Here is a 72,089-nt window from a genome sequence, read left to right on the forward strand (position 1 = left end):
GTGTGTTGTCTCAGTCTAGTAGGGGTTGTGTGTTGTCTCAGTCTAGTGGGGGTTGTGGGTAGTGTGTTGTCTCAGTCTAGTGGGGGTTGTGTGTTGTCTCAGTCTAGTAGGGGTTGTGTGTTGTCTCAGTCTAGTGGGGGTTGTGTGTTGTGTGTTGTCTCAGTCTAGTGGGGGTTGTGGGTTGTGTGTTGTCTCAGTCTAGTGGGGGTTGTGTGTTGTCTCAGTCTAGTGGGGTTGTGTGTTGTGTGTTGTCTCAGTCTAGTGGGGGTTGTGGTTGTGTGTTGTCTCAGTCTAGTAGGGGTTGTGTGTTGTCTCAGTCTAGAGGGGGCTGTGTGTTGTCTCAGTCTAGTGGGGGTTGTGTGTTGTCTCAGTCTAGTGGGGGTTGTGTGTTCTGTGTTGTCTCAGTCTAGTGGGGGTTGTGTGTTGTCTCAGTCTAGTGGGGGTTGTGTGTTCTGTGTTGTCTCAGTCTAGTGGGGGTTGTGTGTTGTCTCAGTCTAGTGGGGGTTGTGTGTTGTCTCAGTCTAGTAGGGGTTGTGTGTTGTCTCAGTCTAGAGGGGGTTGTGTGTTGTCTCAGTCTAGTGGGGGTTGTGTGTTCTGTGATGTCTCAGTCTAGTAGGGGTTGTGTGTTGTCTCAGTCTAGTGGGGTTGTGTGTTGTGTGTTGTCTCAGTCTAGTGGGGGTTGTGGTTGTGTGTTGTCACAGTCTAGTGGGGGTTGTGTGTTGTCTCAGTCTAGTGGGGTTGTGTGTTGTCTCAGTCTAGTGGGGGTTGTGGTTGTGTGTTGTCTCAGTCTAGTGGGGGTTGTGGGTTGTGTGTTGTCACAGTCTAGTGGGGGTTGTGTGTTGTCTCAGTCTAGTGGGGTTGTGTGTTGTGTGTTGTCTCAGTCTAGTGGGGGTTGTGGTTGTGTGTTGTCTCAGTCTAGTAGGGGTTGTGTGTTGTCTCAGTCTAGAGGGGGCTGTGTGTTGTCTCAGTCTAGTGGGGGTTGTGTGTTGTCTCAGTCTAGTGGGGGTTGTGTGTTCTGTGTTGTCTCAGTCTAGTAGGGGTTGTGTGTTGTCTCAGTCTAGTGGGGGTTGTGTGTTGTCTCAGTCTAGTAGGGGTTGTGTGTTGTCTCAGTCTAGTGGGGGTTCTGTGTTGTCTCAGTCTAGTGGGGGTTGTGTGTTGTCTCAGTCTAGTAAGGGTTGTGTGTTGTCTCAGTCTATTGGGGGTTGTGTGTTGTCTCAGTCTAGTAGGGGTTGTGTGTTGTCACAGTCTAGTAGGGGTTGTGTGTTGTCTCAGTCTAGTGGGGGTTGTGTGTTGTGTGTTGTCTCAGTCTAGTGGGGGTTGTGTGTTGTCTCAGTCTAGTGGGGGTTGTGTGTTGTCTCAGTCTAGTAGGGGTTGTGTGTTGTCTCAGTCTAGTAGGGGTTGTGTGTTGTCTCAGTCTAGTAGGGGTTGTGTGTTGTCTCAGTCTAGTAGGGGTTGTGTGTTGTCTCAGTCTAGTAGGGGTTGTGTGTTGTCTCAGTCTAGTAGGGGTTGTGTGTTGTCTCAGTCTAGTAGGGGTTGTGTGTTGTCTCAGTCTAGTAGGGGTTGTGTATTGTCTCAGTCTAGTAGGGGTTGTGTGTTGTCTCAGTCTAGTAGGGGTTGTGTGTTGTCTCAGTCTAGTAGGGGTTGTGTGTTGTCTCAGTCTAGTGGGGGTTGTGGGTTGTGTGTTGTCTCAGTCTAGTGGGGGTTGTGTGTTGTCTCAGTCTAGTGGGGGTTGTGGGTTGTGTGTTGTCTCAGTCTAGTGGGGGTTGTGTGTTGTCTCAGTCTAGTAGGGGTTGTGTGTTGTGTGTTGTCTCAGTCTAGTGGGGGTTGTGTGTTGTCTCAGTCTAGTAAGGGTTGTGTGTTGTGTGTTGTCTCAGTCTAGTAGGGCTTGTGTGTTGTGTGTTGTCTCAGTCTAGTGGGGGTTGTGTGTTGTCTCAGTCTAGTGGGGGTTGTGTGTTGTGTGTTGTCTCAGTCTAGTGGGGGTTGTGTGTTGTGTGTTGTCTCAGTCTAGTAGGGGTTGTGTGTTGTGTGTTGTCTCAGTCTAGTAGGGGATGTGTGTTGTCTCAGTCTAGTAGGGGTTGTGTGTTGTGTGTTGTCTCAGTCTAGTAGGGGATGTGTGTTGTCTCAGTCTAGTGAGGGATGTGTGTTGTCTCAGTCTAGTAGGGGTTGTGTGTTGTGTGTTGTCTCAGTCTAGTGAGGGATGTGTGTTGTCTCAGTCTAGTAAGGGATGTGGGCTCTGTTTTTAACACCGGTTAAGCTAATTATCAGGCTAGCGGGCAGCGGGCCTAACGACCCTGGGCCTCTGGAATGTCAGTATATACACCACAAAGATTTACACTTACTCAAATTACACCAACACCATTCCTCACATGTTAGCTGGACCTTGCATTGTCCCCGCACCACGACCTGACTATAGTTACCTTGTAGCTGTAACGTTGAATCCAATACAACACCTACTTCAATTTCAAAGGAAGAACCCCTCTACGTTAGATATCTAACTTTAACTATCGCCTTAGTTTAACCATAATCACGGTGGCCATGACAGAAACTATTGATAATACAAAAATTCTGCCAATCGTTGAATACGATGACACCTATCCTAATCAATGACCTTGTTATGTTAGCTCGGACGTTATATTGTGTATAACAGTTATTAACGTTATATTAATTAAAGGGCCTACACTTTATTTTGCCTCCTTTTGAAACAAGTGCTGTCAATGCAGAGGCCCAGTGTGGCACAATGCGTTCAATCCGAGTGGATACGCCCTCGACCAATCAGGAGCCGCCCTGCAGAAAGTTTGCCTTATATGGATAGAGGGGGGTTGCGACGTATGCGGATATAAAACCCGGAGCCTTGGCAACACTTCCTCATTACGTTTCTCACTGCGCAGGAAGAAGGGAAAATAGACCGTTTCTCTGATTAACACCGTTAACGTTTCCCTACTAAAACACAGGTAAGAGCTGTAATACTGTGTTTTTAAAATGTTATTTATGTATAATTGTTACATTTCAACGTAGGTAACTAGTTGCTGGTTAACTTGTACCTTTTTCAGTGAATGCTCCTAGCTAGCTGCCGTCGGTCAGTTTACACAGTGTTTTAAATGTTTTTTTTCCTGGTCATTTTAAAATGTGATATATATATTAGATTTATCTATTTGCTTTATCTAGCTTAACATCGGAGTGGGTGTGTTAACCGGGGTCTGTCTTAGCGTTGACATTTAGTGTGGTTTAATGGTTCCTCTCCCCCACTGTTGAAATGACCTGCTACCGGTTGTACATAACGTTTTGACCGTTTTCCCAATAATTGAGTTTGACTTGTTTAAAACTCGCCCTGTTGAGAGGTTTCAAGTATATCTGATAAATTTCACCTGCATTAAAGTCGTTAAAGGCGTTAACTCGTTTTTAAAATAGGTAAATGACTTCCTATGTGTTAATGACTAAGAAACGTGATTATTTTTATGACTTTGGCTCAGAGGAGTCAGTGCTTTGGAGGTCAATGTGTCTTTTTTTAATAGGAAACATTTCACACCAGTTACAAGCCTAAAACATATGGGCATTTAATGATCTGAAAGCACGGAAACTTTTCCCTGTGTAACCATATTCAGGATAGATGTGACCTAGCCTGGGTTATTGTCTGGCTGTTTGTCCCGGACCAGGGAGTGGCCATCGCGTTGTGTAACCATATTCAGGATAGATGTGACCTAGCCTGGGTTATTGTCTGGCTGTTTGTCCCGGACCAGGGAGTGGCCTCTGTCAGACATGTCAGGGGACGCTCCATCTATTGCCTTATATGGCGACGCCTCGGCCGAAAACACACAGCTTTTTGTCTAGAGGCGCTGTCTGGGTGCTTACTAGCTGGCAGTCATCAACTGTCTATTTCTACTCTTTCTGTAGTTTTACAACTTAACTACACTAACCTTTATGCTGAACCTTAAATTAAGCCTCAGCCAATTTAGTTCATGCATTTTACGATAGAGCAAATTGACTGGTTGTGTAAACGCTGAGTGTGGGTTAGTCTGGACTGTTGCTGTTCAGCGCCACCTAGCGGTCATTCACCAATAGTACACTGGCTCAATAGTGACAGGCAGGCGCCGCACCCCGGTTAAGACGTCAGTCTCACTTCTGTCTTTTTCTTTCCGGTGCAGAAATGGAAGATGAAATCGCCGCCCTGGTCGTTGATAACGGCTCCGGTATGTGCAAGGCAGGTTTCGCAGGAGATGATGCTCCTCGGGCTGTGTTCCCCTCCATCGTGGGTCGCCCCAGACATCAGGTAATTAACTCTGCTATTTAACTGAAATATACCAACTTTATCTGCTATACTGAATGTTAAAACTGTTACATTGCTATTGGAACTAATGTTTGTCACCATTTGACTTTGTCTCTAGTCAACATTACACTGACTGTGTAGTAGTACAACTTGTATGGTTCCCTATAGAATATTCTAACATGTAATTTAATGTCCTGTTGCTATGCAACATTAACCTTAAAAGGTCTGTTCCAATCAACATCATTAATACTGTAGATCAGCCTTAACATTCCGTGGAGTACGTTGTCACTGACCTGAGTGTGTCTCCAGGGAGTGATGGTTGGGATGGGCCAGAAGGACAGCTACGTGGGAGACGAGGCTCAGAGCAAGAGGGGCATCCTGACTCTGAAGTACCCCATCGAGCACGGCATCGTCACCAACTGGGACGACATGGAGAAGATCTGGCATCACACCTTCTACAACGAGCTGAGAGTGGCTCCAGAGGAGCACCCCGTCCTGCTCACCGAGGCCCCCCTCAACCCCAAAGCCAACAGGGAGAAGATGACTCAGGTAATGTCCCCCTCCTTCTCCTCCACTGTTCACTTCTGCTTCCTCCACCTTTACTGGTCAGTTCTGCCCTCTTCCTCCACCTTTACTGGTCAGTTCTGCCCTCTTCCTCCACCTTTACTGTTCAGTTCTGCTCTCCTCCTCCTCTCCAGGCCCTCTGTCCTTACAGCTGATATGTCACCCCTCTGGAAGCTCCAGGTCTTCTGTCGGTCTGTTCTGCCTCTCTGCACCCTTCTGACTGCTAGACTGACTAGATTGGCCTGTGGGGCCGCCTGGCCTGTGAATGAGCTACTCTAGTGGTTTATATTGACATTACATCATGTAGGAATGGCTGCTGTGTTTCTTACTAATGACCATTTCCCTCTGAGTCACTGTGACTCACTGGACAGCATGTTCTACTGGGTGCTGTGACTCCTGTCTCTACTGTAGTCCTCCAGCACCGTGACTCACTGGACAGCATGTTCTACTGGGTGCTGTGACTCCTGTCTCCACTGTAGTCCTCCAGCACCGTGACTCATCCCTCTCCTCTCTCGTCTCCAGATCATGTTTGAGACCTTCAACACCCCTGCCATGTACGTGGCCATCCAGGCCGTGTTGTCCCTGTACGCCTCTGGCCGTACCACCGGTATCGTCATGGACTCCGGTGACGGCGTGACCCACACAGTACCCATCTACGAGGGCTACGCTCTGCCCCACGCCATCCTGCGTCTGGATCTGGCCGGCCGCGACCTCACAGACTACCTGATGAAGATCCTGACGGAGCGCGGCTACAGCTTCACCACCACGGCAGAGAGGGAAATCGTACGAGACATCAAGGAGAAGCTGTGCTACGTGGCGCTGGACTTTGAGCAGGAGATGGGCACCGCTGCCTCCTCTTCCTCTCTGGAGAAGAGCTACGAGCTGCCTGACGGACAGGTCATCACCATCGGCAATGAGAGGTTCCGCTGCCCAGAGGCCCTCTTCCAGCCCTCCTTCCTCGGTGAGTCTCTAAACTAACCTCTCTGGATCCGCTGATCCGTGTCCATCTGGCAGCCATCTTGTGTTGCGATTGCCCCGTAGTGACGGCCATTTTGTCTCCTCTCTCTCTCCAGGTATGGAGTCTTGCGGTATCCACGAGACCACCTTCAACTCCATCATGAAGTGTGACGTGGACATCCGTAAGGACCTGTACGCCAACACGGTGCTGTCCGGAGGAACCACCATGTACCCCGGCATCGCTGACAGGATGCAGAAGGAGATCACCTCTCTGGCCCCCTCCACCATGAAGATCAAGGTGACTAAATAAACCATCTCTGAACCATCGTTCTGCTTCCTCCTGTCGTTAGCAGCATTACCTGACGCTAGAACTACAGTGTGAAGGTCTGTACTCATGTTAATGTGTCCCCCCCGTCTCTCCTCCAGATCATCGCCCCCCCAGAGCGTAAATACTCCGTCTGGATCGGAGGCTCCATCTTGGCTTCTCTCTCCACCTTCCAGCAGATGTGGATCAGCAAGCAGGAGTACGACGAGTCTGGTCCCTCCATCGTCCACCGTAAATGCTTCTAAACAACCCGACCCGTACAGACTCTCTCCTCCTTCCCATTCCAATGAAGACTCTGAGTCGGTGTTGCCTGTCAGATCTCCCTCTCCACTGGCGTGTCTTCTCCTGCTGTCGGTCTGTCTGAGAGCCTCCCTGTTTGGCTGGATGGACAGGATGTGATGTCGTCGTTGTCTGACGGTCATGACTCGCCACATGTCCTGTTAGTTACAGTCTAATGTTTATGTTCCACCACCTTATTGACCTCTATGGAGGTGTTGCTGTCCACCCTTATCCCCTACCTAGTGCGCTAGTTGCCAGGGCCCATAGGGATCTAGTGCATTACCTAGGGGATGGGGCTTTGTGTGGAGGGGGGAAGCTTAATGTAAATGATTTAATCAATACAAAAACTATTGTTTTTGTATTTTCAGTCTTATAGATACATGGTCCAGTTTGTTATGCAAAAAGAGGTTTGACCATTCTGAGGTGTTCCTCTCTCTGGGGGGGTGTAGGGTGGGGCAGGGGACTCCTGTTGTGGACCAACACAACTAATAAAGTGCACATGTCTATTGAAATGGTTGTGCTCTCTTTCTTCTGCATTCCATGTCTATTGAAATTGTTTTCTCTTCTGCCTTCCCACAAACAGGTTAGTTAAGTAAAGAACCAAGTCAGAACAGTAGGCCAAATTATTAGGGTGAGGCACATGGGCTACTAACCGCTTCCTACACAACATACTTAGCTCCAGTGTACAGATCTCCCTGTATATTACACTTCTGCAGCAGACGAAACCTTTTCGGATGAAAGTTCAAATAGTGTTTTCCCAGGCGTCTGGAACTCACTAAAGTCCGATTTTGCAGTTTGAAGCTAAAAGTTTTGAACGTGGCACAAATCATGCTTCAAATCATCCAGACTGCATCACATCAGACCAAGATTGGGAGTCCCATAGGGTGGCGCTCCATTGGCCCAGCGTCGGGTTGGCCGTCATTGTAAATAAGAATTTTCTTAACTGACTTTGTTAATTAAAATTCATTATATTCATTGAAAGCATGGCCAATGTTGAATGTCTAATTTTATTATAGGAAAAGAGACCCTTATTCTTAGACTTGAATAGCAGGCAATGTTTGCAGTTAGCTACTGATTGCTTCCAAATCACTCCTTGTTGAATTTTGCGATTTCCAACTTGTGTAATGTTGATGAGCACCGATACAATTTAAGTTCTAATTTATCTTATGACAAGGATTTGCCAGCAGATTGTCGACTAACTGCTAGCTAAGATTGTGAAAGTATGACATCAGTCCAATCAAAGCTACTGTAGATGTAATTTCATCTGTGGCCAATGACCCGGAGCCTTGGATGAGTGACAGAACACTGAGCCAATTACAGCGCAATGCTCCTATTTTTTTTGCTGGCTCGCCCCAACACCACAAAACACCTGCAATTTGGAGCTGCCTTACTCTAGAAAACAAAGAGACCATGTTTGTATGCGGCTTTAACTCAATTATATTTAATATAATTAATTATATTTTACATTGTACATACAACTGATATGGGACTGAAATAAAAGTATTGAAAAAATAACATGCAAAACAGGCAAGCCCCCCCCCCCCCCACACACACACACACAACCCACACGTGGGGCGCAAAACAGGCAAGCCCCCCCCCCCCCCCCACACACACACACAACCCACACGTGGGGCGCAAAACAGGCAAGCCCCCCCCCCCCCCCCCCACACACACACACACACAAAACCCACACGTGGGGCTCAAGACAGGGACCTGCCCTGAATCAAATCAAAATCAAATCTTATTTGTCACATACACATGGTTAGCAGATGTTAATGCGAGTGTAGCGAAATGCTTGTGCTTCTAGTTCCGACAATGCAGTAATAACCAAGTAATCTAACAATTCCAAAACTACTGTCTTATACACAGTGTAAGGGGTTAAAGAATATGTACATAAGGATATATGAATGAGTGATGGTACAGAGCAGCATAGGCAAGATACAGTAGATGGTATCGAGTACAGTATATACATATGAGATGAGTATGTAAACAAAGTGGCATAGTTAAAGTGGCTAGTGATACATGTATTACATAAGGATGCAGTCGATGATATAGAGTACAGTATATACGTATACATATGAGATGAATAATGTAGGGTAAGTAACATTATATAAGGTAGCATTGTTTAAAGTGGCTAGTGATATATTTACATAATTTCCCATCAATTCCCATTATTAAAGTGGCTGGAGTTGAGTCAGTGTCAGTGTGTTGGCAGCAGCCACTCAATGTTAGTGGTGGCCGTTTAACAGTCTGATGGCCTTGAGATAGAAGCTGTTTTTCAGTCTCTCGGTCCCAGCTTTGATGCACCTGTACTGACCTCGCCTTCTGGATGATAGAGGGGTGAACAGGAAGTGGCTCGGGTGGTTGATGTCCTTGATGATCTTTATGGCCTTCCTGTAACATCGGGTGGTGTAGGTGGAGGGCAGGTAGTTTGGAGGGCAGGTAGTTTGCCCCCGATGATGCGTTGTGCAGACCTCACTACCCTCTGGAGAGCCTTACGGTTGAGGGCGGAGCAGTTGCCGTACCAGGCGGTGATACAGCCCGCCAGGATGCTCTCGATTGTGCATCTGTAGAAGTTTGTGAGTGCTTTTGGTGACAAGCCGAATTTCTTCAGCCTCCTGAGGTTGAAGAGGCGCTGCTGCGCCTTCTTCACGATGCTGTCTGTGTGAGTGGACCAATTCAGTTTGTCTGTGATGTGTATGCCGAGGAACTTAAAACTTACTACCCTCTCCACTACTGTTCCATCGATGTGGATAGGGGGGTGTTCCCTCTGCTGTTTCCTGAAGTCCACAATCATCTCCTTAGTTTTGTTGAGTGTGAGGTTATTTTCCTGACACCACACTGACGGGGCGTCACTGGCGATCCCCATTCTGTCACAGACCCCATAATGGCTACATAATAGATTCACAGATGTCACACCTTTCCATCTCTAATGAGAAAGACAGACAAGATATGATTTTTCCTCTTAAATAGGAACTTGTTTCCCATAATGAAAACATTAACAATAATTGCCAATTGAGGCCCTAAAGGAGAATTTAAGTCATTTATTTTATTAGCTAGTATGAACCATTTTGGAGTGAAATTACATTCGTTTTTTTATAGGGAAGACAACCCTCTCTGGGGAAGACTTTGTAGGTGCGACTTCCGGAAAATGTTCCGTCCTCAATGTTCCGGTGAAACGCAGCGTTTTACTTCCGGTCGTTCCTGTCACATGAAGCTAGTTCTCTGCTGGTAGACATGCACTGATTAAAAACACACACAAAAAAACTATGACTTCGTCTGTTAACGGAAGAGTATTGGATGAAGATATGGACAATCAAATTGTACAGGTTGGTTAGAATAAACCAGCGTAACGTTAGTAAAACTAGCTAGTTTACTGTTAGCTGTCTACCGGTGTTAGCTTGTTAGCTATCTACTCTGTCTGTCTTGTCAGCGAACTCAATGTCTGATTTTATTTCATTTTTATCGGTTGTCAAATGGAAATAAAGGCATTGCGTGAGTATGCTATTTGGGTGAAAGTGTGCTTTTGATAGCCGGTAACTGGCTATTCGGCTTAATCAGGCTGGTAATACGCAATTCATGTTTAATGTATAAGTTAGTTACAGTCTGAAACGAATGCACACATGAAAATGTTCCTTAATAGAGATCTGATCTGGTGGGTTATATTACATGACTAAAAGTATGTGGACACCTGCTCATCGATGTGCATTAATATGGAGTTGGTCCCCCTTTGCTATAACAGCCTCCTCTCTTCTGGGAAGGCTTTCCACTAGATGTTGGGACATTGCTGCTATAACAACCTCCACTCGTCTGGGAAGGCTTTCCACTAGATGTAGGAACATTGTTGCTATAACAGCCTCCACTCTTCTGGGAAGGCTTTCCACTAGATGTTGGAACATTGCTGCTATAACAGCCTCCTCTCTTCTGGGAAGGCTTTCCTCTAGATGTTGGAACATTGCTGCTATAACAACCTCCACTCGTCTGGGAAGGCTTTCCACTAGATGTTGGAACATTGCTGCTATAACAGCCTCCACTCTTCTAGGAAGGCTTTCCACTAGATGTTGGAACATTGCTGCTATAACAGCCTCCACTCTTCTGGGAAGGCTTTCCACTAGATGTTGGAACATTGCTGCTATAACAGCCTCCTCTCTTCTGGGAAGGCTTTCCACTAGATGTAGGAACATTGCTGCTATAACAGCCTCCTCTCTTCTGGGAAGGCTTTCCACTAGATGTTGGAACATTGCTGCTATAACAGCCTCCTCTCTTCTGGGAAGGCTTTCCACTAGATGTAGGAACATTGCTGCTATAACAACCTCCTCTCTTCTGGGAAGGCTTTCCTCTAGATGTTGGAACATTGCTGCTATAACAGCCTCCACTCCTCTGGGAAGGCTTTACACTAGATGTAGGATCATTGCTGCTGGGACTTTCTTCCATTCAGGGCAATGATGTTCAGGCTCTCAGTCGGTGTTCCAATTCCAAAGGTGCGTTGGGGTTGAGGTCAGGGCTTTTCTAACTTCTTCTATCTATTCGATATCGAGAAACCGTTTCTGTTTGGACCTCGCTTTGTTCACGGAGGAACATTGTCATGTTGAATCAAATCAAATTTCGTACATCAGCTGATATCTCAAAGTGCTGTACATAAACCCAGCCTAAAACCCCAAACAGCAAGGAATGCAGGTGTAGGAGCACGGTCGCTAGGAAAAACTCCCTAGAAAGGCCAAAACCTAGGAAGAAACCTAGAGAGGAACCAGGCTATGTGGGGTGGCCAGTCCTCCTCTGGCTGTGCCGGATGGAGATTATAACAGAACATGGCCAAGATGTTCAAATGTTCATAAATGACCAGCATGGTCGAATAATAATAAGGCAGAACAGTTGAAACTGGAGCAGCAGCACGGCCAGGTGGACTGGGGACAGCAAGGAGTCATCATGTCAGGTAGTCCTGGGGCATGGTCCTAGGGCTCAGGTCCTCCGAGACAGAGAGAGAGAGAAGGAGAGAATTAGAGAACGCACACTTAGATTCACACAGGACACCGAATTGGACAGCAGAAGCACTCCAGATATAACAAACTGACCCCAGCCCCCCGACACATAAACTACTGCAGCATAAATACTGGAGGCTGAGACAGGAGGGGTTAGAGTGTAGAGGAGGTAGGTAGTCTAGTGGTTAGAGGAGGCAGGTAGACTAGTGGTTAGAGTGTAGAGGAGGTAGGTAGTCTAGTGGTTGGAGCGTTTGGCCAGTAACCGAAAGGTTGCTAGATCGAACTCCTATCAGTGATTTAAATTCTACATATCCTCAGAGGGTAGAGGGAACCAGTCAAAACAGCTCATCAAGTCTGTCAGTGAATACTAGGTAGAACTGTAATTCTGTCTCTCTGTCTCTCTGTCTCTCTCTCCACTCTCTCTCCACTCTCTCCCCACTCTCTCTCTCATTCTTTCTCTCTCTCTCGCTCTGTTTCTCCCTCCACTCTCTGTCTCTCTCTGTCTCTCTCTCTCTCTCCACTCTCTCTCTCTCCACTCTCTCTCTCTCCACTCTCTCTCTCCACTCTCTCTCTCTCCACTCTCTCTCTCTCTCTTTCTGTCTCTCTCTCTCTCTCCCTCTCTCTCTCTGTCTCTCTCTCTCTGTCTCTCTCTCTCTTTCTGTCTCTCTCTGTCTCTCCCTCCACTCTCTCTGTCTCTCTCTCCTCTCTCTCTCTCTCTCTCTCCACTCTCTCTCTCTCTCTGTCTCTCTCTGTCTCTCTCTCTCTCTCTCTCTCTCTCTCTTTCTTTGTTTTTTCTTCCCCAGGCTGTGTGTGTAGAGGATGGGATAGGGGTGGTGTCGGGGTCGATCGGGATGTCAGACTTCTCCGATGAGATCTTGTTAAGTATCCTGCGCTATGTCTCGACCTCTGACCTCGTGAATAACGTTTCCCGGACCTGCCGCAAGCTACACACGCTCTGCTATGACAAGACACTGCTGACCACGGTCACACTGTCTGAAGAATACACGGTAACACACACACACACACACACACCGCAACAAATTATTTTATCTTAATTCTCTGACTTCCCTCTTCAGGCAGATGACGGCGCTATTCGCCAGGTGCTGAAGCATCTATCCAATCACGTGCAGTCCCTCAGCCTTAGTGGCTGTTATTGGCTGTCGGGTTCTACCATCGACCGCCTGATTCGCTGTCGCTCCCTGGTGCGTCTGGACCTATCAGGTTGTCGCGTCACCTCCCTGCGTCTGTCCCGCCTCCTCTCATCCCTCCCCCTCCTCCGATCTCTCGCTTTTGACGTATCGCCTGGCTTCGATTCCGCCCAGCTGAGTGGGGAGGCCCGTGATTCGCTGTCTCGGCTGTCGGAGCTGAGACAGACGGTCCTGACGCCCAGTTACGGGGTCGTTCCCTGCTGCTCCAGCCTCTTCAGTCTGCAGCTGCAGCTGGACATACCTGACGTCACCAGGTGGCACCTTTCAACTGAAACCTCTCTGAGCTGACTGTGTTTATAATGTGTGTTTATAATGTGTGTGTTTATAATGTGTGTTTATAGTGTGTGTGTGTATGTGTGTGTTTATAATGTGTGTGTGTGTTTATAATGTGTATTTATAGTGTGTGTTTATAATGTGTGTTTATAGTGTGTGTTTATAATGTGTGTTTATAGTGTGTGTGTGTTTATAATGTGTGTGTGTGTGTTTATAATGTGTGTGTTTATAATGTGTGTTTATAGTGTGTGTGTGTGTGTGTGTGTTTATAATGTGTGTTTATAATGTGTGTTTATAGTGTGTGTGTGTGTGTTTATAATGTGTATTTATAATGTGTGTTTATAGTGTGTGTTTGTGTGTGTGTGTAGGGAGGGTACCAGTATGTGTTGCCAGTTGATGATGGGTCAGAGCAGTGTTCCTCACTACCAACAGCTGGAGGAGTTTACTGCCTGTCTGGCACCTGGAGAGGTAAGATCAGTGTGTTTATAATGTGTGTGTTTATAATGTGTGTGTGTTTGTGTGTGTTTATAATGTGTTTATGTGTGTTTATAATGTGTGTTTATGTGTGTTTATAATGGGTGTGTGTGTGTGTGTGTTAATTTCTGTGTGTGTGTTTATAATTTCTGTGTGTGTGTTTATAATTTATGTCTGTGTGTGTGTGTTTATAATGTGTGTGTTTATAATTTCTGTCTGTGTGTGTGTTTATAATGTGTGTATGTGTCTGTGTGTGTGTGTGTCTGTGTGTGTGTGTGTTTATAATGTGTGTGTGTGTTTAGAATGTGTGTGTGTATAATGTGTGTGTGTGTGTGTGTGTGTGTGTGTGTGTGTGTGTGTTTATAATGTGTGTGTGTGTTTATAATGTGTGTCTGTGTGTGTGTGTGTTTATAATGTGTGTCTGTGTGTGTGTGTGTTTATAATGTGTGTGTGTGTTTATAATGTGTGTGTGTGTGTGTGTTTATAATGTGTGTGTTTATAATGTGTGTGTGTGTGTGTGTTTATAATGTGTGTGTTTATAATGTGTGTGTTTGTGTGTGTGTGTGTGTGTTTATAATGTGTGTGTGTGTGTGTGTTTATACGGTGTGTGTGTGTCTGTGTGTGTGTGTTTATAATGTGTGTGTGTGTGTTTATAATGTGTGTGTGTGTAGGTGAACCAGACTCTCCTCCTCCTCTACCTCGCTGTGTTCAGTGTTCGTGTTCCGGAGCGTCTCCGCTCCTTCCTGGTTTCAGTTCCTGGTCCGAACCCCGCCCACTGGCCTGCTGCGTCCTCATTGGCTCATAGCCTCGTTCAGCATGGCGACCTGGAAGCCCTGCAGTTGCCTCGCTCCTGGTTGGACGCCACGTCGCTAGGACGGGTCCTTCTTAGCAACGCTCCCAAGCACCTGAACTTCTCCCGTTGCCCCACGTTACGACAAACTGTCATCCAATCGCTGACTGGCACTGGAGTGAGTTACTCGACGCGGTTGGTCAGCCTGAATCTTAGTGGTATAGGCCACACCTCCAATTATCCAGAGTGCAGTAGAGTGCGGGGAGAGGAGGAGCTTGTTGCCGAGGCGATGAGCCGGCTGGTTATTTGCTGTCCCAATCTGTCACACCTCAACCTGTTACACACACACTATCACCATGACAACGCACACACACCTGGGCTGGAGGCCAACACACACCTGTGTACCAGCCTGTCCAAACTCACACACCTCCGGTCTCTGGCGCTGCCCGCGTGCGCCCTGTCGGACGGTTCACACACACCGTCCCCTTCCCCCTCCCCCTCCTCTCTGCTGCTGGGACTGAGGAAGCCGTCCCGCGTGGGGCTCCAGACCTACAGGCCAGGCTCCGGGGACTCTCTCCCCAGGGAGGGCACCTCTGGGCTGGGTACCCTGCTGGCCGGTTGCCCCTGTCTGGAGGTTCTGGAGATAACAGGACCGGGCTTCATCTCCGCCCTGCCTCGTCTTGAGCCCTGTGCCAGGGTGTGTGTGGATCAGAGGACGTGTGTGAACGCTGGCGGGGTGGGAGACACGCACGTTGCAGCTCTCCGGGGGCTGCGGGGGCTGCGGAGGCTGACGCTGGCGGGACTGCCGGGGGTCCTGAAGGGGACTGGGCTGGTGCAGGTGGCTGAGCACTGCCGGGACCTACAGGCATTATCTCTGGCCAACCTGGGGTCCTTAAAGACCTGGAACTACAGCGCCGCCCTGCTGGACACACTGAGGAACTGCACCCAGCTCACACAGCTACGGTGAGACTACATACACACTGAGGAACTGCACACAAGTATTATAATATTATATTACTACAATATTATAATATTCATTTTTATATATATATATATATATATATATATATATATATATATATATATATATATATATATATATATATATATACACACATCAACAGGCCTTTCTGTTCTTTACTAGCTACAAACTGTTCTATACATTATATACATTATATATACACAGTATATACACATTATATACATTATATATACTATTATATTAATTATATATACATAGTCATTATATACATTATATACATTATACATTATATTTACATTATATACATTATACATTATATTTACATTATATACTAATACATTATATTTACATTATATATTAATACATTATATTTACATTATATATTAATACATTATATTTACATTATATATTAATACATTATATTTACATTATATATTATATATATTATATTTACATTATATATTAATACATTATATTTACATATATTATACATTATATTTACATTATATACTAATACATTATACACATTATATATACTATTTTATATATATTATACATTATATTTACATTATATACTTATCCATTATACACATTATATATACTATTTTATATATATTATACATTATATTTACATTATATACTAATACATTATATTTACATTATATTCTAATACATTATATACAAATACATTATATATATAATACATTATATTTACATTATATTCTAATACATTATATACTAATATATTATATATATTATACATTATATTTACATTATATTCTAATACATTATATATATTATACATTATATATACATTATATACTAATACATTATATTTACATTATATACTAATACATTATATATATTATACATTATATTTACATTATATTCTAATACATAATATACTAATACACATATACAGTATATACACATGATATACATTATATATACTATTATATTAATTATATATACATAGTCATTATATACATTATATATGCTATTATATACATTATACATTATATTTACATTATATACTTATACATTATACACATTATATATACTATTTTATATATATTATACATTATATTTACATTATATACTAATACATTATATTTACATTATATATTAATACATTATATTTACATTATATTAACATTATATATTAATACATTATATTTACATTATATATTAATACATTATATTTACATTATATATTATATATATTATATTTACATTATATATTAATACATTATATACTAATACATTATATATATTATACATTATATTTACATTATATTCTTATACATTATATATATTATACATTATATATACATTATATATATTATACATTATATATACATTATATACTAATACATTATATTTACATTATATATTAATACATTATATTTACATGATATATTAATACATTATATTTACATTATATATTAATACATTATATTTACATTATATACTAATACATTATATTTACATGATATATTAATACATTATATTTACATTATATATTAATACATTATATTTACATTATATACTAATACATTATACACATTATATATGCTATTTTATATATATTATACATTATATTTACATTATATTCTAATACATTATATACAAATACATTATATATACTATTTTATATATATTATACATTATATTTACATTATATTCTAATACATTATATACAAATACATTATATATATTATACATTATATTTACATTATATTCTAATACATTATATACTAATACATTATATATATTATACATTATATTTACATTATATTCTAATACATTATATATATTATACATTATATATACATTATATACTAATACATTATATTTACATTATATACTAATACATTATATATATTATACATTATATTTACATTATATTCTAATACATAATATACTAATACACATACACAGTATATACACATGATATACATTATATATACTATTATATTAATTATATATACATAGTCATTATATACATTATATATGCTATTATATACATTATACATTATATTTACATTATATACTTATACATTATACACATTATATATACTATTTTATATATATTATACATTATATTTACATTATATACTAATACATTATATTTACATTATATACTAATACATTATATACTAATACATTATATATATTATACATTATATTTACATTATATTCTAATACATAATATACTAATACACATACACAGTATATACACATGATATACATTATATATACTATTATATTAATTATATATACATAGTCATTATATACATTATATATGCTATTATATACATTATACATTATATTTACATTATATACTTATACATTATACACATTATATATACTATTTTATATATATTATACATTATATTTACATTATATACTAATACATTATATTTACATTATATATTAATACATTATATTTACATTATATTAACATTATATATTAATACATTATATTTACATTATATATTAATACATTATATTTACATTATATATTATATATATTATATTTACATTATATATTAATACATTATATACTAATACATTATATATATTATACATTATATTTACATTATATTCTTATACATTATATATATTATACATTATATATACATTATATACTAATACATTATATTTACATTATATACTAATACATTATATACTAATACATTATATATATATTATACATTATATTTACATTATATTCTAATACATAATATACTAATACATTATATATTATACATTATATTTACATTATATTCTAATACATTATATACTAATACATTATATATATTATACATTATATTTACATTATATACTAATACATTATATATATTATACATTATATTTACATTATTTTCTAATACATAATATACTAATACATTATATATATTATACATTATATTTACATTATATTCTAATACATTATATATATTATACATCAACAGGCCTTTCTGTTCTTTACTGCTGTTCTTTATTAGCCACAAACTTCTACACATTAAATACATGATATATACTATTATATATACTATTATACACATTATATATATATATATATATACATTATATATTTACATTTACATTATACATTATATATACTATTATGTACATTATATATACTATTATACACGCATTATACACATATACATTATACACTATATATACACATATATTTACATTATACATTATATACATTATATATATATATTTTTTTTATTATTATTATTTTATTTTTTTACCTTTATTTAACCAGGCAAGTCAGTTAAGAACAAATTCTTATTTTCAATGACAGCCTGGGAACAGTGGGTTAACTGCCTGGTCAGGTCAAGTTAGCCACAAATTGCTATACACATTATACACATTAAAGAGGAGTGGGAGGCCCCGGTGCACAACTGAGCAAGAGATCAAGTCCATTAGAGTCTCGTTTGAGAAACGGACGCCTCACAAGTCCTCAACTGGCAGCTACAGAAAAGCACATTTTTTTGTCCATTTAAAATGACATCAAATTGATCAGAAATGCAGTGTAGACATGGTTCATGTTGTAAAGGACTAAGTGCTAAGTGACCCTAAACCTTTGAACAGTAGTGTACATGTATAAATTATACACATTTTATACATTAAATACTTTATATATACATGCATTATATACATGATACACATTATATGCATTATATATATACATTATACACATTATATATACATTATACATATATATATATATATATATACATTATACACATTATATACACATTTATATATGTTATACACATTTATATACATTATACACATTATATATATATTACTTTATACATTATACACATTATACACATTTTAAACATTATATACATTATACACATTGTAAACAGTATATACATTGTACACATTATATAAATTATATACATTGTAAACATTATATACATTATACACATTACATACATTATATACATTATACAATTATAAACATTATATGGATTATATACATTATATACATTATACTCATTACATACATTATATACATTATACAATTATAAACATTACGTGGATTATATACATTGTAAACATTACAAACATTATGTACATTGTAAACATTATATAGATAATACACATTATATACATTATATATACACATTTTATATATATATATACATTATATACATTATATACACACTATAAACTTTATATATATATATATATATATATACACATTATATACATTATATATACACATTATAAACATTATATATATATATACACATTATAAACATTATATATATACACATTATATAAATTATATATACATTATATATATATACACATTATATACATTATATACATATATACACATTATATACATTATATACATTATATATACACATTATAAACATTATATATATACATATTATAAACATTATATATATACACATTATAAACATTATATATACACATTATAAACATTATATATATATACACATTATAAACATTATATATATACACATTATAAACATTATATATATACACATTATAAACATTATATATATACACATTATAAACATTATATATATACACATTATATACATTATATATACACATTATATACATTATATATATATACACATTATATACACATTATATACATTATATATATACACATTATAAACATTATATATATACACATTATATACATTATATATATATATACACATTATAAACATTATATATATACACATTATATAAATTATATATACACATTATATACATTATATATATATACACATTATATACACATTATATACATTATATATATACACATTATAAACATTATATATATACACATTATATACATTTTATATATATATACACATTATATACATTATATATATATACACATTATATAAATTATATATACATTATATATATATACACATTATATAAATTATATATACATTATATATATATACACATTATATACATTATATACATTATATATACACATTATAAACATTATATATATATACACATTATAAACATTATATATATACATATTATAAACATTATATATATACACATTATAAACATTATATATATATACACATTATAAACATTATATATATACACATTATAAACATTATATATATACACATTATAAACATTATATATATACACATTATAAACATTATATATATACACATTATATAAATTATATATACACATTATATACATTATATATATATACACATTATATACACATTATATACATTATATATATACACATTATAAACATTATATATATACACATTATATACATTATATATATATACACATTATATACATTATATATATATACACATTATATACATTATATATATATACACATTATATACATTATATATATATACACATTATAAACATTATATATATATATATATACAAACTGCCCTGCTCACATTATACACAATATATACATTAGAAATCCACATTAACACACATTATACACAATATATACTATTATATATACACAAACTGCTCTATTCCAAGCTGACAGAGCTGGAGAGGATCTGCAGAGAAGAGTGGGAGGAACTCCCCAGATACAGGAGTGTCAGAAGGCCTGATTCACACAGTCTCCTCTGAACAGTTGATGTTGAGATGTGAGGCCTCCCGAGTGGCGCAGGGGTCTAAGGCATCTCAGTGCTAGCTGTGTTGCAGCCGGCCCCGACCGGGAGACCCATGGGGCAGCACACAATTGGTCTAGCGTCGTCTGGGTTGGGGGAGGGTTTGGCCGTTGTTCCATCGAGTACTAGCAACTCCTGTGGCGGGCCGGGCACATGTGCGCTGACACGGTCGCCAGGTGTTTCCTCCGGGACATTGGTGCGGCTGGCTTCCGGGTTAAGTGGGCATTGTGTCAAGAAGCAGTGCGGCTTGGTTGGGTTGTGTTTCGTGGGGACGCACGGCTCTCGACCTTCGCCTCTACCGAGTCCGCACGGGAGTTGCAGAGATGAGACAAGACTGTAACTACCAATGGATTTCACTAGAAAAAGGGGTAACAAAAATAAATAAATAAAAAGATGTTATTTCAACTCTGAAGTATTTATTTTGGCAATTTCTGAAGCTCTAATGAACTTATCCTCTGCAGCATGGGTAACTCCTGGTCTTCCTTTCCTGTGGCGGTCCTCATGAGAGCCAGTTTAACCATAGTGCTTGATGGTTTTAGCAACTGCACTTAAAGAAACTTTTAAAGTTCTTGAAATTTTCCGGATTGACGGACCTTCATGTCTTAAAGTAATGATGGACTGTCGTTTCTCTTTGCTTATTTGCTTATTTGAGCTGTTCATGGACTTCTTCTGTATACCACCCCTACCTTGTCACTAAACAACTGATTGACTCAAACGCATTAAGAAGGAAATAAATTCCACGTTAACTTTTTAATAAGGCAACTGTTAACTGAAATGCTGAAATGCATTCCAGGTGACTACCCCATGAAGCTGGTTGAGAGAATGCAAAGAGTGTGCAAAGTTATCAAGACAAAGGGTGGCTAATTTGAGGAATCTCAAATATAAAATATATTTTTGATTTGTTTAAAACTGTTGGTTACTACATGATTCCATACGTGTTATTGATGTCTTCACTATTATTCGTCAATGAGAAAATAGTAAAAATAAAGAAAAACCCTGGAATGAGTAGGTGTGTCAACTTTTGACTGGGACTGTATATAATGTGTGTGTGGGTAGGTTGGAGCAGCCCTACCTGGTGTGTAACGGTGCATTCTGGGAGGCGTTGTCATGCTGTTCTCGACTCTGCCGCCTCTGTCTCATCTCGCGGAACGGAACCTTCCACCCCGCTGCCGTGGTTACCTTCATGGAGTGTTGCCGTGACGTCATGGTGTGTCACATGTTCTTGGGTGGAACTCTGGTGGCGTGCCGGACGCTACAGAAAACACTGCTAGACCGGTGAGTCTCTCTCTGTCTGGCTGGTGGGGAGTCTCTGTCTCTCTGTCTGACTGGTGAGTCTGTCTGACTGGTGAGTCTGTCTCTCTGTCTGTCTCTCTGTCTGTCTGACTGGTGAGTCTGTCTGACTGGTGAGTCTGTCTCTCTGTCTGGCTGGTGAGTCTGTCTCTCTGTCTGGCCGGTGGGGAGTCTGTCTCTGTCTGACCGGTGGGGAGTCTGTCTCTCTGTCTGGCCGGTGGGGAGTCTGTCTCTCTGTCTGGCCGGTGGGGAGTCTGTCTCTCTGTCTGACCGGTGAGTCTGTCTCTCTGTCTGACCGGTGAGTCTGTCTCTCTGTCTGACCGGTGGGGAGTCTGTCTCTCTGTCTGACCGGTGAGTCTGTCTCTCTGTCTGACCGGTGGGGAGTCTGTCTCTCTGTCTGGCTGGTGAGTCTCTGTCTGTCTCTCTGTCTGACCGGTGGGGAGTCTGTCTCTCTGTCTGACCGGTGGGGAGTCTGTCTCTCTGTCTGACCGGTGGGGAGTCTGTCTCTCTGTCTGACCGGTGGGGAGTCTGTCTCTCTGTCTGACCGGTGGGGAGTCTGTCTCTCTGTCTGACCGGTGGGGAGTCTGTCTCTCTGTCTGACCGGTGGGGAGTCTGTCTCTCTGTCTGACCGGTGGGGAGTCTGTCTCTCTGTCTGGCCGGTGGGGAGTCTGTCTCTCTGTCTGACCGGTGGTGAGTCTGTCTCTCTGTCTGACCGGTGGGGAGTCTGTCTCTCTGTCTGACCGGTGGGGAGTCTGTCTCTCTGTCTGACCGGTGGGGAGTCTGTCTCTCTGTCTGACCGGTGGGGAGTCTGTCTCTCTGTCTGACCGGTGGGGAGTCTGTCTCTCTGTCTGACCGGTGGGGAGTCTGTCTCTCTGTCTGACCGGTGGGGAGTCTGTCTCTCTGTCTGACCGGTGAGTCTGTCTGACTGGTGAGTCTGTCTCTCTGTCTGTCTCTCTGTCTGTCTGACTGGTGAGTCTGTCTGACTGGTGAGTCTGTCTCTCTGTCTGACCGGTGAGTCTGTCTCTCTGTCTGGCTGGTGAGTCTGTCTCTCTGTCTGGCCGGTGGGGAGTCTGTCTCTGTCTGACCGGTGGGGAGTCTGTCTCTCTGTCTGACCGGTGGGGAGTCTGTCTCTCTGTCTGACCGGTGGGGAGTCTGTCTCTCTGTCTGACCGGTGGGGAGTCTGTCTCTCTGTCTGACCGGTGGGGAGTCTGTCTCTCTGTCTGACCGGTGGGGAGTCTGTCTCTCTGTCTGACCGGTGGGGAGTCTGTCTCTCTGTCTGACCGGTGGGGAGTCTGTCACTGTCTGGCCGGTGGGGAGTCTGTCTCTCTGTCTGACCGGTGGGGAGTCTGTCTCTCTGTCTGACCGGTGGGGAGTCTGTCTCTCTGTCTGACCGGTGGGGAGTCTGTCTCTCTGTCTGACCGGTGGGGAGTCTGTCTCTCTGTCTGACCGGTGGGGAGTCTGTCTCTCTGTCTGACCGGTGGGGAGTCTGTCTCTCTGTCTGACCGGTGGGGAGTCTGTCTCTCTGTCTGACCGGTGGGGAGTCTGTCTCTCTGTCTGACCGGTGGGGAGTCTGTCTCTCTGTCTGACCGGTGGGGAGTCTGTCACTGTCTGGCCGGTGGGGAGTCTGTCTCTCTGTCTGACCGGTGGGGAGTCTGTCTCTCTGTCTGACCGGTGGGGAGTCTGTCTCTCTGTCTGACCGGTGGGGAGTCTGTCTCTCTGTCTGACCGGTGGGGAGTCTGTCTCTCTGTCTGACCGGTGGGGAGTCTGTCTCTCTGTCTGACCGGTGGGGAGTCTGTCTCTCTGTCTGACCGGTGGTGAGTCTGTCTCTCTGTCTGACCGGTGGGGAGTCTGTCTCTCTGTCTGGCCGGTGGGGAGTCTGTCTCTCTGTCTGACCGGTGGGGAGTCTGTCTCTCTGTCTGACCGGTGGGGAGTCTGTCTCTCTGTCTGACCGGTGGGGAGTCTGTCTCTCTGTCTGACCGGTGGGGAGTCTGTCTCTCTGTCTGACCGGTGGGGAGTCTGTCTCTCTGTCTCTCTGTCTGACCGGTGGGGAGTCTGTCTCTCTGTCTGACCGGTGGGGAGTCTGTCTCTCTGTCTGACCGGTGAGTCTCTGTCTGTCTCTCTGTCTGACCGGTGGGGAGTCTGTCTCTCTGTCTGACCGGTGAGTCTCTGTCTGTCTCTCTGTCTGACCGGTGAGTCTCTGTCTCTCTGTCTGACCGGTGGGGAGTCTGTCTCTCTGTCTGGCCGGTGGGGAGTCTGTCTCTCTGTCTGGCCGGTGGGGAGTCTGTCTCTCTGTCTGGCCGGTGGGGAGTCTGTCTCTCTGTCTGACCGGTGGGGAGTCTGTCTCTCTGTCTGACCGGTGGGGAGTCTGTCTCTCTGTCTGACCGGTGGGGAGTCTGTCTGTCTGTCTGACCGGTGGGGAGTCTGTCTCTCTGTCTGACCGGTGGGGAGTCTGTCTCTCTGTCTGACCGGTGGGGAGTCTGTCTCTCTGTCTGGCCGGTGGGGAGTCTGTCTCTCTGTCTGACCGGTGGGGAGTCTGTCTCTCTGTCTGACCGGTGGGGAGTCTGTCTCTCTGTCTGACCGGTGGGGAGTCTGTCTCTCTGTCTGACTGGTGGGGAGTCTGTCTCTCTGTCTGACCGATGGGGAGTCTGTCTCTCTGTCTGACCGGTGGGGAGTCTGTCTCTCTGTCTGACCGGTGGGGAGTCTGTCTCTCTGTCTGACCGGTGGGGAGTCTGTCTCTCTGTCTGACCGGTGGGGAGTCTGTCTCTCTGTCTGACCGGTGGGGAGTCTGTCTCTCTGTCTGACCGGTGGGGAGTCTGTCTCTCTGTCTGGCCGGTGGGGAGTCTGTCTCTCTGTCTGACCGGTGGGGAGTCTGTCTCTCTGTCTGACCGGTGGGGAGTCTGTCTCTCTGTCTGACCGGTGGGGAGTCTGTCTCTCTGTCTGACCGGTGGGGAGTCTGTCTCTCTGTCTGGCCGGTGGGGAGTCTGTCTCTCTGTCTGACCGGTGGGGAGTCTGTCTCTCTGTCTGGCCGGTGGGGAGTCTGTCTCTCTGACTGACCGGTGGGGAGTCTGTCTCTCTGTCTGACCGGTGGGGAGTCTGTCTGTCTCTCTGTCTGACCGGTGGGGAGTCTGTCTCTCTGTCTGACCGGTGGGGAGTCTGTCTCTCTGTCTGACCGGTGGGGAGTCTGTCTGTCTCTCTGTCTGACCGGTGGGGAGTCTGTCTCTCTGTCTGACCGGTGGGGAGTCTGTCTCTCTGTCTGACCGGTGGGGAGTCTGTCTCTCTGTCTGACCGGTGGGGAGTCTGTCTCTCTGTCTGACCGGTGGGGAGTCTGTCTCTCTGTCTGACCGGTGGGGAGTCTGTCTCTCTGTCTGGCTGGTGAGTCTGTCTCTCTGTCTGACCGGTGGTGGGGAGTCTGTCTCTCTGTCTGACCGGTGGGGAGTCTGTCTCTCTGTCTGACCGGTGGGGAGTCTGTCTCTCTGTCTGGCCGGTGGGGAGTCTGTCTCTCTGTCTGACTGGTGGGGAGTCTGTCTCTCTGTCTGACCGGTGGGGAGTCTGTCTCTCTGTCTGACCGGTGGGGAGTCTGTCTCTCTGTCTGACTGGTGGGGAGTCTGTCTCTCTGTCTGACCGGTGGGGAGTCTGTCTCTCTGTCTGACCGGTGGGGAGTCTGTCTCTCTGTCTGACCGGTGGTGAGTCTGTCTCTCTGTCTGACCGGTGGGGAGTCTGTCTCTCTGTCTGACTGGTGGGGAGTCTGTCTCTCTGTCTGACCGGTGGGGAGTCTGTCTCTCTGTCTGACCGGTGAGTCTCTGTCTGTCTCTCTGTCTGACTGGTGGGGAGTCTGTCTCTCTGTCTGACCGGTGGGGAGTCTGTCTCTCTGTCTGACCGGTGGGGAGTCTGTCTCTCTGTCTGACCGGTGGGGAGTCTGTCTCTCTGTCTGACCGGTGGGGAGTCTGTCTCTCTGTCTGACCGGTGGGGAGTCTGTCTCTCTGTCTGACCGGTGAGGAGTCTGTCTCTCTGTCTGACCGGTGGGAGTCTGTCTCTCTGTCTGACCGGTGGGGAGTCTGTCTCTCTGTCTGGCCGGTGGGGAGTCTGTCTCTCTGTCTGACCGGTGGGGAGTCTGTCTCTCTGTCTGACCGGTGGGGAGTCTGTCTCTCTGTCTGACCGGTGGGGAGTCTGTCTCTCTGTCTGACCGGTGGGGAGTCTGTCTCTCTGACTGACCGGTGGGGAGTCTGTCTCTCTGTCTGACCGGTGGGGAGTCTGTCTCTCTGTCTGACCGGTGGTGAGTCTGTCTCTCTGTCTGACCGGTGGGGAGTCTGTCTCTCTGTCTGACCGGTGGGGAGTCTGTCTCTCTGTCTGACCGGTGGGGAGTCTGTCTCTCTGTCTGACCGGTGGGGAGTCTGTCTCTCTGTCTGACCGGTGGGGAGTCTGTCTCTCTGTCTGACCGGTGGGGAGTCTGTCTCTCTGTCTGACCGGTGGTGAGTCTGTCTCTCTGTCTGACCGGTGGGGAGTCTGTCTCTCTGTCTGACCGGTGGGGAGTCTGTCTCTCTGTCTGACCGGTGGGGAGTCTGTCTCTCTGTCTGACCGGTGGGGAGTCTGTCTCTCTGTCTGACCGGTGGGGAGTCTGTCTCTCTGTCTGACCGGTGGTGAGTCTGTCTCTCTGTCTGACCGGTGGGGAGTCTGTCTCTCTGTCTGACCGGTGGGGAGTCTGTCTCTCTGTCTGACCGGTGGGGAGTCTGTCTCTCTGTCTGACCGGTGGGGAGTCTGTCTCTCTGTCTGACCGGTGGGGAGTCTGTCTCTCTGTCTGACCGGTGGGGAGTCTGTCTCTCTGTCTGACCGGTGAGTCTCTGTCTGTCTCTCTGTCTGACCGGTGGGGAGTCTGTCTCTCTGTCTGACCGGTGGGGAGTCTGTCTCTCTGTCTGACCGGTGGGGAGTCTGTCTCTCTGTCTGACCGGTGGGGAGTCTGTCTCTCTGTCTGACCGGTGGGGAGTCTGTCTCTCTGACTGACCGGTGGGGAGTCTGTCTCTCTGTCTGACCGGTGGGGAGTCTGTCTCTCTGTCTGACTGGGGAGTCTGTCTCTCTGTCTGACCGGTGGGGAGTCTGTCTCTCTGTCTGACCGGTGGGGAGTCTGTCTCTCTGTCTGACCGGTGGGGAGTCTGTCTCTCTGTCTGACCGGTGGGGAGTCTGTCTCTCTGTCTGACCGGTGGGGAGTCTGTCTCTCTGTCTGACTGGTGGGGAGTCTGTCTCTCTGTCTGACCGGTGGGGAGTCTGTCTCTCTGTCTGGCCGGTGGGGAGTCTGTCTCTCTGTCTGACCGGTGGGGAGTCTGTCTCTCTGTCTGACCGGTGGGGAGTCTGTCTCTCTGTCTGACCGGTGGGGAGTCTGTCTCTCTGTCTGACCGGTGGTGAGTCTGTCTCTCTGTCTGACCGGTGGGGAGTCTGTCTCTCTGTCTGACCGGTGGGGAGTCTGTCTCTCTGTCTGACCGGTGGGGAGTCTGTCTCTCTGTCTGACCGGTGGGGAGTCTGTCACTGTATGACCGGTGGGGAGTCTGTCTCTCTGTCTGACCGGTGGGGAGTCTGTCTCTCTGTCTGACCGGTGGGGAGTCTGTCTCTCTGTCTGACCGGTGGGGAGTCTGTCTCTCTGTCTGACCGGTGGGGAGTCTGTCTCTCTGTCTGACCGGTGGGGAGTCTGTCTCTCTGTCTGACCGGTGGGGAGTCTGTCACTGTCTGACCGGTGGGGAGTCTGTCTCTCTGTCTGACCGGTGGGGAGTCTGTCTCTCTGTCTGACCGGTGGGGAGTCTGTCTCTCTGTCTGACCGGTGGGGAGTCTGTCACTGTCTGACCGGTGGGGAGTCTGTCTCTCTGTCTGACCGGTGGTGAGTCTGTCTCTCTGTCTGACCGGTGGGGAGTCTGTCTCTCTGTCTGACCGGTGGTGAGTCTGTCTCTCTGTCTGACCGGTGGGGAGTCTGTCTCTCTGTCTGACCGGTGGGGAGTCTGTCTCTCTGTCTGACCGGTGGGGAGTCTGTCTCTCTGTCTGACCGGTGGGGAGTCTGTCTCTCTGTCTGACCGGTGGGGAGTCTGTCTCTCTGTCTGACCGGTGGGGAGTCTGTCACTGTCTGACCGGTGGGGAGTCTGTCTCTCTGTCTGACCGGTGGGGAGTCTGTCTCTCTGTCTGACTGGTGAGTCTCTGTCTGTCTCTCTGTCTGACCGGTGGGGAGTCTGTCTCTCTGTCTGACCGGTGGGGAGTCTGTCTCTCTGTCTGACCGGTGGGGAGTCTGTCTCTCTGTCTGTCTCTCTGTCTGACCGGTGGGGAGCCGGTGGGGAGTCTGTCTGTCTGTCTGACTGACCGGTGGGGAGTCTGTCTCTCTGTCTGACCGGTGGGGAGTCTGTCTCTCTGTCTGACCGGTGGGGAGTCTGTCTCTCTGTCTGACCGGTGGGGAGTCTGTCTCTCTGTCTGACCGGTGGGGAGTCTGTCTCTCTGTCTGACCGGTGGGGAGTCTGTCTCTCTGTCTGACCGGTGGGGAGTCTGTCTCTCTGTCTGACCGGTGGGGAGTCTGTCTCTCTGTCTGACCGGTGGGGAGTCTGTCTCTCTGTCTGACCGGTGGGGAGTCTGTCTCTCTGTCTGACCGGTGGGGAGTCTGTCTCTCTGTCTGACCGGTGGGGAGTCTGTCTCTCTGTCTGACCGGTGGGGAGTCTGTCTCTCTGTCTGACCGGGTGGGGAGTCTGTCTCTCTGTCTGACCGGTGGGGAGTCTGTCTCTCTGTCTGACCGGTGGGGAGTCTGTCTCTCTGTCTGACCGGTGGGGAGTCTGTCTCTCTGTCTGACCGGTGGGGAGTCTGTCTCTCTGTCTGACCGGTGGGGAGTCTGTCTCTCTGTCTGACCGGTGGGGAGTCTGTCTCTCTGTCTGACCGGTGGGGAGTCTGTCTCTCTGTCTGACCGGTGGGGAGTCTGTCTCTCTGTCTGACCGGTGGGGAGTCTGTCTCTCTGTCTGACCGGTGGGGAGTCTGTCTCTCTGTCTGACCGGTGGGGAGTCTGTCTCTCTGTCTGACTGGTGAGTCTGTCTCTCTGTCTGACCGGTGGGGAGTCTGTCTCTCTGTCTGACCGGTGGGGAGTCTGTCTCTCTGTCTGACCGGTGGGGAGTCTGTCTCTCTGTCTGACCGGTGGGGAGTCTGTCTCTCTGTCTGACCGGTGGGGAGTCTGTCTCTCTGTCTGACCGGTGGGGAGTCTGTCTCTCTGTCTGACCGGTGGGGAGTCTGTCTCTCTGTCTGACCGGTGGGGAGTCTGTCTCTCTGTCTGACCGGTGGGGAGTCTGTCTCTCTGTCTGACCGGTGGGGAGTCTGTCTCTCTGTCTGACCGGTGGGGAGTCTGTCTCTCTGTCTGACCGGTGGGGAGTCTGTCTCTCTGTCTGACCGGTGGGGAGTCTGTCTCTCTGTCTGACCGGTGGGGAGTCTGTCTCTCTGTCTGACCGGTGGGGAGTCTGTCTCTCTGTCTGACTGGTGGGGAGTCTGTCTCTCTGTCTGACCGGTGGGGAGTCTGTCTCTCTGTCTGACCGGTGGGGAGTCTGTCTCTCTGTCTGACCGGTGGGGAGTCTGTCTCTCTGTCTGACCGGTGGGGAGTCTGTCTCTCTGTCTGGCTGGGGAGTCTGTCTCTCTGTCTGACCGGTGGGGAGTCTGTCTCTCTGTCTGGCTGGGGAGTCTGTCTCTCTGTCTGACTGGGGAGTCTGTCTCTCTGTCTGACTGGTGGGGAGTCTGTCTCTCTGTCTGGCCGGTGGGGAGTCTGTCTCTCTGTCTGACCGGTGGGGAGTCTGTCTCTCTGTCTGGCCGGTGGGGAGTCTGTCTCTCTGTCTGGCCGGTGGGGAGTCTGTCTCTCTGTCTGACCGGTGGGGAGTCTGTCTCTCTGTCTGACCGGGTGGGGAGTCTGTCTCTCTGTCTGACCGGTGGGGAGTCTGTCTCTCTGTCTGGCCGGTGGGAGTCTGTCTCTCTGTCTGACCGGTGGGGAGTCTGTCTCTCTGTCTGACCGGTGGGGAGTCTGTCTCTCTGTCTGACCGGTGGGGAGTCTGTCTCTCTGTCTGACCGGTGGGGAGTCTGTCTCTCTGTCTGACCGGTGGGGAGTCTGTCTCTCTGTCTGACCGGTGGGGAGTCTGTCTCTCTGTCTGACCGGTGGGGAGTCTGTCTCTCTGTCTGACCGGTGGGGAGTCTGTCTCTCTGTCTGACCGGTGGGAGTCTGTCTCTCTGTCTGACCGGTGGGGAGTCTGTCTCTCTGTCTGACCGGTGGGGAGTCTGTCTCTCTGTCTGACCGGTGGGGAGTCTGTCTCTCTGTCTGACCGGTGGGGAGTCTGTCTCTCTGTCTGACCGGTGGGGAGTCTGTCTCTCTGTCTGACCGGTGGGGAGTCAGTCTCTCTGTCTGACCGGTGGGGAGTCTGTCTCTCTGTCTGACCGGTGGGGAGTCTGTCTCTCTGTCTGTATATACTGATAGTTCTATATAATGATAGTTCTATATACTGATATTTCTATATACTGATAGCTCTATATGAGAATGCTCTATATGAGGATAGCTCTATATGAGGATAGCTCTATATGATGATAGTTATTTTTAATGATAGTTCTATATGAGGATAGTTCTATATACTGATAGTTCTATATGAAGATAGTTCTATGTGAGGGTAGTTCTATGTGAGGGTAGTTCTATGTGAGGGTAGTTCTATGTGAGGGTAGTTCTATGTGAGGATAGTTCTATGTGAGGATAGTTCTATGTGAGGATAGTTCTATGTGAGGGTAGTTCTATGTGAGGGTAGTTCTATGTGAGGGTAGTTCTATGTGAGGGTAGTTCTATGTGAAGGTAGTTCTATGTGATGATAGTTCTATATGAGGATAGTTCTATATGAGGGTATTTCTAATATGAGGATAGTTCTATATGAGGATAGTTCTATATGAGGATAGTTCTATATGAGGATAGTCCTATATACTGATAGTTCTATATGAGGATAGTTCTATATGAGGTTAGTTCTATATAATGATAGTTATTTTTAATGATAGTTCTGTATGATGATAGTTCTATATACTGATAGTTCTATATGAGGATAGTTCTTTGTGAGGATAGTTCTTTGTGAGGATAGATCTATGTGAGGATAGTTCTATGTGAGGATAGTTCTATATACTGATAGTTCTATGTGAGGATAGTTCTATATAATGAGGATAGTTCTATATAATGAGGATAGTTCTATATAATGAGGATAGTTCTATATAATGAGGATAGTTCTATATAATGAGGATAGTTCTATATAATGAGGATAGTTCTATATAATGATTATAGTTCTAATATGAGGGTAGTTCTAATATGAGGGTAGTTCTAATATGAGGGTAGTTCTAATATGAGGGTAGTTCTAATATGAGGGTAGTTCTAATATGAGGGCAGTTCTAATATGAGGGCAGTTCTAATATGAGGGTAGTTCTAATATGAGGGTAGTTCTAATATGAGGGTAGTTCTAATATGAGGGTAGTTCTAATATGAGGGCAGTTCTAATATGAGGGCAGTTCTAATATGAGGGCAGTTCTAATATGAGGGCAGTTCTAATATGAGGATATTTCTATATGAGGGCAGTTCTAATATGAGGATATTTCTATATAGTTCTATATGAGGTTAGTTCTATATAATGAGGATAGTTCTATATAATGATTATAGTTCTAATATGAGGGCAGTTCTAATATGAGGGCAGTTCTAATATGAGGGCAGTTCTAATATGAGGGTAGTTCTAATATGAGGATATTTCTATATGAGGGCAGTTCTAATATGAGGATATTTCTATATAGTTCTATATGAGGTTAGTTCTATATAATGATAGTTATTTTTAATGATAGTTCTGTATGATGATAGTTCTATATACTGATAGTTCTATATGAGGATAGTTCTATGTGAGGATAGTTCTTTGTGAGGATAGATCTATGTGAGGATAGTTCTATGTGAGGATAGTTCTATATACTGATAGTTCTATGTGAGGATAGTTCTATATAATGAGGATAGTTCTATATAATGAGGATAGTTCTATATAATGAGGATAGTTCTATATAATGAGGATAGTTCTATATAATGAGGATAGTTCTATATAATGAGGATAGTTCTATATAATGAGGATAGTTCTATATAATGAGGATAGTTCTATATAATGAGGATAGTTCTATATAATGAGGATAGTTCTATATAATGAGGGTAGTTCTATATAATGAGGATAGTTCTATATAATGAGGATAGTTCTATATAATGAGGATAGTTCTATATAATGAGGATAGTTCTATATAATGAGGATAGTTCTATATAATGAGGATAGTTCTATATAATGAGGATAGTTCTATATAATGAGGATAGTTCTATATAATGAGGATAGTTCTATATAATGAGGATAGTTCTATATAATGAGGATAGTTCTATATAATGAGGGTAGTTCTATATAATGAGGATAGTTCTATATAATGAGGATAGTTCTATATAATGATTATAGTTCTAATATGAGGGCAGTTCTAATATGAGGGTAGTTCTAATATGAGGGCAGTTCTAATATGAGGGTAGTTCTAATATGAGGGCAGTTCTAATATGAGGGCAGTTCTAATATGAGGGCAGTTCTAATATGAGGGCAGTTCTAATATGAGGGTAGTTCTAATATGAGGGTAGTTCTAATATGAGGGTAGTTCTAATATGAGGGTAGTTCTAATATGAGGGCAGTTCTAATATGAGGGCAGTTCTAATATGAGGGTAGTTCTAATATGAGGGTAGTTCTAATATGAGGGTAGTTCTAATATGAGGGTAGTTCTAATATGAGGGTAGTTCTAATATGAGGGTAGTTCTAATATGAGGGCAGTTCTAATATGAGGGTAGTTCTAATATGAGGGCAGTTCTAATATGAGGGTAGTTCTAATATGAGGGCAGTTCTAATATGAGGGCAGTTCTAATATGAGGGCAGTTCTAATATGAGGGCAGTTCTAATATGAGGGCAGTTCTAATATGAGGGCAGTTCTAATATGAGGGTAGTTCTAATATGAGGGCAGTTCTAATATGAGGATATTTCTATATGAGGGCAGTTCTAATATGAGGGCAGTTCTAATATGAGGGTAGTTCTAATATGAGGGTAGTTCTAATATGAGGGCAGTTCTAATATGAGGGTAGTTCTAATATGAGGGTAGTTCTAATATGAGGGCAGTTCTAATATGAGGGCAGTTCTAATATGAGGGCAGTTCTAATATGAGGGCAGTTCTAATATGAGGGCAGTTCTAATATGAGGGCAGTTCTATATGAGGGCAGTTCTAATATGAGGGCAGTTCTATATGAGGGTAGTTCTAATATGAGGGCAGTTCTAATATGAGGGCAGTTCTAATATGAGGGCAGTTCTAATATGAGGGCAGTTCTAATATGAGGGCAGTTCTAATATGAGGGCAGTTCTAATATGAGGGCAGTTCTAATATGAGGGTAGTTCTAATATGAGGGCAGTTCTAATATGAGGATATTTCTATATAATGATTATAGTTCTAATATGAGGGTAGTTCTAATATGAGGGCAGTTCTAATATGAGGGCAGTTCTAATATGAGGGTAGTTCTAATATGAGGGTAGTTCTAATATGAGGGCAGTTCTAATATGAGGGCAGTTCTAATATGAGGATAGTTCTAATATGAGGGCAGTTCTATATGAGGATAGTTCTAATATGAGGGCAGTTCTAATATGAGGATATTTCTATATGAGGGCAGTTCTAATATGAGGGCAGTTCTAATATGAGGGCAGTTCTAATATGAGGGCAGTTCTATATAATGATTATAGTTCTAATATGAGGGCAGTTCTAATATGAGGGCAGTTCTAATATGAGGGTAGTTCTAATATGAGGGTAGTTCTAATATGAGGGCAGTTCTAATATGAGGGCAGTTCTAATATGAGGGCAGTTCTAATATGAGGGCAGTTCTAATATGAGGGCAGTTCTAATATGAGGGTAGTTCTAATATGAGGGCAGTTCTAATATGAGGATATTTCTATATGAGGGCAGTTCTAATATGAGGGCAGTTCTAATATGAGGGCAGTTCTAATATGAGGGCAGTTCTAATATGAGGATAGTTCTAATATGAGGGTAGTTCTATATAATGATTATAGTTCTAATATGAGGGTAGTTCTAATATGAGGGTAGTTCTAATATGAGGGTAGTTCTAATATGAGGATATTTCTATATAATGATTATAGTTCTAATATGAGGGTAGTTCTAATATGAGGGCAGTTCTAATATGAGGGTAGTTCTAATATGAGGGTAGTTCTAATATGAGGATATTTCTATATAATGATTATAGTTCTAATATGAGGGTAGTTCTAATATGAGGGCAGTTCTAATATGAGGGTAGTTCTAATATGAGGGTAGTTCTAATATGAGGGTAGTTCTAATATGAGGATATTTCTATATAATGATTATAGTTCTAATATGAGGGTAGTTCTAATATGAGGGTAGTTCTAATATGAGGGCAGTTCTAATATGAGGGTAGTTCTAATATGAGGGTAGTTCTAATATGAGGATATTTCTATATAATGATTATAGTTCTAATATGAGGGTAGTTCTAATATGAGGGCAGTTCTAATATGAGGGTAGTTCTAATATGAGGGCAGTTCTAATATGAGGGTAGTTCTAATATGAGGGTAGTTCTAATATGAGGATATTTCTATATAATGATTATAGTTCTAATATGAGGGTAGTTCTAATATGAGGGCAGTTCTAATATGAGGGTAGTTCTAATATGAGGGTAGTTCTAATATGAGGGTAGTTCTAATATGAGGATATTTCTATATAATGATTATAGTTCTAATATGAGGGTAGTTCTAATATGAGGGTAGTTCTAATATGAGGGCAGTTCTAATATGAGGGTAGTTCTAATATGAGGGCAGTTCTAATATGAGGGTAGTTCTAATATGAGGGTAGTTCTAATATGAGGGTAGTTCTAATATGAGGATATTTCTATATAATGATTATAGTTCTAATATGAGGGTAGTTCTAATATGAGGGTAGTTCTAATATGAGGGTAGTTCTAATATGAGGATATTTCTATATAATGATTATAGTTCTAATATGAGGGTAGTTCTAATATGAGGGTAGTTCTAATATGAGGGTAGTTCTAATATGAGGATAGTTCTATATAATGATTATAGTTCTAATATGAGGGTAGTTCTAATATGAGGGCAGTTCTAATATGAGGGTAGTTCTAATATGAGGGTAGTTCTAATATGAGGGCAGTTCTAATATGAGGGCAGTTCTAATATGAGGGCAGTTCTAATATGAGGGTAGTTCTAATATGAGGGTAGTTCTAATATGAGGGCAGTTCTAATATGAGGGTAGTTCTAATATGAGGGTAGTTCTATATGAGGGTAGTTCTAATATGAGGGCAGTTCTAATATGAGGGCAGTTCTAATATGAGGGCAGTTCTAATATGAGGGCAGTTCTAATATGAGGGCAGTTCTAATATGAGGGCAGTTCTAATATGAGGGTAGTTCTAATATGAGGGTAGTTCTAATATGAGGGCAGTTCTAATATGAGGGCAGTTCTAATATGAGGGCAGTTCTAATATGAGGGCAGTTCTAATATGAGGGCAGTTCTAATATGAGGATATTTCTATATGAGGGCAGTTCTAATATGAGGGTAGTTCTATATAATGAGGATATTTCTATATGAGGGCAGTTCTAATATGAGGGTAGTTCTATATAATGAGGATAGTTCTATATAATGATTATAGTTCTAATATGAGGGCAGTTCTAATATGAGGGCAGTTCTAATATGAGGGTAGTTCTAATATGAGGATATTTCTATATGAGGGCAGTTCTAATATGAGGGCAGTTCTAATATGAGGGTAGTTCTAATATGAGGGTAGTTCTAATATGAGGGTAGTTCTAATATGAGGATATTTCTATATGAGGGCAGTTCTAATATGAGGGCAGTTCTAATATGAGGGTAGTTCTAATATGAGGGTAGTTCTAATATGAGGGCAGTTCTAATATGAGGGCAGTTCTAATATGAGGATATTTCTATATGAGGGCAGTTCTAATATGAGGATATTTCTATATGAGGGCAGTTCTAATATGAGGATATTTCTATATGAGGGCAGTTCTAATATGAGGATATTTCTATATGAGGGCAGTTCTAATATGAGGGTAGTTCTAATATGAGGGCAGTTCTAATATGAGGGCAGTTCTAATATGAGGGCAGTTCTAATATGAGGGCAGTTCTAATATGAGGGCAGTTCTAATATGAGGGTAGTTCTATATAATGAGGATAGTTCTATATAATGATTATAGTTCTAATATGAGGGTAGTTCTAATATGAGGGTAGTTCTAATATGAGGGTAGTTCTAATATGAGGGTAGTTCTAATATGAGGGTAGTTCTAATATGAGGGTAGTTCTAATATGAGGGCAGTTCTAATATGAGGGTAGTTCTAATATGAGGGCAGTTCTAATATGAGGGTAGTTCTAATATGAGGATATTTCTATATGAGGGCAGTTCTAATATGAGGGCAGTTCTAATATGAGGGTAGTTCTAATATGAGGGTAGTTCTAATATGAGGATATTTCTATATAATGATTATAGTTCTAATATGAGGGTAGTTCTAATATGAGGGCAGTTCTAATATGAGGGTAGTTCTATATAATGAGGGCAGTTCTAATATGAGGGCAGTTCTAATATGAGGGCAGTTCTAATATGAGGGCAGTTCTAATATGAGGATATTTCTATATGAGGGCAGTTCTAATATGAGGGTAGTTCTATATAATGAGGATAGTTCTAATATGAGGGCAGTTCTAATATGAGGGTAGTTCTATATAATGAGGATAGTTCTATATAATGATTATAGTTCTAATATGAGGGCAGTTCTAATATGAGGGTAGTTCTAATATGAGGGCAGTTCTAATATGAGGGCAGTTCTAATATGAGGGTAGTTCTAATATGAGGGTAGTTCTAATATGAGGGTAGTTCTAATATGAGGGCAGTTCTAATATGAGGGCAGTTCTAATATGAGGGTAGTTCTAATATGAGGGCAGTTCTAATATGAGGGTAGTTCTAATATGAGGGTAGTTCTAATATGAGGATAGTTCTATATGAGGATAGTTCTATATACTGATAGTTCTATGTGAGGATAGTTCTATGTGAGGATAGTTCTATATGAGGATAGTTCTATATACTGATAGTTCTATGTGAGGATAGTTCTATGTGAGGATAGTTCTATGTGAGGATAGTTCTATGTGAGGATAGTTCTATATGAGGATAGTTCTATATGAGGATAGTTCTATATACTGATAGTTCTATGTGAGGATAGTTCTATGTGAGGATAGTTCTATGTGAGGATAGTTCTATGTGAGGATAGTTCTATGTGAGGATAGTTCTATGTGAGGATAGTTCTATATAATGAGGATAGTTCTATATAATGAGGATAGTTCTATATAATGAGGATAGTTCTATATAATGATTATAGTTCTAATATGAGGGTAGTTCTATATAATGAGGATAGTTCTATATAATGAGGATAGTTCTATATAATGATTATAGTTCTAATATGAGGGTAGTTCTAATATGAGGGTAGTTCTAATATGAGGGTAGTTCTAATATGAGGGTAGTTCTAATATGAGGGCAGTTCTAATATGAGGGCAGTTCTAATATGAGGGCAGTTCTAATATGAGGGCAGTTCTAATATGAGGGCAGTTCTAATATGAGGGCAGTTCTATATAATGAGGATAGTTCTATATAATGATTATAGTTCTATATGAGGGCAGTTCTATATAATCAGGATAGTTCTATATAATGAGGATAGTTCTATATAATGAGGATAGTTCTATATGAGGGCAGTTCTAATATGAGGGTAGTTCTATATAATGAGGATAGTTCTAATATGAGGGCAGTTCTAATATGAGGGTAGTTCTATATAATGAGGATAGTTCTATATAATGATTATAGTTCTAATATGAGGGCAGTTCTAATATGAGGGTAGTTCTAATATGAGGGCAGTTCTAATATGAGGGTAGTTCTAATATGAGGGTAGTTCTAATATGAGGGCAGTTCTAATATGAGGGCAGTTCTAATATGAGGGTAGTTCTAATATGAGGGTAGTTCTAATATGAGGGCAGTTCTAATATGAGGGCAGTTCTAATATGAGGGCAGTTCTAATATGAGGATAGTTCTAATATGAGGGTAGTTCTAATATGAGGGCAGTTCTAATATGAGGGCAGTTCTAATATGAGGATAGTTCTATATAATGAGGATATTTCTATATGAGGGCAGTTCTAATATGAGGGTAGTTCTATATAATGAGGATAGTTCTAATATGAGGGCAGTTCTAATATGAGGGTAGTTCTATATAATGAGGATAGTTCTATATAATGATTATAGTTCTAATATGAGGGCAGTTCTAATATGAGGGTAGTTCTAATATGAGGGCAGTTCTAATATGAGGGTAGTTCTAATATGAGGGCAGTTCTAATATGAGGGCAGTTCTAATATGAGGGCAGTTCTAATATGAGGGCAGTTCTAATATGAGGGCAGTTCTAATATGAGGATAGTTCTATATGAGGGTAGTTCTAATATGAGGGCAGTTCTAATATGAGGGTAGTTCTAATATGAGGGTAGTTCTAATATGAGGATAGTTCTATATGAGGATAGTTCTATATACTGATAGTTCTATGTGAGGATAGTTCTATGTGAGGATAGTTCTATATGAGGATAGTTCTATATACTGATAGTTCTATGTGAGGATAGTTCTATGTGAGGATAGTTCTATGTGAGGATAGTTCTATGTGAGGATAGTTCTATATGAGGATAGTTCTATATGAGGATAGTTCTATATACTGATAGTTCTATGTGAGGATAGTTCTATGTGAGGATAGTTCTATGTGAGGATAGTTCTATGTGAGGATAGTTCTATGTGAGGATAGTTCTATGTGAGGATAGTTCTATATAATGAGGATAGTTCTATATAATGAGGATAGTTCTATATAATGAGGATAGTTCTATATAATGATTATAGTTCTAATATGAGGGTAGTTCTATATAATGAGGATAGTTCTATATAATGAGGATAGTTCTATATAATGAGGATAGTTCTAATATGAGGGTAGTTCTAATATGAGGGCAGTTCTAATATGAGGGTAGTTCTAATATGAGGGCAGTTCTAATATGAGGGCAGTTCTAATATGAGGGCAGTTCTAATATGAGGGCAGTTCTAATATGAGGGTAGTTCTAATATGAGGGTAGTTCTAATATGAGGGCAGTTCTAATATGAGGGCAGTTCTAATATGAGGGCAGTTCTATATAATGAGGATAGTTCTATATAATGATTATAGTTCTATATGAGGGCAGTTCTATATAATCAGGATAGTTCTATATAATGAGGATAGTTCTATATAATGAGGATAGTTCTATATAATGAGGATAGTTCTATATAATGAGGATAGTTCTATATAATGATTATAGTTCTATATAATGATTATAGTTCTAATATGAGGGCAGTTCTAATATGAGGGCAGTTCTAATATGAGGGTAGTTCTATATGAGGATAGTTCTATATAATGAAGCCCTCTCCTTCCTCTAGGTTCTCTGTGGAGCGTCCGGCCCTCTCTGTGGTCATCTACCCTCTGCTCCATGAAGACCTTCCATTGGTCATCAGAGACATGCCCCTCCCACTGCTCGATCAACTGACCCTCTTCCAAAGCCGCGTTGCCCAAGCCCCGCCCTCGTCACAATTGGGACACCAGAGAGCAAAGAGGCAACTAGCCAATCAGAGCCCCTCATTACCATGGTGATGCCAGAGAGTGAAGAATCATCTAGCCAATCACAGCCCCTCAGACTAGAGGTCTTCACGGGTTCAAAAGGTTGGACCTGTTCCAAACTGGACCTGGGGCTGTCCCATCCGGACCCGAAGTGCATCAATTATTCTGTTTAATATAGAGACTGAGGACAACTAGACCCGTTCCATATAGACATGGCTGGATCCAGACCCGATCTGAGTGAGAAAAAAAGAAAAGTAGTATTTTTTTAACTACTTTATTAATCGAAGCCGATGAAGTGTGAGAGGAGGGAGAGAGAGGTGCCTCTAGCAGGGAGGGAGAGAGACGTGCCTCTAGCAGGGAGGGAGAGAGAGGTGCCTCTAGCAGGGAGGGGAGAGAGGTGCCTCTAGCAGGGAGGGAGAGAGAGGTGCCTCTAGCAGGGAGGGAGAGAGAGGTGCCTCTAGCAGGGAGGAGAGAGAGGTGCCTCTAGCAGTGAGGAGAGAGACGTGCCTCTAGCAGGGAGGGAGAGAGAGGTGCCTCTAGCAGGGAGGGAGAGAGAGGTGCCTCTAGCAGGGAGGGAGAGAGAGGTGCCTCTAGCAGGGAGGGAGAGAGAGGTGCCTCTAGCAGGGAGGGAGAGAGAGGTGCCTCTAGCAGGGAGGGAGAGAGAGGTGCCTCTAGCAGGGAGGGAGAGAGAGGTGCCTCTAGCAGGGAGGGAGAGAGAGGTGCCTCTAGCAGGGAGGAGAGAGACGTGCCTCTAGCAGGGAGGGGAGAGAGGTGCCTCTAGCAGGGAGGGAGAGAGAGGTGCCTCTAGCAGGGAGGGAGAGAGAGGTGCCTCTAGCAGGGAGGGAGAGAGAGGTGCCTCTAGCAGTGAGGGAGAGAGACGTGCCTCTAGCAGGGAGGGAGAGAGAGGTGCCTCTAGCAGGGAGGGAGAGAGAGGTGCCTGTAGCAGGGAGGGAGAGAGACGTGCCTCTAGCAGTAAGGGAGAGAGGTGCCTCTAGCATGGAGGGAGAGAGAGGTGCCTCTAGCAGGGAGGGAGAGAGAGGTGCCTCTAGCAGGGAGGGAGAGAGACGTGCCTCTAGCAGGGAGGGAGAGAGACGTGCCTCTAGCAGGGAGGGAGAGAGAGGTGCCTCTAGCAGGGAGGGAGAGAGACGTGCCTCTAGCAGTGAGGGAGAGAGGTGCCTCTAGCAGGGAGGGAGAGAGAGGTGCCTCTAGCAGGGAGGGAGAGAGAGGTGCCTCTAGCAGGGAGGGAGAGAGAGGTGCCTCTAGCAGGGAGGGAGAGAGACGTGCCTCTAGCAGGGAGGGAGAGAGAGGTGCCTCTAGCAGGGAGGGAGAGAGAGGTGCCTCTAGCAGGGAGGGAGAGAGAGGTGCCATTTAGGATACAACTATAATCCTCTGGGTGAGAGTACAGGAGACCCAGAGAGACTGATTTCTCAGAAGCATCGTAAGACTATTTAAAACCTTCGTTAGGAGCATCATTAAATCTCCTTCGCTGTTTCCCAAAACCATCATTATATTAACGTACTTGAAAACGCTTGTTTAAAAAACAAACAAATGTCAGCTAAGTGCGTTGTTAGATGTTTTACACTGTATACTCAGATCTCACTGAACATAAATCAAGATGTTTATCTCTGCCTGACGGTGCCCACCAGGTAACTTCAGAACGGAGTTGACGACAGAATACAAAGTTGCCGATGTCTTTAATTGTTCCAAACACGCGATGGAAGAAACGATGCTTCAAATGACCTCATTACATCCCTGCAGTACAGCATCGGCCTGTATAATTACATCACATCGAAGTACATTGAAACGATCAATAAATTCAGTTATATTGAGCTCATTTTTGGACAACTGTCTGTCATTTTTGCCTCAATATATTTCATGGTGGAACAAATGTTTTCATGTATTGGTGTGTATAAATAATGTGCATTTTATTTTATCAATCTGGAACAGAGACCTTGGTCTCAGCATTGACTCTCTGTCTAAATAAAGACACCTTGGTCTCAGCATTGACTGTCTGTCTAAATAAAGACACCTTGGTCTCAGCATTGACTGTCTGTCTAAATAAAGACACCTTGGTCTCAGCATTGACTCCCTGTCTAAATAAAGACACCTTGGTCTCAGCATTGACTCCCTGTCTAAATAAAGACACCTTGGTCTCAGCATTGACTCCCTGTCTAAATAAAGACACCTTGGTCTCAGCATTGACTGTCTGTCTAAATAAAGACACCTTGGTCTCAGCATTGACTGTCTGTCTAAATAAAGACACCTTGGTCTCAGCATTGACTGTCTGTCTGAATAAAGACACCTTGGTCTCAGCATTGACTGTCTGTCTAAATAAAGACACCTTGGTCTCAGCATTGACTGTCTGTCTAAATAAAGACACCTTGGTCTCAGCATTGACTCCCTGTCTAAATAAAGACACCTTGGTCTCAGCATTGACTCCCTGTCTAAATAAAGACACCTTGGTCTCAGCATTGTCTCCCTGTCTAAATAAAGACACCTTGGTCTCAGCACTGACTCCCTGTCTAAATAAAGACACCTTGGTCTCAGCACTGACTGTCTGTCTAAATAAAGACACCTTGGTCTCAGCATTGACTGTCTGTCTAAATAAAGACACCTTGGTCTCAGCATTGACTCCCTGTCTAAATAAAGACACCTTGGTCTCAGCATTGACTCCCTGTCTAAATAAAGACACCTTGGTCTCAGCACTGACTGTCTGTCTAAATAAAGACACCTTGGTCTCAGCATTGACTGTCTGTCTAAATAAAGACACCTTGGTCTCAGCACTGACTGTCTGTCTAAATAAAGACACCTTGGTCTCAGCACTGACTGTCTGTCTAAATAAAGACACCTTGGTCTCAGCATTGACTGTCTGTCTAAATAAAGACACCTTGGTCTCAGCATTGACTCCCTGTCTAAATAAAGACACCTTGGTCTCAGCATTGACTGTCTGTCTAAATAAAGACACCTTGGTCTCAGCATTGACTCCCTGTCTAAATAAAGACACCTTGGTCTCAGCATTGACTCCCTGTCTAAATAAAGACACCTTGGTCTCAGCATTGACTCCCTGTCTAAATAAGGACACCTTGGTCTCAGCATTGACTGTCTGTCTAAATAAAGACACCTTGGTCTCAGCATTGACTCCCTGTCTAAATAAAGACACCTTGGTCTCAACATTGACTCCCTGTCTAAATAAAGACACCTTGGTCTCAGCACTGACTGTCTAAATAAAGACACCTTGGTCTCAGCATTGACTCCCTGTCTAAATAAAGACACCTTGGTCTCAGCATTGACTCCCTGTCTAAATAAAGACACCTTGGTCTCAGCATTGACTCCCTGTCTAAATAAAGACACCTTGGTCTCAGCATTGACTCTCTGTCTAAATAAAGACACCTTGGTCTCAGCATTGACTGTCTGTCTAAATAAAGACACCTTGGTCTCAGCACTAAATGACACCTTGGTCTCAGCATTGACTCCCTGTCTAAATAAAGACACCTTGGTCTCAGCATTGACTGTCTGTCTAAATAAAGACACCTTGGTCTCAGCATTGACTGTCTGTCTAAATAAAGACACCTTGGTCTCAGCATTGACTGTCTGTCTAAATAAAGACACCTTGGTCTCAGCATTGACTCCCTGTCTAAATAAAGACACCTTGGTCTCAGCATTGACTCCCTGTCTAAATAAAGACACCTTGGTCTCAGCATTGACTCCCTGTCTAAATAAAGACACCTTGGTCTCAGCATTGACTCCCTGTCTAAATAAAGACACCTTGGTCTCAGCATTGACTCCCTGTCTAAATAAAGACACCTTGGTCTCAGCATTGACTCCCTGTCTAAATAAAGACACCTTGGTCTCAGCATTGACTCCTGTCTAAATAAAGACACCTTGGTCTCAGCACTGACTGTCTAAATAAAGACACCTTGGTCTCAGCATTGACTCCCTGTCTAAATAAAGACACCTTGGTCTCAGCATTGACTCCCTGTCTAAATAAAGACACCTTGGTCTCAGCACTGACTGTCTAAATAAAGACACCTTGGTCTCAGCATTGACTCCCTGTCTAAATAAAGACACCTTGGTCTCAGCATTGACTCCCTGTCTAAATAAAGACACCTTGGTCTCAGCACTGACTGTCTAAATAAAGACACCTTGGTCTCAGCATTGACTCCCTGTCTAAATAAAGACACCTTGGTCTCAGCATTGACTCCCTGTCTAAATAAAGACACCTTGGTCTCAGCATTGACTCCCTGTCTAAATAAAGACACCTTGGTCTCAGCATTGACTCCCTGTCTAAATAAAGACACCTTGGTCTCAGCATTGACTGTCTGTCTAAATAAAGACACCTTGGTCTCAGCACTGACTCCCTGTCTAAATAAAGACACATTGGTCTCAGCATTGACTCCCTGTCTAAATAAAGACACCTTGGTCTCAGCATTGACTGTCTGTCTAAATAAAGACACCTTGGTCTCAGCATTGACTGTCTGTCTAAATAAAGACACCTTGGTCTCAGCATTGACTGCCTGTCTAAATAAAGACACCTTGGTCTCAGCATTGACTCCCTGTCTAAATAAAGACACCTTGGTCTCAGCATTGACTGTCTGTCTAAATAAAGACACCTTGGTCTCAGCATTGACTGTTTGTCTAAATAAAGACACCTTGGTCTCAGCATTGACTGTCTGTCTAAATAAAGACACCTTGGTCTCAGCATTGACTGTCTGTCTAAATAAAGACACCTTGGTCTCAGCATTGACTGTCTGTCTAAATAAAGACACCTTGGTCTCAGCATTGACTGTCTGTCTAAATAAAGACACTTTGGTCTCAGCATTGATTCCCTGTCTAAATAAAGACACCTTGGTCTCAGCATTGACTGTCTGTCTAAATAAAGACACCTTGGTCTCAGCATTGACTCCCTGTCTAAATAAAGACACCTTGGTCTCAGCATTGAATGTCTGTCTAAATAAAGACACCTTGGTCTCAGCATTGACTCCCTGTCTAAATAAAGACACCTTGGTCTCAGCATTGACTCCCTGTCTAAATAAAGACACCTTGGTCTCAGCATTGACTCCCTGTCTAAATAAAGACACCTTGGTCTCAGCATTGACTCCCTGTCTAAATAAAGACACCTTGGTCTCAGCATTGACTCTCTGTCTAAATAAAGACACCTTGGTCTCAGCATTGACTGTCTGTCTAAATAAAGACACCTTGGTCTCAGTATTGACTCCTGTCTAAATAAAGACACCTTGGTCTCAGCATTGACTGTCTGTCTAAATAAAGACACCTTGGTCTCAGCATTGACTCCCTGTCTAAATAAAGACACTTTGGTCTCAGCATTGACTCCCTGTCTAAATAAAGACACCTTGGTCTCAACATTGATTCCCTGTCTAAATAAAGACACCTTGGTCTCAGCATTGACTCCCTGTCTAAATAAAGACACCTTGCTCTCAGCATTGACTGTCTGTCTAAATAAAGACACCTTGGTCTCAGCATTGACTGTCTGTCTAAATAAAGACACCTTGGTCTCAGCATTGACTCCCTGTCTAAATAAAGACACCTTGGTCTCAACATTGACTCCCTGTCTAAATAAAGACACCTTGTTCTCAGCATTGACTCCCTGTCTAAATAAAGACACCTTGGTCTCAGCATTGACTCCCTGTCTAAATAAAGACACCTTGGTCTCAGCATTGACTCCCTGTCTAAATAAAGACACCTTGGTCTCAACATTGACTCCCTGTCTAAATAAAGACACCTTGGTCTCAGCATTGACTCCCTGTCTAAATAAAGACACCTTGGTTTCAGCATTGACTCCCTGTCTAAATAAAGACACCTTGGTCTCAGCATTGACTCCCTGTCTAAATAAAGACACCTTGGTCTCAGCATTGACTCCCTGTCTAAATAAAGACACCTTGGTCTCAGCATTGACTCTCTGTCTAAATAAAGACACCTTGGTCTCAGCATTGACTCCCTGTCTAAAAAAAGACACCTTGGTCTCAGCATTGACTCCCTGTCTAAATAAAGACACCTTGGTCTCAGCATTGACTCCCTGTCTAAATAAAGACACCTTGGTCTCAGCATTGACTGTCTGTCTAAATAAAGACACCTTGGTCTCAGCATTGACTCCCTGTCTAAATAAAGACACCTTGGTCTCAGCATTGACTGTCTGTCTAAATAAAGACACCTTGGTCTCAGCATTGACTCCCTGTCTAAATAAAGACACCTTGGTCTCAGCATTGACTCCCTGTCTAAATAAAGACACCTTGGTCTCAGCACTGACTCCCTGTCTAAATAAAGACACCTTGGTCTCAGCATTGACTCCCTGTCTAAATAAAGACACCTTGGTCTCAGCATTGACTCCCTGTCTAAATAAAGACACCTTGGTCTCAGCATTGACTCCTGTCTAAATAAAGACACCTTGGTCTCAGCATTGACTCCCTGTCTAAATAAAGACACCTTGGTCTCAGCATTGACTGTCTGTCTAAATAAAGACACCTTGGTCTCAGCATTGACTGTCTGTCTAAATAAAGACACCTTGGTCTCAGCATTGACTGTCTGTCTAAATAAAGACACCTTGGTCTCAGCATTGACTCCCTGTCTAAATAAAGACACCTTGGTCTCAGCATTGACTCCCTGTCTAAATAAAGACACCTTGGTCTCAGCATTGACTCCCTGTCTAAATAAAGACACCTTGGTCTCAGCATTGACTCCTGTCTAAATAAAGACACCTTGGTCTCAGCATTGACTCCCTGTCTAAATAAAGACACCTTGGTCTCAGCATTGACTCCCTGTCTAAATAAAGACACCTTGGTCTCAGCATTGACTCCCTGTCTAAATAAAGACACCTTGGTCTCAGCATTGACTCCCTGTCTAAATAAAGACACCTTGGTCTCAGCATTGACTCCCTGTCTAAATAAAGACACCTTGGTCTCAGCATTGACTCCCTGTCTAAATAAAGACACCTTGGTCTCAGCACTGACTGTCTAAATAAAGACACCTTGGTCTCAGCATTGACTCCCTGTCTAAATAAAGACACCTTGGTCTCAGCATTGACTCCCTGTCTAAATAAAGACACCTTGGTCTCAGCATTGACTCCCTGTCTAAATAAAGACACCTTGGTCTCAGCATTGACTGTCTGTCTAAATAAAGACACCTTGGTCTCAGCATTGACTCCCTGTCTAAATAAACACACTTTGGTCTCAGCATTGACTCCCTGTCTAAATAAAGACACCTTGGTCTCAACATTGATTCCCTGTCTAAATAAAGACACCTTGGTCTCAGCATTGACTCCCTGTCTAAATAAAGACACCTTGCTCTCAGCATTGACTGTCTGTCTAAATAAAGACACCTTGGTCTCAGCATTGACTGTCTGTCTAAATAAAGACACCTTGGTCTCAGCATTGACTCCCTGTCTAAATAAAGACACCTTGGTCTCAACATTGACTCCCTGTCTAAATAAAGACACCTTGTTCTCAGCATTGACTCCCTGTCTAAATAAAGACACCTTGGTCTCAGCATTGACTCCCTGTCTAAATAAAGACACCTTGGTCTCAGCATTGACTCCCTGTCTAAATAAAGACACCTTGGTCTCAACATTGACTCCCTGTCTAAATAAAGACACCTTGGTCTCAGCATTGACTCCCTGTCTAAATAAAGACACCTTGGTCTCAGCATTGACTCCCTGTCTAAATAAAGACACCTTGGTTTCAGCATTGACTCCCTGTCTAAATAAAGACACCTTGGTCTCAGCATTGACTCCCTGTCTAAATAAAGACACCTTGGTCTCAGCATTGACTCCCTGTCTAAATAAAGACACCTTGGTCTCAGCATTGACTCTCTGTCTAAATAAAGACACCTTGGTCTCAGCATTGACTCCCTGTCTAAAAAAAGACACCTTGGTCTCAGCATTGACTCCCTGTCTAAATAAAGACACCTTGGTCTCAGCATTGACTCCCTGTCTAAATAAAGACACCTTGGTCTCAGCATTGACTGTCTGTCTAAATAAAGACACCTTGGTCTCAGCATTGACTCCCTGTCTAAATAAAGACACCTTGGTCTCAGCATTGACTGTCTGTCTAAATAAAGACACCTTGGTCTCAGCATTGACTCCCTGTCTAAATAAAGACACCTTGGTCTCAGCATTGACTCCCTGTCTAAATAAAGACACCTTGGTCTCAGCACTGACTCCCTGTCTAAATAAAGACACCTTGGTCTCAGCATTGACTCCCTGTCTAAATAAAGACACCTTGGTCTCAGCATTGACTCCTGTCTAAATAAAGACACCTTGGTCTCAGCATTGACTCCCTGTCTAAATAAAGACACCTTGGTCTCAGCATTGACTGTCTGTCTAAATAAAGACACCTTGGTCTCAGCATTGACTGTCTGTCTAAATAAAGACACCTTGGTCTCAGCATTGACTGTCTGTCTAAATAAAGACACCTTGGTCTCAGCATTGACTCCCTGTCTAAATAAAGACACCTTGGTCTCAGCATTGACTCCCTGTCTAAATAAAGACACCTTGGTCTCAGCATTGACTCCCTGTCTAAATAAAGACACCTTGGTCTCAGCATTGACTCCTGTCTAAATAAAGACACCTTGGTCTCAGCATTGACTCCCTGTCTAAATAAAGACACCTTGGTCTCAGCATTGACTCCCTGTCTAAATAAAGACACCTTGGTCTCAGCATTGACTCCCTGTCTAAATAAAGACACCTTGGTCTCAGCATTGACTCCCTGTCTAAATAAAGACACCTTGGTCTCAGCATTGACTCCCTGTCTAAATAAAGACACCTTGGTCTCAGCATTGACTCCCTGTCTAAATAAAGACACCTTGGTCTCAGCACTGACTGTCTAAATAAAGACACCTTGGTCTCAGCATTGACTCCCTGTCTAAATAAAGACACCTTGGTCTCAGCATTGACTCCCTTTCTAAATAAAGACACCTTGGTCTCAGCATTGACTCCCTGTCTAAATAAAGACACCTTGGTCTCAGCATTGACTCCCTGTCTAAATAAAGACACCTTGGTCTCAGCATTGACTACCTGTCTAAATAAAGACACCTTGGTCTCAGCATTGACTGTCTGTCTAAATAAAGACACCTTGGTCTCAGCACTGACTCCCTGTCTAAATAAAGACACCTTGGTCTCAGCATTGACTGTCTGTCTAAATAAAGACACCTTGGTCTCAGCATTGACTGTCTGTCTAAATAAAGACACCTTGGTCTCAGCATTGACTGTCTGTCTAAATAAAGACACCTTGGTCTCAGCATTGACTCCCTGTCTAAATAAAGACACCTTGGTCTCAGCATTGACTCCCTGTCTAAATAAAGACACCTTGGTCTCAGCATTGACTCCCTGTCTAAATAAAGACACCTTGGTCTCAGCATTGACTCCTGTCTAAATAAAGACACCTTGGTCTCAGCATTGACTCCCTGTCTAAATAAAGACACCTTGGTCTCAGCATTGACTCCCTGTCTAAATAAAGACACCTTGGTCTCAGCATTGACTCCCTGTCTAAATAAAGACACCTTGGTCTCAGCATTGACTCCCTGTCTAAATAAAGACACCTTGGTCTCAGCATTGACTCCCTGTCTAAATAAAGACACCTTGGTCTCAGCATTGACTCCCTGTCTAAATAAAGACACCTTGGTCTCAGCACTGACTGTCTAAATAAAGACACCTTGGTCTCAGCATTGACTCCCTGTCTAAATAAAGACACCTTGGTCTCAGCATTGACTCCCTGTCTAAATAAAGACACCTTGGTCTCAGCATTGACTCCCTGTCTAAATAAAGACACCTTGGTCTCAGCATTGACTGTCTGTCTAAATAAAGACACCTTGGTCTCAGCATTGACTCCCTGTCTAAATAAACACACTTTGGTCTCAGCATTGACTCCCTGTCTAAATAAAGACACCTTGGTCTCAACATTGATTCCCTGTCTAAATAAAGACACCTTGGTCTCAGCATTGACTCCCTGTCTAAATAAAGACACCTTGCTCTCAGCATTGACTGTCTGTCTAAATAAAGACACCTTGGTCTCAGCATTGACTGTCTGTCTAAATAAAGACACCTTGGTCTCAGCATTGACTCCCTGTCTAAATAAAGACACCTTGGTCTCAACATTGACTCCCTGTCTAAATAAAGACACCTTGTTCTCAGCATTGACTCCCTGTCTAAATAAAGACACCTTGGTCTCAGCATTGACTCCCTGTCTAAATAAAGACACCTTGGTCTCAGCATTGACTCCCTGTCTAAATAAAGACACCTTGGTCTCAACATTGACTCCCTGTCTAAATAAAGACACCTTGGTCTCAGCATTGACTCCCTGTCTAAATAAAGACACCTTGGTCTCAGCATTGACTCCCTGTCTAAATAAAGACACCTTGGTTTCAGCATTGACTCCCTGTCTAAATAAAGACACCTTGGTCTCAGCATTGACTCCCTGTCTAAATAAAGACACCTTGGTCTCAGCATTGACTCCCTGTCTAAATAAAGACACCTTGGTCTCAGCATTGACTCTCTGTCTAAATAAAGACACCTTGGTCTCAGCATTGACTCCCTGTCTAAAAAAGACACCTTGGTCTCAGCATTGACTCCCTGTCTAAATAAAGACACCTTGGTCTCAGCATTGACTCCCTGTCTAAATAAAGACACCTTGGTCTCAGCATTGACTGTCTGTCTAAATAAAGACACCTTGGTCTCAGCATTGACTCCCTGTCTAAATAAAGACACCTTGGTCTCAGCATTGACTGTCTGTCTAAATAAAGACACCTTGGTCTCAGCATTGACTCCCTGTCTAAATAAAGACACCTTGGTCTCAGCATTGACTCCCTGTCTAAATAAAGACACCTTGGTCTCAGCACTGACTCCCTGTCTAAATAAAGACACCTTGGTCTCAGCATTGACTCCCTGTCTAAATAAAGACACCTTGGTCTCAGCATTGACTCCCTGTCTAAATAAAGACACCTTGGTCTCAGCATTGACTCCTGTCTAAATAAAGACACCTTGGTCTCAGCATTGACTCCCTGTCTAAATAAAGACACCTTGGTCTCAGCATTGACTGTCTGTCTAAATAAAGACACCTTGGTCTCAGCATTGACTGTCTGTCTAAATAAAGACACCTTGGTCTCAGCATTGACTGTCTGTCTAAATAAAGACACCTTGGTCTCAGCATTGACTCCCTGTCTAAATAAAGACACCTTGGTCTCAGCATTGACTCCCTGTCTAAATAAAGACACCTTGGTCTCAGCATTGACTCCCTGTCTAAATAAAGACACCTTGGTCTCAGCATTGACTCCTGTCTAAATAAAGACACCTTGGTCTCAGCATTGACTCCCTGTCTAAATAAAGACACCTTGGTCTCAGCATTGACTCCCTGTCTAAATAAAGACACCTTGGTCTCAGCATTGACTCCCTGTCTAAATAAAGACACCTTGGTCTCAGCATTGACTCCCTGTCTAAATAAAGACACCTTGGTCTCAGCATTGACTCCCTGTCTAAATAAAGACACCTTGGTCTCAGCATTGACTCCCTGTCTAAATAAAGACACCTTGGTCTCAGCACTGACTGTCTAAATAAAGACACCTTGGTCTCAGCATTGACTCCCTGTCTAAATAAAGACACCTTGGTCTCAGCATTGACTCCCTGTCTAAATAAAGACACCTTGGTCTCAGCATTGACTCCCTGTCTAAATAAAGACACCTTGGTCTCAGCATTGACTCCCTGTCTAAATAAAGACACGTTGGTCTCAGCTTTGACTACCTGTCTAAATAAAGACACCTTGGTCTCAGCATTGACTGTCTGTCTAAATAAAGACACCTTGGTCTCAGCACTGACTCCCTGTCTAAATAAAGACACATTGGTCTCAGCATTGACTCCCTGTCTAAATAAAGACACCTTGGTCTCAGCATTGACTGTCTGTCTAAATAAAGACACCTTGGTCTCAGCATTGACTGTCTGTCTAAATAAAGACACCTTGGTCTCAGCATTGACTGCCTGTCTAAATAAAGACACCTTGGTCTCAGCATTGACTCCCTGTCTAAATAAAGACACCTTGGTCTCAGCATTGACTGTCTGTCTAAATAAAGACACCTTGGTCTCAGCATTGACTGTTTGTCTAAATAAAGACACCTTGGTCTCAGCATTGACTGTCTGTCTAAATAAAGACACCTTGGTCTCAGCATTGAATGTCTGTCTAAATAAAGACACCTTGGTCTCAGCATTGACTCCCTGTCTAAATAAAGACACCTTGGTCTCAGCATTGACTCCCTGTCTAAATAAAGACACCTTGGTCTCAGCATTGACTCCCTGTCTAAATAAAGACACCTTGGTCTCAGCATTGACTCCCTGTCTAAATAAAGACACCTTGGTCTCAGCATTGACTCTCTGTCTAAATAAAGACACCTTGGTCTCAGCATTGACTGTCTGTCTAAATAAAGACACCTTGGTCTCAGTATTGACTCCCTGTCTAAATAAAGACACCTTGGTCTCAGCATTGACTGTCTGTCTAAATAAAGACACCTTGGTCTCAGCATTGACTCCCTGTCTAAATAAAGACACTTTGGTCTCAGCATTGACTCCCTGTCTAAATAAAGACACCTTGGTCTCAACATTGATTCCCTGTCTAAATAAAGACACCTTGGTCTCAGCATTGACTCCCTGTCTAAATAAAGACACCTTGGTCTCAGCATTGACTGTCTGTCTAAATAAAGACACCTTGGTCTCAGCATTGACTCCCTGTCTAAATAAAGACACCTTGGTCTCAACATTGACTCCTGTCTAAATAAAGACACCTTGTTCTCAGCATTGACTCCCTGTCTAAATAAAGACACCTTGGTCTCAGCATTGACTCCTGTCTAAATAAAGACACCTTGGTCTCAGCATTGACTCCCTGTCTAAATAAAGACACCTTGGTCTCAACATTGACTCCCTGTCTAAATAAAGACACCTTGGTCTCAGCATTGACTGTCTGTCTAAATAAAGACACCTTGGTCTCAGCATTGACTCCCTGTCTAAATAAAGACACCTTGGTTTCAGCATTGACTCCCTGTCTAAATAAAGACACCTTGGTCTCAGCATTGACTCCCTGTCTAAATAAAGACACCTTGGTCTCAGCATTGACTCCTGTCTAAATAAAGACACCTTGGTCTCAGCATTGACTCTCTGTCTAAATAAAGACACCTTGGTCTCAGCATTGACTCCCTGTCTAAAAAAGACACCTTGGTCTCAGCATTGACTCCCTGTCTAAATAAAGACACCTTGGTCTCAGCATTGACTCCCTGTCTAAATAAAGACACCTTGGTCTCAGCATTGACTGTCTGTCTAAATAAAGACACCTTGGTCTCAGCATTGACTCCCTGTCTAAATAAAGACACCTTGGTCTCAGCATTGACTGTCTGTCTAAATAAAGACACCTTGGTCTCAGCATTGACTCCCTGTCTAAATAAAGACACCTTGGTCTCAGCATTGACTGTCTGTCTAAATAAAGACACCTTGGTCTCAGCATTGACTGTCTGTCTAAATAAAGACACCTTGGTCTCAGCATTGACTGTCTGTCTAAATAAAGACACCTTGGTCTCAGCATTGACTCCCTGTCTAAATAAAGACACCTTGGTCTCAGCATTGACTCCTGTCTAAATAAAGACACCTTGGTCTCAGCATTGACTCCCTGTCTAAATAAAGACACCTTGGTCTCAGCATTGACTCCTGTCTAAATAAAGACACCTTGGTCTCAGCATTGACTCCCTGTCTAAATAAAGACACCTTGGTCTCAGCATTGACTCCGTGTCTAAATAAAGACACCTTGGTCTCAGCATTGACTCCCTGTCTAAATAAAGACACCTTGGTCTCAGCATTGACTCCCTGTCTAAATAAAGACACCTTGGTCTCAGCATTGACTCCCTGTCTAAATAAAGACACCTTGGTCTCAGCATTGACTCCCTGTCTAAATAAAGACACCTTGGTCTCAGCACTGACTGTCTAAATAAAGACACCTTGGTCTCAGCATTGACTCCCTGTCTAAATAAAGACACCTTGGTCTCAGCATTGACTCCCTGTCTAAATAAAGACACCTTGGTCTCAGCACTGACTGTCTAAATAAAGACACCTTGGTCTCAGCATTGACTCCCTGTCTAAATAAAGACACCTTGGTCTCAGCATTGACTCCCTGTCTAAATAAAGACACCTTGGTCTCAGCACTGACTGTCTAAATAAAGACACCTTGGTCTCAGCATTGACTCCCTGTCTAAATAAAGACACCTTGGTCTCAGCATTGACTCCCTGTCTAAATAAAGACACCTTGGTCTCAGCATTGACTCCCTGTCTAAATAAAGACACCTTGGTCTCAGCATTGACTCCCTGTCTAAATAAAGACACCTTGGTCTCAGCATTGACTGTCTGTCTAAATAAAGACACCTTGGTCTCAGCACTGACTCCCTGTCTAAATAAAGACACCTTGGTCTCAGCATTGACTCCCTGTCTAAATAAAGACACCTTGGTCTCAGCATTGACTCCCTGTCTAAATAAAGACACCTTGGTCTCAGCATTGACTCCCTGTCTAAATAAAGACACCTTGGTCTCAGCATTGACTCCCTGTCTAAATAAAGACACCTTGGTCTCAGCATTGACTCCCTGTCTAAATAAAGACACCTTGGTCTCAGCATTGACTCCCTGTCTAAATAAAGACACCTTGGTCTCAGCATTGACTGTCTGTCTAAATAAAGACACCTTGGTCTCAGCATTGACTCCCTGTCTAAATAAAGACACCTTGGTCTCTGCATTGACTCCCTGTCTAAATAAAGACACCTTGGTCTCAGCATTGACTGTCTGTCTAAATAAAGACACCTTGGTCTCAGCATTGACTGTCTGTCTAAATAAAGACACCTTGGTCTCAGCATTGACTCCCTGTCTAAATAAAGACACCTTGGTCTCAGCATTGACTGTCTGTCTAAATAAAGACACCTTGGTCTCAGCATTGACTCCCTGTCTAAATAAAGACACCTTGGTCTCAGCATTGACTGTCTGTCTAAATAAAGACACCTTGGTCTCAGCATTGACTGTCTGTCTAAATAAAGACACCTTGGTCTCAGCATTGACTCCCTGTCTAAATAAAGACACCTTGGTCTCAGCATTGACTGTCTGTCTAAATAAAGACACCTTGGTCTCAGCATTGACTCCCTGTCTAAATAAAGACACCTTGGTCTCAGCATTGACTGTCTGTCTAAATAAAGACACCTTGGTCTCAGCATTGACTGTCTGTCTAAATAAAGACACCTTGGTCTCAGCATTGACTGTCTGTCTAAATAAAGACACCTTGGTCTCAGCATTGACTGTCTGTCTAAATAAAGACACCTTGGTCTCAGCATTGACTCCCTGTCTAAATAAAGACACCTTGGTCTCAGCATTGACTGTCTGTCTAAATAAAGACACCTTGGTCTCAGCATTGACTCCCTGTCTAAATAAAGACACCTTGGTCTCAGCATTGACTGTCTGTCTAAATAAAGACACCTTGGTCTCAGCATTGACTGTCTGTCTAAATAAAGACACCTTGGTCTCAGCATTGACTCCCTGTCTAAATAAAGACACCTTGGTCTCAGCATTGACTGTCTGTCTAAATAAAGACACCTTGGTCTCAGCATTGACTGTCTGTCTAAATAAAGACACCTTGGTCTCAGCATTGACTGTCTGTCTAAATAAAGACACCTTGGTCTCAGCATTGACTGTCTGTCTAAATAAAGACACCTTGGTCTCAGCATTGACTGTCTGTCTAAATAAAGACACCTTGGTCTCAGCACTGACTCCCTGTCTAAATAAAGACACCTTGGTCTCGGCATTGACTGTCTGTCTAAATAAAGTCACCTTGGTCTCAGCATTGACTGTCTGTCTAAATAAAGACACCTTGGTCTCAGCATTGACTGTCTGTCTAAATAAAGACACCTTGGTCTCAGCATTGACTGTCTGTCTAAATAAAGACACCTTGGTCTCAGCATTGACTGTCTGTCTAAATAAAGACACCTTGGTCTCAGCATTGACTCCCTGTCTAAATAAAGACACCTTGGCTCAGCATTGACTGTCTGTCTAAATAAAGACACCTTGGTCTCAGCATTGACTCCCTGTCTAAATAAAGACACCTTGGTCTCAGCATTGACTGTCTGTCTAAATAAAGACACCTTGGTCTCAGCATTGACTCCCTGTCTAAATAAAGAAACATTGGTCTCAGCATTGACTCCCTGTCTAAATAAAGACACCTTGGTCTCAGCATTGACTGTCTGTCTAAATAAAGACACCTTGGTCTCAGCATTGACTCCCTGTCTAAATAAAGACACCTTGGTCTCAGCATTGACTCCCTGTCTAAATAAAGACACCTTGGTCTCAGCACTGACTGTCTAAATAAAGACACCTTGGTCTCAGCATTGACTCCTGTCTAAATAAAGACACCTTGGTCTCAGCATTGACTCCCTGTCTAAATAAAGACACCTTGGTCTCAGCACTGACTGTCTAAATAAAGACACCTTGGTCTCAGCATTGACTCCCTGTCTAAATAAAGACACCTTGGTCTCAGCATTGACTCCCTGTCTAAATAAAGACACCTTGGTCTCAGCACTGACTGTCTAAATAAAGACACCTTGGTCTCAGCATTGACTCCCTGTCTAAATAAAGACACCTTGGTCTCAGCATTGACTCCCTGTCTAAATAAAGACACCTTGGTCTCATCATTGACTCCCTGTCTAAATAAAGACACCTTGGTCTCAGCATTGACTCCCTGTCTAAATAAAGACACCTTGGTCTCAGCATTGACTGTCTGTCTAAATAAAGACACCTTGGTCTCAGCACTGACTCCCTGTCTAAATAAAGACACCTTGGTCTCAGCATTGACTCCCTGTCTAAATAAAGACACCTTGGTCTCAGCATTGACTCCCTGTCTAAATAAAGACACCTTGATCTCAGCATTGACTCCCTGTCTAAATAAAGACACCTTGGTCTCAGCATTGACTCCCTGTCTAAATAAAGACACCTTGGTCTCAGCATTGACTCCCTGTCTAAATAAAGACACCTTGGTCTCAGCATTGACTCCCTGTCTAAATAAAGACACCTTGGTCTCAGCATTGACTCCCTGTCTAAATAAAGACACCTTGGTCTCAGCATTGACTGTCTGTCTAAATAAAGACACCTTGGTCTCAGCATTGACTGTCTGTCTAAATAAAGACACCTTGGTCTCAGCATTGACTCCCTGTCTAAATAAAGACACCTTGGTCTCAGCATTGACTGTCTGTCTAAATAAAGACACCTTGGTCTCAGCATTGACTCCCTGTCTAAATAAAGACACCTTGGTCTCAGCATTGACTGTCTGTCTAAATAAAGACACCTTGGTCTCAGCATTGACTGTCTGTCTAAATAAAGACACCTTGGTCTCAGCATTGACTGTCTGTCTAAATAAAGACACCTTGGTCTCAGCATTGACTGTCTGTCTAAATAAAGACACCTTGGTCTCAGCATTGACTCCCTGTCTAAATAAAGACACCTTGGTCTCAGCATTGACTGTCTGTCTAAATAAAGACACCTTGGTCTCAGCATTGACTCCCTGTCTAAATAAAGACACCTTGGTCTCAGCATTGACTGTCTGTCTAAATAAAGACACCTTGGTCTCAGCATTGACTGTCTGTCTAAATAAAGACACCTTGGTCTCAGCATTGACTCCCTGTCTAAATAAAGACACCTTGGTCTCAGCATTGACTGTCTGTCTAAATAAAGACACCTTGGTCTCAGCATTGACTGTCTGTCTAAATAAAGACACCTTGGTCTCAGCATTGACTGTCTGTCTAAATAAAGACACCTTGGTCTCAGCATTGACTGTCTGTCTAAATAAAGACACCTTGGTCTCAGCATTGACTGTCTGTCTAAATAAAGACACCTTGGTCTCAGCACTGACTCCCTGTCTAAATAAAGACACCTTGGTCTCGGCATTGACTGTCTGTCTAAATAAAGTCACCTTGGTCTCAGCATTGACTGTCTGTCTAAATAAAGACACCTTGGTCTCAGCATTGACTGTCTGTCTAAATAAAGACACCTTGGTCTCAGCATTGACTGTCTGTCTAAATAAAGACACCTTGGTCTCAGCATTGACTGTCTGTCTAAATAAAGACACCTTGGTCTCAGCATTGACTCCCTGTCTAAATAAAGACACCTTGGCTCAGCATTGACTGTCTGTCTAAATAAAGACACCTTGGTCTCAGCATTGACTCCCTGTCTAAATAAAGACACCTTGGTCTCAGCATTGACTGTCTGTCTAAATAAAGACACCTTGGTCTCAGCATTGACTCCCTGTCTAAATAAAGAAACATTGGTCTCAGCATTGACTCCCTGTCTAAATAAAGACACCTTGGTCTCAGCATTGACTGTCTGTCTAAATAAAGACACCTTGGTCTCAGCATTGACTCCCTGTCTAAATAAAGACACCTTGGTCTCAGCATTGACTCCTGTCTAAATAAAGACACCTTGGTCTCAGCACTGACTGTCTAAATAAAGACACCTTGGTCTCAGCATTGACTCCCTGTCTAAATAAAGACACCTTGGTCTCAGCATTGACTCCCTGTCTAAATAAAGACACCTTGGTCTCAGCACTGACTGTCTAAATAAAGACACCTTGGTCTCAGCATTGACTCCCTGTCTAAATAAAGACACCTTGGTCTCAGCATTGACTCCTGTCTAAATAAAGACACCTTGGTCTCAGCACTGACTGTCTAAATAAAGACACCTTGGTCTCAGCATTGACTCCCTGTCTAAATAAAGACACCTTGGTCTCAGCATTGACTCCCTGTCTAAATAAAGACACCTTGGTCTCATCATTGACTCCCTGTCTAAATAAAGACACCTTGGTCTCAGCATTGACTCCCTGTCTAAATAAAGACACCTTGGTCTCAGCATTGACTGTCTGTCTAAATAAAGACACCTTGGTCTCAGCACTGACTCCCTGTCTAAATAAAGACACCTTGGTCTCAGCATTGACTCCCTGTCTAAATAAAGACACCTTGGTCTCAGCATTGACTCCCTGTCTAAATAAAGACACCTTGGTCTCAGCATTGACTCCCTGTCTAAATAAAGACACCTTGGTCTCAGCATTGACTCCCTGTCTAAATAAAGACACCTTGGTCTCAGCATTGACTCCCTGTCTAAATAAAGACACCTTGGTCTCAGCATTGACTCCCTGTCTAAATAAAGACACCTTGGTCTCAGCATTGACTCCCTGTCTAAATAAAGACACCTTGGTCTCAGCATTGACTCCCTGTCTAAATAAAGACACCTTGGTCTCAGCACTGACTGTCTAAATAAAGACACCTTGGTCTCAGCATTGACTCCCTGTCTAAATAAAGACACCTTGGTCTCAGCATTGACTCCCTGTCTAAATAAAGACACCTTGGTCTCAGCACTGACTGTCTAAATAAAGACACCTTGGTCTCAGCATTGACTCCCTGTCTAAATAAAGACACCTTGGTCTCAGCATTGACTCCCTGTCTAAATAAAGACACCTTGGTCTCAGCACTCCCTGTCTAAATAAAGACACCTTGGTCTCAGCATTGACTCCCTGTCTAAATAAAGACACCTTGGTCTCAGCATTGACTCTCTGTCTAAATAAAGACACCTTGGTCTCAGCATTGACTGTCTGTCTAAATAAAGACACCTTGGTCTCAGTATTGACTCCCTGTCTAAATAAAGACACCTTGGTCTCAGCATTGACTGTCTGTCTAAATAAAGACACCTTGGTCTCAGCATTGACTCCCTGTCTAAATAAAGACACTTTGGTCTCAGCATTGACTCCCTGTCTAAATAAAGACACCTTGGTCTCAGCATTGACTCCCTGTCTAAATAAAGACACCTTGGTCTCAGCATTGACTCCCTGTCTAAATAAAGACACCTTGGTCTCAACATTGACTCCCTGTCTAAATAAAGACACCTTGTTCTCAGCATTGACTCCCTGTCTAAATAAAGACACCTTGGTCTCAGCATTGACTCCCTGTCTAAATAAAGACACCTTGGTCTCAGCATTGACTCCCTGTCTAAATAAAGACACCTTGGTCTCAACATTGACTCCCTGTCTAAATAAAGACACCTTGGTCTCAGCATTGACTCCCTGTCTAAATAAAGACACCTTGGTCTCAGCATTGACTCCCTGTCTAAATAAAGACACCTTGGTTTCAGCATTGACTCCCTGTCTAAATAAAGACACCTTGGTCTCAGCATTGACTCCCTGTCTAAATAAAGACACCTTGGTCTCAGCATTGACTCCCTGTCTAAATAAAGACACCTTGGTCTCAGCATTGACTCTCTGTCTAAATAAAGACACCTTGGTCTCAGCATTGACTCCCTGTCTAAAAAAAGACACCTTGGTCTCAGCATTGACTCCCTGTCTAAATAAAGACACCTTGGTCTCAGCATTGACTCCCTGTCTAAATAAAGACACCTTGGTCTCAGCATTGACTGTCTGTCTAAATAAAGACACCTTGGTCTCAGCATTGACTCCCTGTCTAAATAAAGACACCTTGGTCTCAGCATTGACTGTCTGTCTAAATAAAGACACCTTGGTCTCAGCATTGACTCCCTGTCTAAATAAAGACACCTTGGTCTCAGCATTGACTCCCTGTCTAAATAAAGACACCTTGGTCTCAGCACTGACTCCCTGTCTAAATAAAGACACCTTGGTCTCAGCATTGACTCCCTGTCTAAATAAAGACACCTTGGTCTCAGCATTGACTCCCTGTCTAAATAAAGACACCTTGGTCTCAGCATTGACTCCTGTCTAAATAAAGACACCTTGGTCTCAGCATTGACTCCCTGTCTAAATAAAGACACCTTGGTCTCAGCATTGACTCCCTGTCTAAATAAAGACACCTTGGTCTCAGCATTGACTGTCTGTCTAAATAAAGACACCTTGGTCTCAGCATTGACTGTCTGTCTAAATAAAGACACCTTGGTCTCAGCATTGACTGCCTGTCTAAATAAAGACACCTTGGTCTCAGCATTGACTCCCTGTCTAAATAAAGACACCTTGGTCTCAGCATTGACTGTCTGTCTAAATAAAGACACCTTGGTCTCAGCATTGACTGTTTGTCTAAATAAAGACACCTTGGTCTCAGCATTGACTGTCTGTCTAAATAAAGACACCTTGGTCTCAGCATTGACTGTCTGTCTAAATAAAGACACCTTGGTCTCAGCATTGACTGTCTGTCTAAATAAAGACACCTTGGTCTCAGCATTGACTGTCTGTCTAAATAAAGACACTTTGGTCTCAGCATTGATTCCCTGTCTAAATAAAGACACCTTGGTCTCAGCATTGACTGTCTGTCTAAATAAAGACACCTTGGTCTCAGCATTGACTCCCTGTCTAAATAAAGACACCTTGGTCTCAGCATTGAATGTCTGTCTAAATAAAGACACCTTGGTCTCAGCATTGACTCCCTGTCTAAATAAAGACACCTTGGTCTCAGCATTGACTCCCTGTCTAAATAAAGACACCTTGGTCTCAGCATTGACTCCCTGTCTAAATAAAGACACCTTGGTCTCAGCATTGACTCCCTGTCTAAATAAAGACACCTTGGTCTCAGCATTGACTCTCTGTCTAAATAAAGACACCTTGGTCTCAGCATTGACTGTCTGTCTAAATAAAGACACCTTGGTCTCAGTATTGACTCCCTGTCTAAATAAAGACACCTTGGTCTCAGCATTGACTGTCTGTCTAAATAAAGACACCTTGGTCTCAGCATTGACTCCCTGTCTAAATAAAGACACTTTGGTCTCAGCATTGACTCCCTGTCTAAATAAAGACACCTTGGTCTCAACATTGATTCCCTGTCTAAATAAAGACACCTTGGTCTCAGCATTGACTCCCTGTCTAAATAAAGACACCTTGCTCTCAGCATTGACTGTCTGTCTAAATAAAGACACCTTGGTCTCAGCATTGACTGTCTGTCTAAATAAAGACACCTTGGTCTCAGCATTGACTCCCTGTCTAAATAAAGACACCTTGGTCTCAACATTGACTCCCTGTCTAAATAAAGACACCTTGTTCTCAGCATTGACTCCCTGTCTAAATAAAGACACCTTGGTCTCAGCATTGACTCCCTGTCTAAATAAAGACACCTTGGTCTCAGCATTGACTCCCTGTCTAAATAAAGACACCTTGGTCTCAACATTGACTCCCTGTCTAAATAAAGACACCTTGGTCTCAGCATTGACTCCCTGTCTAAATAAAGACACCTTGGTCTCAGCATTGACTCCCTGTCTAAATAAAGACACCTTGGTTTCAGCATTGACTCCCTGTCTAAATAAAGACACCTTGGTCTCAGCATTGACTCCCTGTCTAAATAAAGACACCTTGGTCTCAGCATTGACTCCCTGTCTAAATAAAGACACCTTGGTCTCAGCATTGACTCTCTGTCTAAATAAAGACACCTTGGTCTCAGCATTGACTCCCTGTCTAAAAAAAGACACCTTGGTCTCAGCATTGACTCCCTGTCTAAATAAAGACACCTTGGTCTCAGCATTGACTCCCTGTCTAAATAAAGACACCTTGGTCTCAGCATTGACTGTCTGTCTAAATAAAGACACCTTGGTCTCAGCATTGACTCCCTGTCTAAATAAAGACACCTTGGTCTCAGCATTGACTGTCTGTCTAAATAAAGACACCTTGGTCTCAGCATTGACTCCCTGTCTAAATAAAGACACCTTGGTCTCAGCATTGACTCCCTGTCTAAATAAAGACACCTTGGTCTCAGCACTGACTCCCTGTCTAAATAAAGACACCTTGGTCTCAGCATTGACTCCCTGTCTAAATAAAGACACCTTGGTCTCAGCATTGACTCCCTGTCTAAATAAAGACACCTTGGTCTCAGCATTGACTCCTGTCTAAATAAAGACACCTTGGTCTCAGCATTGACTCCCTGTCTAAATAAAGACACCTTGGTCTCAGCATTGACTGTCTGTCTAAATAAAGACACCTTGGTCTCAGCATTGACTGTCTGTCTAAATAAAGACACCTTGGTCTCAGCATTGACTGTCTGTCTAAATAAAGACACCTTGGTCTCAGCATTGACTGTCTGTCTAAATAAAGACACCTTGGTCTCAGCATTGACTCCCTGTCTAAATAAAGACACCTTGGTCTCAGCATTGACTCCCTGTCTAAATAAAGACACCTTGGTCTCAGCATTGACTCCCTGTTTAAATAAAGACACCTTGGTCTCAGCATTGACTCCCTGTCTAAATAAAGACACCTTGGTCTCAGCATTGACTCCCTGTCTGAATAAAGACACCTTGGTCTCAGCATTGACTCCCTGTCTAAATAAAGACACCTTGGTCTCAGCATTGACTGTCTGTCTAAATAAAGACACCTTGGTCTCAGCATTGACTGTCTGTCTAAATAAAGACACCTTGGTCTCAGCATTGACTCCCTGTCTAAATAAAGACACCTTGGTCTCAGCATTGACTGTCTGTCTAAATAAAGACACCTTGGTCTCAGCATTGACTGTCTGTCTAAATAAAGACACCTTGGTCTCAGCATTGACTGTCTGTCTAAATAAAGACACCTTGGTCTCAGCACTGACTCCCTGTCTAAATAAAGACACCTTGGTCTCAGCATTGACTGTCTGTCTAAATAAAGACACCTTGGTCTCAGCATTGACTGTCTGTCTAAATAAAGACACCTTGGTCTCAGCATTGACTGTCTGTCTAAATAAAGACACCTTGGTCTCAGCATTGACTGTCTGTCTAAATAAAGACACCTTGGTCTCAGCCTTGACTGTCTGTCTAAATAAAGACACCTTGGTCTCAGCATTGACTGTCTGTCTAAATAAAGACACCTTGGTCTCAGCACTGACTGTCTGTCTAAATAAAGACACCTTGGTCTCAGCACTGACTGTCTGTCTAAATAAAGACACCTTGGTCTCAGCATTGACTGTCTGTCTAAATAAAGACACATTGGTCTCAGCATTGACTGTCTGTCAACCTTTGGCTCCTGTAGCACCGCAGGAGAACATTCCTGGTCCGTTCACTGGTTCTCCTTCACCGGGTCTTTGACAGTTCAGAGTTCAAGAAGAACCAGGTATGGAGACACTAGACTCCCTCTCCACACTGGCCGGGCTGGGAGGACTTCAGGTCTGGACTCTCCCTTCCACACTGGCTGGGCTGGGAGAGACCCTGGCTGGGAGGACTTCAGGTCTGGCCTCTCCCTTCCACACTGGCTGGGCTGGGAGAGACCTGGGCTGGGAGGACTCCAGGTCTGGTCTCTCCCTTCCACACTGGCCGGGCTGGGAGAGACCTGGGCTGGGAGGACTCCAGGTCTGGTCTCTCCCTTCCACACTGGCTGGGCTGGGAGAGACCCTGGCTGGGAGGACTTCAGGTCTGGCCTCTCCCTCTCCACACTGGCCGGGCTGGGAGGATTTCAGGTCTGGTCTCTCCCTTCCACACTGGCCGGGCTGGGAGGACTCCAGGTCTGGACTCTCCCTCTCCACACTGGCCGGGCTGGGAGGACTCCAGGTCTGGACTCTCCCTCTCCACACTGGCCGGGCTGGGAGAGACCTGGGCTGGGAGGACGTCAGGTCTGGCCTCTCCCTTCCACACTGGCCGGGCTGGGAGGACTTCAGGTCTGGCCTCTCCCTCTCCACACTGGCCGGGCTGGGAGGACTTCAGGTCTGGCCTCTCCCTCTCCACACTGGCCGGGCTGGGAGAGACCCTGGCTGGGAGGACTTCAGGTCTGGCCTCTCCCTCTCCACACTGGCCGGGCTGGGAGGACTTCAGGTCTGGCCTCTCCCTCTCCACACTGGCCGGGCTGGGGGAGACCTGGGCTGGGAGGACGTCAGGTCTGGCCTCTCCCTTCCACACTGGCTGGGCTGGGAGAGACCCTGGCTGGGAGGACTTCAGGTCTGGCCTCTCCCTCTCCACACTGGCCGGGCTGGGAGGACTTCAGGTCTGGCCTCTCCCTCTCCACACTGGCCGGGCTGGCAGGACTTCAGGTCCGCTGGTCCTTGCAGAAGACCACCTCAGTGCTGCAGGAGATGCTGTACCGGGAAGAGATGCAGGAGGCTGGGCAGGAGGTTGGACAGGAGGAGAGGAGGATGAGGGAGGAGGAAGAGAGGCAGGAGGCTGGACAGGAGGAGAGGAGGATGAGGGAGGAGGAAGAGAGGCAGGAGGCTGGGCAGGAGGAGAGGAGAGGAGGATGAGGGAGGAGGAAGAGAGGCAGGAGGCTGGGCAGGAGGTTGGACAGGAGGAGAGGAGGATGAGGGAGGAGGAAGAGAGGCAGGAGGCTGGGCAGGAGGAGAGGAGGATGAGGGAGGAGGAAGAGAGGCAGGAGGCTGGGCAGGAGGAGAGGAGGATGAGGGAGGAGGAAGAGAGGCAGGAGGCTGGGCACAAGGAGTAGAGGCAGGAGGAATAAAGGGAGGAGAATAGGCAGGAGGAGGTGATGCAGGAGGAGAATAGGCAGGAAGCCGGGCAGTGTAATGACATCACACAGTATTGGTACTTGTGTGTAATGACTCATCAGCGAAAACAACGTTGTAATGTCAGGCAGCCTGTCATTTTTGTGTTTATACTTTTTCATAACGACAACCACAATGGATAAAATGACTGGCGGAGAAACAATTGGAACCATTTCCATGTTTTGACCACTAGGTTTTATGGGTAGTATGACATTTCCACTGTTGGGGCTCAACAATGGCACGGATACAACGATGAGCCCTCTATTCATCTCTATGGCAATTACACCCGTAGAGATATAATGAATAGAACGGTCTTGGAACCTCTAACCCCTGGCAATCTGACCGGTGAACCCATTGGTGGACACACACAATGGCTGCCTGGTATTGTGATGCGATCATTTCCGTGGTAATGTAGAATGTTCATTCTATTGATGTTTAACTGATGTGGTTCATGCAATGGAAGGTATTGTTTTGTAATGTTTGTTTAGTTTGTATTGGATTTTTCTGGGATGATTTATATTTATTAAGGATCCCCATGAGATGACCTCCCCCCTCTTCCTGGGGGTCCAGCAACATTAAGGCAGTTATGTAGTCATGGCTCTATGTAGTACTGTGCACGTCCCATAGTCTTTTCAGGACAAACCTCTGGTGGCATGTCTTGTAACATTTACATTTAAGTCATTTAGCAGACGCTCTTATCCAGAGCGACTTACAAATTGGTGAATTCACCTTCTGACATCCAGTGGAACAGCCACTTTACAATAGTGCATCTAAATCATTAAGGGGGGGTGGTGAGAAGGATTACTTATCCTATCCTAGGTATTCCTTGAAGAGGTGGGGTTTCAGGTGTCTCCGGAAGGTGGTGATTGACTCCGCTGTCCTGGCGTCGTGAGGGAGATTGTTCCACCATTGGGGGCCAGAGCAGCGAACAGTTTTGACTGGGCTGAGCGGGAACTGTACTTCCTCAATGGTAGGGAGGCGAGCAGGCCAGAGGTGGATGAACGCAGTGCCCTTGCTTGGGTGTAGGGCCTGATCAGAGCCTGGAGGTACTGCGGTGCCGTTCCCCTCACAGCTCCGTAGGCAAGCACCATGGTCTTGTAGCGGATGCGAGCTTCAACTGGAAGCCAGTGGAGAGAGCGGAGGAGCGGGGTGACGTGAGAGAACTTGGGAAGGTTGAACACCAGACGGGCTGCGGCGTTCTGGATGAGTTGTAGGGGTTTAATGGCACAGGCAGGGAGCCCAGCCAACAGCGAGTTGCAGTAATCCAGACGGGAGATGACAAGTGCCTGGATTAGGACCTGCGCCGCTTCCTGTGTGAGGCAGGGTCGTACTCTGCGGATGTTGTAGAGCATGAACCTACAGGAACGGGCCACCGCCATGATGTTGGTTGAGAACGACAGGGTGTTGTCCAGGATCACGCCAAGGTTCTTAGCGCTCTGGGAGGAGGACACAATGGAGTTGTCAACCGTGATGGCGAGATCATGGAACGGGCAGTCCTTCCCCGGGAGGAAGAGCAGCTCCGTCTTGCCGAGGTTCAGCTTGTAAGCTGTGTGCTAGTCGTTTAAACAGACACCTCGGTGGATTCAACATGTCAATACTGCTCACAAGTACAAGTAGTGATGAAGTTAATCTCTCCTCCACTTTGAACCAGGAGAAATTAACATGCATATTATTAATGCTAGCTCTCTGTGTACATTTAAGGGCCAGCCAAATCAACAAATCCCAGCACATATTGATGGGTACACTTCCTGCTTTTACTTCCTACTTTGCCCCTATGTGCTCGCAATGTCTGCCAGTCCAACCATTATGCCATCGTTGGGGACCGCCGTTCTATTCATTATATTTCTATGATTATACCCTTGTCGTCTGGGTCGTCACTCTTTACTACTGCCACAAAGTCATAACCCCGCTTAAACCTTAAACCTTAATCAAAGTGCTAACACCGAACTTTAAATGAAGACCAAAAAAGTTGAATACATTTTTTTCTACGACGAAAATCCAAATTTTTAACGTTGTTGCCGTGGTAACTCGGGAACGCTTCTCGGCCGGTCGCCAAGGTGACGCGGTATCCGTCACGTCCGGTCTGAGGCTTCCGGAACCTGGCGCGAAAAAATAAATTCAACAGGAAAACAGAAGTCGTGAGAAGGAATTGTCCCTTTTTTTTCCCGGATAAACTACTTTTAATTAATTAACTACTTATATATATTACATCTAACGGTGTCGGGGTTCTCACTCTTTATAACCCGTATTGTCAACTAAGAAGTGACCCACTTTTCAAGCAAAGGTAAGTTTAACTAACGAGTCACATCCGCTTTGATACTCCTTTAACTACAGTCAGAGACCGTATGAAAATAAACATGTGTTTTCTCTGGTCAAAGCTGTGTGTTTTGGGTTGTGTCGAGGCTGAGTTAGTTGGTTAGATATTGAATAGGATTAGTTAGCCTCTGTGCACCTTCATCAATTATCTATTTATCTCCACCATTCAGAATTGAAAGTCATAGTTTGTTTCCCCCCCTAACTAGTGACATTAAACTAGTTGTTTACAGATCATTGAAGTTGAAGCAGTGTGGGGTTTATAGTGAAGGATATATACTGCAGTATGGTTTATAGTGAAGGATATATACTGCAGTATGGTTTATAGTGAAGGATATATACTGCAGTATGGTTTATAGTGAAGGATATATAATGCAGTGTGGTTTATAGTGAAGGATATATATAATGCAGTGTGGGGTTTATAGTGAAGGATATACAGTGCAGTGTGTGGTTTATAGTGAAGGATATACACTGCAGTGTGTGGTTTATAGTGAAGGATATACAGTGCAGTGTGTGGTTTATAGTGAAGGATATATAATGCAGTCTGGTTTATAGTGAAGGATATACAATGCAGTCTGGTTTATAGTGAAGGATATATACTGCAGTGTGGTTTATAGTGAAGGATATACAATGCAGTGTGGTTTATAGTGAAGGATATATCATGCAGTGTGGTTTATTGTGAAGGATATATAATGCAGTGTGGGGTTTATAGTGAAGGATATACTGCAGTGTAGTTTATAGTGAAGGATATACACTGCAGTGTGTAGTTTATTGTGAAGGATATATAATGCAGTGTAGTTTATAGTGAAGGATATATAATGCAGTGTGGGGTTTATAGTGAAGGATATACAGTGCAGTGTGGGGTTTATAGTGAAGGATATATAATGCAGTGTGGAGTTTATAGTGAAGGATATATAATGCAGTGTGGTTTATAGTGAAGGATATACAGTGCAGTGTGTGGTTTATAGTGAAGGATATACAATGCAGTGTGGTTTATAGTGAAGGATATATAATGCAGTGTGGTTTATAGTGAAGGATATATAATGCAGTGTGGTTTATAGTGAAGGATATATAATGCAGTCTGGTTTATAGTGAAGGATATATAATGCAGTGTGGGGTTTATAGTGAAGGATATATAATGCAGTGTGTGGTTTATAGTGAAGGATATATATATATATATATATATTATTTTTTTTAAAATTTTACCTTTATTTAACCAGGCAAGTCAGTTAAGAACAAATTCTTATTTTCAATGACGGCCTGGGAACAGGATATAGGATATATACTGCAATGTGGTTTATAGTGAAGGATATATAATTCAGTGTGGGGTTTATAGTGAAGGATATATAATGCAGTGTAGTTTATAGTGAAGGATATATAATGTAGTGTGGGGTTTATAGTGAAGGATATATAATGCAGTGTGGTTTATAGTGAAGGATATACAGTGCAGTGTGGTTTATATAAATATATTTTGCAGGTTGTTTGGAGACATGAATCCAGAAGACGTGGTTATCATTCTCAGTGATGATGACGATGATGTGTCCATCAACGACTCGGTCTACATCGTCGAAGACATCCAGAACGACGGTAAGACGTCAGCCAAAACAGTTTGTAGGAAGATAAAAGGGAAAGAACAGGGAAGTGAAAGGAGAGAACTCAAGATAACCACGTCAGCACTTCCTGAAATCCAGAGTGTCAACCTCTGTGAACTTTAGTCCAGTGCTTTCTATATCTATATCATCTATATCATCGATACCATCTATATCTATATCATCTATATCATCGATAACATATATCTATATCATCTATATCTATATAATCTATATCATCGATACCATCTATATCTATATCATCGATACCATTTATATCTATATCATCTATATCTATATAATCTATATCATCGATACCATCTATATCTATATCATCGATACCATCTATATCTATATCATCTATATCTATATCAGCTATATCTATATCATCGATACCATCTATATCATCGATACCATCTATATCTATATCATATCTATATCATCTATATCATCGATACATCTATATCTATATCATCTATATCATCTATATCATATATCTATATCATCGATAGCATATATATCTATATCATCAAGCGATATCATCGATACCATATATATCTATATCACTATCTATATCATCGATACCATCTATATCTATATCATCGATACCGTCTATATCTATATCATCTATATCTATATCACCTACATCTATATAATCAATGCCATATATATCTATATCATCTATACCATATATCTATATCATCTATACCATCTATATCTATATCACCTACATCTATATAATCAATGCCATATAACTATATCATCTATAACATATATCTATATCATCTATACCATCTATATCTATATCACCTACATCTATATCATCTATACTATCTATATCATCTATACCATATATATCTATATCACCTACATCTATATCATCTATACCATATATATCTATATGGTCCGTTCAATACAGCCACAGCAGGGATGACGGGCTTCATTCCCAATTCGTAGAAAATACATTCTCCTTTCATCACTAACAGGCCGATTGACTTGAGTCTCTTTCAACTTCCGAGTGCCTATCTAATATAACAATACAACTAAATCATTTGAATGAATATAGTATACCCAGTAGATCAGTCTAAACCTCTGTGGTCTCTGTATCCCCTGTGGTCTCTGTATCCCCTGTGGTCTCTGTATCCCCTGTGTATATAGTATACCCAGTAGATCAGTCTAAACCCCTGTGGTCTCTGTATCCCCTGTGTATATAGTATACCCAGTAGATCAGTCTAAACCTCTGTGGTCTCTGTATCCCCTGTGGTCTCTGTATCCCCTGTGTATATAGTATACCCAGTAGATCAGTCTAAACCCCTGTGGTCTCTGTATCCCCTGTGGTCTCTGTATCCCCTGTGTATATAGTATACCCAGTAGATCAGTCTAAACCCCTGTGGTCTCTGTATCCCCTGTGTATATAGTATACCCAGTAGATCAGTCTAAACCCCTGTGGTCTCTGTGTCCCCTGTGTATATAGTATACCCAGTAGATCAGTCTAAACCCCTGTGGTCTCTGTGTCCCCTGTGTATATAGTATACCCAGTAGATCAGTCTAAACCCCTGTGGTCTCTGTATCCCCTGTGGTCTCTGTATCCCCTGTGGTCTCTGTATCCCCTGTGTATATAGTATACCCAGTAGATCAGTCTAAACCCCTGTGGTCTCTGTATCCCCTGTGGTCTCTGTATCCCCTGTGTATATAGTATACCCAGTAGATCAGTCTAAACCCCTGTGGTCTCTGTATCCCCTGTGTATATAGTATACCCAGTAGATCAGTCTAAACCCCTGTGGTCTCTGTATCCCCTGTGTAAATAGTATACCCAGTAGATCAGTCTAAACCTCTGTGGTCTCTGTATCCCCTGTGGTCTCTGTATCCCCTGTGTATATAGTATACCCAGTAGATCAGTCTAAACCCCTGTGGTCTCTGTATCCCCTGTGGTCTCTGTATCCCCTGTGGTCTCTGTATCCCCTGTGTATATAGTATACCCAGTAGATCAGTCTAAACCCCTGTGGTCTCTGTGTCCCCTGTGGTCTCTGTGTCCCCTGTGGTCTCTGTATCCCCTGTGGTCTCTGTGTCCCCTGTGTATATAGTATACCCAGTAGATCAGTCTAAACCCCTGTGGTCTCTGTATCCCCTGTGGTCTCTATCCCCTGTGTATATAGTATACCCAGTAGATCAGTCTAAACCCCTGTGGTCTCTGTGTCCCCTGTGTATATAGTATACCCAGTAGATCAGTCTAAACCCCTGTGGTCTCTGTATCCCCTGTGGTCTCTATCCCCTGTGTATATAGTATACCCAGTAGATTAGTCTAAACCCCTGTGGTCTCTGTATCCCCTGTGGTCTCTATCCCCTGTGTATATAGTATACCCAGTAGATTAGTCTAAACCCCTGTTGTCTCTGTATCCCCTGTGGTCTCTGTGTCCCCTGTGTATATAGTATACCCAGTAGATCAGTCTAAACCCCTGTGGTCTCTGTATCCCCTGTGTATATAGTATACCCAGTAGATCAGTCTAAACCCCTGTGGTCTCTGTATCCCCTGTGGTCTCTGTATCCCCTGTGTATATAGTATACCCAGTAGATCAGTCTAAACCCCTGTGGTCTCTGTATCCCCTGTGGTCTCTGTATCCCCTGTGTATATAGTATACCCAGTAGATCAGTCTAAACCCCTGTGGTCTCTGTATCCCCTGTGGTCTCTGTATCCCCTGTGTATATAGTATACCCAGTAGATCAGTCTAAACCTCTGTGGTCTCTGTATCCCCTGTGGTCTCTGTATCCCCTGTGGTCTCTGTGTCCCCTGTGTATATAGTATACCCAGTAGATCAGTCTAAACCCCTGTGGTCTCTGTATCCCCTGTGTATATAGTATACCCAGTAGATCAGTCTAAACCCCTGTGGTCTCTGTATCCCCTGTGTATATAG

The 72,089-nt window shown here is 43.1% G+C and overlaps 3 protein-coding genes across 3 annotated transcripts in view; all 3 read left to right on the forward strand.

The window, feature by feature from the left end:
• Positions 1 to 2,844: 2,844 nt before the first annotated feature.
• LOC135530962 (actin, cytoplasmic 1) lies at positions 2,845 to 6,901 on the forward strand. The gene is made up of 6 exons (XM_064959133.1): positions 2,845 to 2,951; positions 4,143 to 4,267; positions 4,574 to 4,813; positions 5,351 to 5,789; positions 5,902 to 6,083; positions 6,212 to 6,901. The coding sequence occupies exons 2-6, from the start codon at positions 4,145 to 4,147 to the stop codon at positions 6,353 to 6,355; spliced, it is 1,128 nt and encodes a 375-aa protein (XP_064815205.1). The 5' UTR covers positions 2,845 to 2,951; positions 4,143 to 4,144; the 3' UTR covers positions 6,356 to 6,901.
• A 2,666-nt stretch (positions 6,902 to 9,567) lies between these two features.
• Positions 9,568 to 40,220, forward strand: LOC135530971 (F-box/LRR-repeat protein 18-like). The gene is made up of 7 exons (XM_064959144.1): positions 9,568 to 9,718; positions 12,172 to 12,375; positions 12,445 to 12,830; positions 13,218 to 13,317; positions 13,995 to 15,076; positions 21,851 to 22,069; positions 39,655 to 40,220. Exons 1-7 carry the CDS (start codon positions 9,659 to 9,661, stop codon positions 39,863 to 39,865), a joined length of 2,262 nt encoding a protein of 753 aa, XP_064815216.1. The 5' UTR covers positions 9,568 to 9,658; the 3' UTR covers positions 39,866 to 40,220.
• Positions 40,221 to 67,386: 27,166 nt separating this feature from the next.
• Positions 67,387 to 72,089, forward strand: part of LOC135526049 (uncharacterized) — a 39,871-nt gene continuing 35,168 nt past the window's right edge. The window contains exons 1-2 of the mRNA XM_064954088.1: positions 67,387 to 67,559; positions 69,066 to 69,175. Coding sequence (XP_064810160.1) covers positions 69,079 to 69,175 — 97 coding nt within the window. The 5' untranslated portion in view covers positions 67,387 to 67,559; positions 69,066 to 69,078. The remainder of the gene's footprint in view (positions 67,560 to 69,065; positions 69,176 to 72,089) is intronic.

The sequence above is a fragment of the Oncorhynchus masou genome, chromosome 5, assembly GCF_036934945.1.
Source record: "Oncorhynchus masou masou isolate Uvic2021 chromosome 5, UVic_Omas_1.1, whole genome shotgun sequence".
NCBI lineage: Eukaryota > Metazoa > Chordata > Actinopteri > Salmoniformes > Salmonidae > Oncorhynchus > Oncorhynchus masou.

Bases quoted from the DNA above. Each gene is read 5' to 3' on its own strand.
- LOC135530962 (XM_064959133.1), top strand. From the start codon at position 4,145: ATGGAAGATGAAATCGCCGCCCTGGTCGTTGATAACGGCTCCGGTATG. The intron at 4,814-5,350 runs GTAATGTCCCCC...TCTCGTCTCCAG, and splicing joins ACAGGGAGAAGATGACTCAG to ATCATGTTTGAGACCTTCAA. The intron at 6,084-6,211 runs GTGACTAAATAA...TCTCTCCTCCAG, and splicing joins CCTCCACCATGAAGATCAAG to ATCATCGCCCCCCCAGAGCG.
- LOC135530971 (XM_064959144.1), top strand. From the start codon at position 9,659: ATGACTTCGTCTGTTAACGGAAGAGTATTGGATGAAGATATGGACAAT. The intron at 12,376-12,444 runs GTAACACACACA...TTCCCTCTTCAG, and splicing joins CACTGTCTGAAGAATACACG to GCAGATGACGGCGCTATTCG. The intron at 22,070-39,654 runs GTGAGTCTCTCT...TCCTTCCTCTAG, and splicing joins CAGAAAACACTGCTAGACCG to GTTCTCTGTGGAGCGTCCGG.